The sequence below is a fragment of the Lolium rigidum genome, chromosome 6 (genome assembly GCF_022539505.1).
Source record: "Lolium rigidum isolate FL_2022 chromosome 6, APGP_CSIRO_Lrig_0.1, whole genome shotgun sequence".
Taxonomy (NCBI): Eukaryota; Viridiplantae; Streptophyta; class Magnoliopsida; order Poales; family Poaceae; genus Lolium; species Lolium rigidum.
The window spans coordinates 290,547,800-290,619,888 of record NC_061513.1 but is presented as its reverse complement, the minus strand read 5'-3'; the positions used below and the strand labels follow the sequence as shown (position 1 = coordinate 290,619,888).

Sequence of the window (72,089 nt, the reverse complement as noted above, 5' to 3'; positions counted from 1 at the left end):
GTTATTATAAATCTTAATGGTGAAACACACATAACACTGACGCTAAAATGCCATAAGGCAAATGATTTGAATTCCACTCATTAGTGGAACCGCCATTTAGGTCATGTTAGAAAGGAACGCATGAAGGAACTCCATTTGAATGGAATTTTGGAGTCATATGATTTTTGAATCATTTGGCGCTTGCAAATCTCTTCTAAAAGGAAATGACTTAAATACTGTTCATAGGCCAAGAGTTGAACGGGCAACTAACTTAGTGAAAACATACATAGTGATGTATATGGTTCACTGGGCATAGTTGTATGCGGGAGATTCTTCTACTTCATGAAAACTTCTAACAATGAATTGAGTATATATATGTGGATATATTTCGATAAGGAAGAAGTTTGAGACATTTGAATAGATTCAAATAAATTTCAGCATGAAGTAGAAATCATCGTAATAGAAAAGTCAAATATCTATGATTGGATCATGGTGGAAATATTTGAATTACGAGTTTTAGCGAACATCTAAGAGAGTTACGAAATCGTTCTACAACCTCACGTTTCTTGGAGTATCATAGTGATGATGGAGTATCCGAGAGATGTATCCAAATCTTGTTGGATTAATGATGAGATAATATAAAATAATGCCATTATATTTTTGTGGATTATGCTCTAGAGATTACCGCTTTTACACTGAATAGAGCATCATCATGATCCGTTGAAATGACACCATACGAGTTATGGCATGGGTATGAACCCTAAATAGTCCTTTCTTAAATTTTGGTATGCATAGCATAAGTAAATGAGTTTACAACCAAAACCGGATGAATGTCTTTGTTGGTTATCCCAAGAGAATGGATTGGGAATTATTCCCACTATGAAGTAAAAGACAAAAGTGTTTGTTAATGTTACTTGCTTATTTCCAAGAAATTGTTTTCTAGCGAAGTTTTTGAGTGGGAGGACAATAGAACTTGATAAGGTTTATGAACCTGAGCATAATGATCAGAGTAGCGCAGCATCGGAAATGGTTCCGGAAAGCGGCCACGACGATCATGGCTCCCATGACTACAAAGTGTTTTAGCCATGGAGATCAAAGTACATATTGAACCTTGTAGGTATGGTTTACTTTGTGATCAAATAAATGATTTGTGGACAAAGGATTGATTTTGAACAATGATAAACCAACTGCAAACAAATAAGTTATGATGGGCCCTGACTCCGTTAAAATGGCTATGCACCATGAAATCCAAGATAGATGAATACTTTTTGAAAGTAAATGAATCTATAAAATAGATGGACTTGGATGGAATATCCTTAAAGAAGCTCGACTTATCGAAAAGTTGTTTACGACAAAGTTCAAAGAGTTGGCTACGATAAGATTAGATCTTCCGTGGCAATGCTTAAAGTCTATGTGGATTATTCTAGTAATCGCTACATATTTATTTTATGAGATATGATAGTAGGATGGCAGAAATACATTCCTTACCAGAAGTGTGTATGAAGGATGTATACAAGATACAACCAAGAGTTTTTTGCTAGTCCGTGGAATACTAGATAGATATACAAACTTCAATTGGATGAAGTGAGTATCGCGGAGTTGGAATCTTCACCGGATGAAATAGTCAAAGAGTTTTTGATTTCATCAGAAACGATGAAGATGCTTGCATTTGCAAGAAATTAAGTGGGAGCTGCCGAGACATATTTGTAATACTTTATGTGGATGACATATCGTTGATTACAAATAATGTAATTATATAATTGATTAAAAAGGTTTCATTGAGAATTAACTTCAATGAAAGGATATGGATTGAAACATATTTAGTGTCAAGATCTATGAAGATAGATTGAAACACATAATAAGTTTAAGTCAAAGTACATAGAATGGATATTGAAGTAGTTCAATATAGAAATATTAAGAAGGTGTTCTTTTCATGTGAAGGTTTAACAAGACTTGAGTGTATTTGACACTCGATGAGTAGAAACACATGAGTGATCTTAGATCACGAATAATATGTACAAAATCAGATGTTCCGTGCTCTAAAATGTTAGGAGCATATACCGGAATGATTCATGTGATGATCATTGGAAAACGGTAAGAATATCCTCGAGTACTTAAAGAAGAACCAAGGATATATATTGTTTTATATGGGGTGATGACAAACAAATCGCTGTAAAGTGTTGCACCGATATTAGTTTGGGCACATGTAAAAATGAATTTCAAATCCCAATTAGGCTAAGTGTTGTTTAAAAGGTAGCACAATGAGCTAGAAGAAGTCTATGCTAGATTTAGATCAGTTCTAAATATTGTGACGGATTTTACAAACGAAGGCAGAGTATGTCATTGTTTTGACAATGATCGAAGATGTTAAGTCGAGGAGTTCTTTGAGAACTTGGTGTAGTTCCGATAGTGTCGAACTTTGAAGCTATATTGTGTATGACAATATTAGTGACTTATTTTCAGACCGCGGAATTAAGGTTCCACCAGAGGACTAAGCATATACATTTAATGCCGACGCAAATGAATTGCAAAATACATACGTTTCTGAGCGTGTCAGATCCGTTGACTAAAACCTCTCCCGTGAGCAAAGCATGATAAGCACCAGAAGGACAAGGTGTTATATCTTTACAAATGTAAACTAGATTATTGACTCTAGTGCAAGTGGGAGACTGTTGGAGAAATGCCCAAGAGGCAATAATAAAATGGTTATTATAATATATCTTTGTGTTTATGATAATGTTTGCATACCATGCTATAATTGTATTAACCGAAACATTGATACATGTGTGTTATGTAAACAACAAGGAGTCCCTAGTAAGCCTCTTGTATAACTAGCTTGTTGATTAATGGATGATCATGGTTTCGTGATCATGAACATTGGATGTTATTAATAACAAGGTTATGTCATTAGGTGAATGATATAATGGACACACACCCAAATGAGCGTAGCATAAGATCAAGTCATCAAGTTCAATTTGCTATAAGCTTTCGATACATAGTTACCTAGTCCTTCGACCATGAGATCATGTAAATCACTTACATCGGAAGGGTACTTTGATTACATCAAACGCCATTGCGTAAATGGGTGGTTATAAAGATGGGATTAAGTATTCGGAAAGTGTGAGTTGAGGCATATGGATCAACGAGTGGGATTTGTCCATCCCGATGACGGATAGATATACTCCGGGCCCTCTCGGTGGAATGTCGTCTGATTAGCTTGCAAGCATGTGATTGGATCACAAGAGATGACATACCACGGTAACGAGTAAAGAGTACTTGTCGGTAACGAGGTTGAACAAGGTATGGAGATACCGATGATCGAACCTCGGACAAGTAAAGTATCGCGGGACAAAGAGAATCGGTATCGTATGTAAATGGTTCAATCGATCACTAAGTTATCGTTGAATATGTGGGAGCCATTATGGATCTCTAGATCCCGCTATTGGTTATTGGTCGGAGATGAGTCTCGACCATGTCTGCATAGTTCACGAACCGTAGGGTGACGCGCTTAAGGTTCGATGTCGCATAAGTAGATTCGGAATATGAGATGGAGACCGAAGTTTGTTCGGAGTCTCGGATGGGATCCGGGACATCACGAGGAGGTCCGGAATGGTCCGGAGAATAAGATTCATATATGGGAAGTCATTTTCGTGGTTACCGAAAAGTTCGGGATTTTTCGGTATTGTACGGAGGTTCTAGAAGGTTCCGGAGGGTACCATAGTGGGGCCCACCTATCCCGGACGACCAACATGGACCGGAGGGTCGCATAGGCCCACATGGGCCATGCACACCAGCCCCCCAAGGCCCATGTGGCTGTACCAAGTGGATAAGATCAAATCCCTTGAAAATAGGGACTTAACTTGGGGGAAGTTGCCCCCTTGTTTTGGCCGACCCAAAGGCTTGGAGGAGGGGCCAAGGCAGCCCCCCCACGCCTATATAAGAGGGAGGGAGGGCTGGGGCGCAGCACATCATCCCCCAAGCCCTAGCCGCCCCTCTCTCCCTCCTCCTTCTTCCTGCGCAGGCTTGGCGAAGCCTCGCAGAATTTCTCCTCCACCTCCACCACCACGCCGTCGTGCTGCCGGGATTCCGAGGGGATCTACCACACCTCCGCTGCCCGCCGGAACGGGGAGAGGATGGGCTTCATCGACACCGTACGCACGACCGAGTACGGAAGTGCTGCCGGATTGCAGCACAGGACGATCGACTACATCAACAACGAGATCTAATCTCGTAGGCTTTGGAATCTTCGAGGGTTGGTCTCACATGATCTTATCGTTGCTTCGATCTTGGTAGATTAGATCTTGGGTGTTCCATAGATTAGATCTTGGATTTATTCGTCTTGCGGTAGGAAATTTTTTGTTTTCTATGCTACGAACCCCATCAGTGGTATCAGAGCCATGTCTATGCATAGATCTGTTGCACGAGTAGAACACAATGGTTTTGTGGGCGTTGATGCTTTTGTTGCTTTAGTTTGTGTACTTTGCATCTTGCGGGATGGTGGGATGAAGCGGCCCAGGCTAACTTTACATGACCGCGTCTCATGAGACTTGCTCCACGCTTGACATGCAACTTGTATTGCATAAGTGGCTTTGCGGGTTTCTGTCTCTCCCACCATAGTGAAGATTCCAATTTGCACTTTCTATTGTCAACACTAGTATCACCGTTGTGGTTCATGTTCGTAGGTAGATTGGATCTTACTCGAAAACCCTAAACCACGTAAAATATGCAAACCAAATTAGAGGCGTCTAACTTGTTTTTGCAGGGTTTGGTGATGTGATATGGCCATGATGTGATGATCATTATATTTGATGTATGAGATGTTCATTATTGTATTATGGCAACCGGCAGGAGCCTAATGGTTGTCTTTAAATTTGTTAAGACCCGCGTGTCTATTCATCATGTAATAGCTTTATTTCAAGTAGTTGTTATAGTACCTATAAGTGATGGACAACCATGAAGCGGCGCCATGGACCTTGGTGCAATGCCGGTGATGATGGAGATCATGCTCGTGTGCTTTGGAGATGGAGATCAAAAGCACAAGAAGAAAGGCCATATCATATCACATATTATGAATTGCATGTGATGTTAATCCTTTATGCATCTTATCTTGCTTACATCGCGACGGTAGCATTATAAGATGATCCCTCACATTAATATCAAGATAATAAAGTGTTCTCCCTCGTATGCACCGTTGCTACGAGTTCGTCGTTTTGAAGCATCTCGTGATGATCGGATGTGATAGATTCTACGTTCACATACAACGGTGTAAGCCATGTTTGCACACGCGGAATACTTGGGTTTGCTTGGCGAGCCTAGCATGTACGGACATGGCCTCGGGACACAGAAACCGAAAGGTTGAACACGAGTCATATGGATGATATGATCAACATGTTGATGTTCACCATTGAAGCTACATCATCTCACGTGATGATCGGTTTTGGTGTAGTGGATTTGGATCGTGTACCACTTAACAACCATGAGGGATGTTGTATTAAGTGGGAGTTCATTAGTAATTAGATTAAAACATGAACAAATTATCATGAACATAGTCTGAATAGTATTTTGAATTAAAGTTTGTAGAATTGGCATCCGTTTTCTACCATGCGCTAGTCTTGTAATTGAGATAGAAATATTGTTAAGTCTGACAAGTAACTTTACTGATCGGTACCGTATTGTTAAGGAATTAAGATATGATTAAGTCCTAATGCAAACTTTTAGTAAACCTCACATTGATGATTCAAAGAGCAATGGTTTCAATTAGTACAAAATCATCTTGTCTCCGTGAAACTTGAAGTTCAAATCCGTTTGAAAAGTAAGGAGCTGAAAATTTTGTTTTCAGAAATAAGCGAAGTATGAGATATATGTGATATCTAAGACATTATTGCAAGATGATAGAATATAATCTAGTGAGACTACATAAACTCATAAGTTTTATGGGAATGTACGAAGGTTGAAGACGCCAGGCGTCCCAATCCTCCAACTAAGTTGGGCACTAACGATATTCGCATATCCATGAAGTGATCGTCCTTAGTATGCACCATTGCTAAGACTTGTCGTTTCGAAGCATCACGTGATGATCGGGTGTGATAGATTCTACATGTGCATACAACGGGTGCAAGCCAGATTTGCACATGCGAATACTGAGGTTAAACTTTACGAGCCTAGCATGTACAGACATGGTCTCGGAAAGTCGTCATGATATGATGGATAAAATTATGAGTGAAATTGTTCATCATATTACAAAGTTACTAATAGTGAAGTCTGGAACACTTGTCATATGATGATCAACTTCAAAGTAAGAACCTCAAGGTTATTGGTATTTGACCAATGGACCTAGAAGTTATTGAAGGTGAAGTGTTTTTTGAGAATGAGGAAAGCTAAAAGAGAAACCACAAAGATATTTTGGCAGAAAGAAAGAAAAGGACTAGAAAGTCTAGCTCGAGTGTATATAGATGATATACATGTTATGGATGTATTCCTTGTTTGGTCACATAATAAAATTCTTGGGTATTTGTACCAGATTGATTGGTATGAGATGTCATACAATACAACGCAATACAAGAATACGATGGCCTAAGTGATCGATAAGGAATATGGTAATAATGCACGTCCTGGAACATAATAAAGTGTTATTATGTTTGTCGTTGGCATTCTACCTAGCCCTTAGAGTTTATAATAAAGAACTTAATAAATTGTTATTTTGCTCCGGTCAAATGAAAACAATGAGTTGTTCAAATTATGACATTGCTCCATGTACGATGGATAAGTTATTATAAATCTTAATGGTGAAACACACATAACACTGACGCTAAAATGCCATAAGGCAAATGATTTGAATTCCACTCATTAGTGGAACCGCCATTTAGGTCATGTTAGAAAGGAACGCATGAAGGAACTCCATTTGAATGGAATTTTGGAGTCATATGATTTTTGAATCATTTGGCGCTTGCAAATCTCTTCTAAAAGGAAATGACTTAAATACCGTTCATAGGCCAAGAGTTGAACGGGCAACTAACTTAGTGAAAACATACATAGTGATGTATATGGTTCACTGGGCATAGTTGTATGCGGGAGATTCTTCTACTTCATGAAAACTTCTAACAATGAATTGAGTATATATATGTGGATATATTTCGATAAGGAAGAAGTTTGAGACATTTGAATAGATTCAAATAAATTTCAGCATGAAGTAGAAATCATCGTAATAGAAAAGTCAAATATCTATGATTGGATCATGGTGGAAATATTTGAATTACGAGTTTTAGCGAACATCTAAGAGAGTTACGAAATCGTTCTACAACCTCACGTTTCTTGGAGTATCATAGTGATGATTGAGTATCCGAGAGATGTATCCAAATCTTGTTGGATTAATGATGAGATAATATAAAATAATGCCATTATATTTTTGTGGATTATGCTCTAGAGATTACCGCTTTTACACTGAATAGAGCATCATCATGATCCGTTGAAATGACACCATACGAGTTATGGCATGGGTATGAACCCTAAATAGTCCTTTCTTAAATTTTGGTATGCATAGCATAAGTAAATGAGTTTACAACCAAAACCGGATGAATGTCTTTGTTGGTTATCCCAAGAGAATGGATTGGGAATTATTCCCACTATGAAGTAAAAGACAAAAGTGTTTGTTAATGTTACTTGCTTATTTCCAAGAAATTGTTTTCTAGCGAAGTTTTTGAGTGGGAGGACAATAGAACTTGATAAGGTTTATGAACCCGAGCATAATGATCGAGTAGCGCAAGCATCGGAAATGGTTCCGAAAGCGGCCACGACGATCATGGCTCCCATGACTACAAAGTGTTTTAGCCATGGAGATCAAAGTACATATTGAACCTTGTAGGTATGGTTTACTTTGTGATCAAATAAATGATTTGTGGACAAAGGATTGATTTTGAACAATGATAAACCAACTGCAAACAAATAAGTTATGATGGGCCCCGACTCAGTTAAAATGGCTATGCACCATGAAATCCAAGATAGATGAATACTTTTTGAAAGTAAATGAATCTATAAAATAGATGGACTTGGATGGAATATCCTTAAAGAAGCTCGACTTATCGAAAAGTTGTTTACGACAAAGTTCAAAGAGTTGGCTACGATAAGATTAGATCTTCCGTGGCAATGCTTAAAGTCTATGTGGATTATTCTAGTAATCGCTACATATTTATTTTATGAGATATGATAGTAGGATGGCGTAAATACATTCCTTACCGTAAGTGTGTATGAAGGATGTATACAAGATACAACCAAGAGTTTTTTGCTAGTCCGTGGAATACTAGATAGATATACAAACTTCAATTGGGTGAAGTGAGTATCGCGGAGTTGGAATCTTCACCGGATGAAATAGTCAAAGAGTTTTTGATTTCATCAGAAACGATGAAGATGCTTGCATTTGCAAGAAATTAAGTGGGAGCGCCGAGACATATTTGTAATACTTTATGTGGATGACATATCGTTGATTACAAATAGTGTAATTATATAATTGATTAAAAAGGTTTCATTGAGAATTAACTTCAATGAAAGGATAAGGACTGAAACATATTTAGTGTCAAGATCTATGAAGATAGATTGAAACACATAATAAGTTTAAGTCAAAGTACATAGAATGGATATTGAAGTAGTTCAATATAGAAATATTAAGAAGGTGTTCTTTTCATGTGAAGGTTTAACAAGACTTGAGTGTATTTGACACTCGATGAGTAGGAACACATGAGTGATCTTAGATCACGAATAATATGTACAAAATCAGATGTTCTGTGCTCTAAAATGTTAGGAGCATATACCAGAATGATTCATGTGATGATCATTGGAAAACAGTAAGAATATCCCTGAGTACTTAAAGAAGAACCAAGGATATATATTGTTTTATATGGGGTGATGACAAACAAATCGCTGTAAAGTGTTGCACCGATATTAGTTTGGGCACATGTAAAAATGAATTTCAAATCCCAATTAGGCTAAGTGTTGTTTAAAAGGTAGCACAATGAGCTAGAAGAAGTCTATGCTAGATTTAGATCAGTTCTAAATATTGTGACGGATTTTACAAACGAGGCAGTAGTATGTCATTGTTTTGACAATGATCGAAGATGTTAAGTCGAGGAGTTCTTTGAGAACTTGGTGTAGTTCCGATAGTGTCGTAACTTTGAAGCTATATTGTGTATGACAATATTAGTGACTTATTTTCGGCATCGCGAATTAAGGTTCCACCGAGAGGACTAAGCATATACATTTAATGCCGACGCAAATGAATTGCAAAATACATACGTTTCGAGCGTGTCGATCCGTTGACTAAAACCTCTCCCGTGAGCAAAGCATGATAAGCACCGGAAGGACAAGGTGTTATATCTTTACAAATGTAAACTAGATTATTGACTCTAGTGCAAGTGGGAGACTCGTTGGAGAAATGCCCAAGAGGCAATAATAAAATGGTTATTATAATATATCTTTGTGTTTATGATAATGTTTGCATACCATGCTATAATTGTATTAACCGAAACATTGATACATGTGTGTTATGTAAACAACAAGGAGTCCCTAGTAAGCCTCTTGTATAACTAGCTTGTTGATTAATGGATGATCATGGTTTCGTGATCATGAACATTGGATGTTATTAATAACAAGGTTATGTCATTAGGTGAATGATATAATGGACACACACCCAAATGAGCGTAGCATAAGATCAAGTCATCAAGTTCAATTTGCTATAAGCTTTCGATACATAGTTACCTAGTCCTTCGACCATGAGATCATGTAAATCACTTACATCGGAAGGGTACTTTGATTACATCAAACGCCATTGCGTAAATGGGTGGTTATAAAGATGGGATTAAGTATTCGGAAAGTGTGAGTTGAGGCATATGGATCAACAGGTGGGATTTGTCCATCCCGATGACTGATAGATATACTCCGGGCCCTCTCGGTGGAATGTCGTCCGATTAGCTTGCAAGCATGTGATTGGATCACAAGAGATGACATACCACGGTAACGAGTAAAGAGTACTTGTCTGTAACGAGGTTGAACAAGGTATGGAGATACCGATGATCGAACCTCGGACAAGTAAAGTATCGCGGGACAAAGAGAATCGGTATCGTATGTAAATGGTTCAATCGATCACTAAGTTATCGTTGAATATGTGGGAGCCATTATGGATCTCCAGATCCCGCTATTGGTTATTGGTCGGAGATGAGTCTCGACCATGTCTGCATAGTTCACGAACCGTAGGGTGACGCGCTTAAGGTTCGATGTCGCATAAGTAGATTCGAATATGAGATGGAGACCGAAGTTTGTTCGGAGTCTCGGATGGGATCCGGGACATCACGAGGAGGTCCTAATGGTCCGGAGAATAAGATTCATATATGGGAAGTCATTTTCGAGGTTACCGGAAAAGTTCGGGATTTTTCGGTATTGTACCGGAGGTTCTAGAAGGTTCCGGAGGGTACCATAGTGGGGCCCACCTATCCCGGACGACCAACATGGACCGGAGGGTCGCATAGGCCCACATGGGCCATGCACACCAGCCCCCCAAGGCCCATGTGGTCGTACCAAGTGGATAAGATCAAATCCCTTGAAAATAGGGACTTAACTTGGGGAAGTTCCCCCTTGTTTTGGCCGACCCAAAGGCTTGGAGGAGGGGCCAAGGCAGCCCCCCACGCCTATATAAGAGGGAGGGAGGGCCGGGGCGCAGACATCATCCCCCCAAGCCCTAGCCGCCCCTCTCTCCTCCTCCTTCTTCCGCGCAGGCTTGGCGAAGCCCCGCAGGAATTTCTCCTCCACCTCCACCACCACGCCGTCGTGCTGCCGGGATTCCGAGGGGATCTACCACACCTCCGCTGCCCGCCGGAACGGGGAGAGGATGGGCTTCATCGACACCGTACGCACGACCGAGTACGGAAGTGCCGCCGGATTGCGAAGACGAGGACGATCGACTACATCAACAACGAGATCTAATCTCGTAGGCTTTGGAATCTTCGAGGGTTGGTCTCACATGATCTTCTCGTTGCTTCGATCTTGGTAGATTAGATTTTGGGTGTTCCATAGATTAGATCTTGGATTTATTCGTCTTGCGGTAGGAATTTTTTTGTTTTCTATGCTACGAACCCCATCACAACAATCATATGTCAAAGACCTTTTCAATAAAAAAGAATCGGTTAGGATCTCAAGGAATAAGAATGAAGTGGTCAACCCCTTTTATAGCCCATCAAAATATGACCGTTTGAGGCAAAAATCGAGCCAACCTGCGCTGATCTTGGCAGGCCAGGCTGGCTACCGACCTACCCGGCAGCAGCACCCGACCTGCCGATTCAGACGCCAAAAATGCGACAACTTTTGTATCCAAACTCCGATTTCGATGATCTTGGGCTCGTTGGAATCACAACAACGAGCTCTAAACCATTATGCATATAAAAATCATGGTACAAACGTTGAGTAAGAACAACAATATTAAATGTTTGGCCTATCTATACAAAATCCAACCGGTAAAACCTCCAAACATGAAAACGCAATATAAGATGCATATGAATTCTGTTTTAGATGAACTTGGACTTGTTGTAAATCTAGCAACAAGATCAAGAACCTCAAATAAAGAAACAACAATAAGAAACAAAAATATAGAGATGCAAAGAATGCAAATGGTTGAGCTCCCTAAGACGATGTGATCAAGTTACCCAACCGAAAGCCCCTCTTGATAGTGCGCCTATCTATCCTATAACCCGGTCTCCAAACAACCACCTTGAGACTGGTAAAAGGAAAACCTAGCAAGGCCATAACTTTGCCTTGCGCATTCCGCTTGATCTTGATGATGATGCTTCATGCTTCATTTAAGGCGGAATGCCCAATTGATCACTGTTGCTTCGTGAAGACTCATGACTGCTCCCCAATACACCACTATGGGAAAACTTCATTGAGGCACATATTCACATGTCTATTACCACCAAATTTATGAAAAACTTCAAGCATGATATCTTTGATATGCTCATCTTGAACTTGCCCTTCTCAACCTTGATGACATCCATACTTGATGCCATCCTCACATAGATCATATTCTTGATGCAAGCCCATGGCAACATACCTAATCCACATAGACAAAACAAATACACATATATAGTGGGTTAGCTCATGGAGCATAATGGACTTGGCTTACCATACCACAAGATCACATGATCCAAAGTGGTACACTCTTTATATACCAACTTGAATTCAACCCTCACTCTTAATCTTGGTCAACCTTGTATCTCTTCATGCTTTGTCATAATATCTTGATCATTCATTGCTTAACACATAAGCTAGAGCATGGGTAACTTGAGTTCCACACAAGAACTCCATCTTCATTTCTTCTTCTTGATTATATCACATTCTTCTCTTCAAATAGATGATCTTGATGCCAATATCAAAGGTATACATATCAATCATCATGGCATCCACACTTGAATCCAAACACATGGGCTACAAGCAATACCTATGGAATATTCCTTCATATAAACACAATGAAAACATTAGTACATATAGGATTGTCATTAATTACCAAAACACACTTAGGGGCAATGTACCCTTACACTCTCCAGGTCATTCATCAAAGGTTTACTATGATTAAGGATACTCTTCTTGCCTTGTTGTTCGGTGGTTCTCATTGGGGGATTTAAAGAGAGATGTGGAGGGAGTGGAAGTGGTGGAGAATTCATCTACTCCCGCTAGCTCACTTGGAGATTCATCTTCCTCTTCATATGCAGAAGGATACTCTTATTGAGTCACCAAGACATATCTTTATGGATTATTATTAGTGGGGTTGTTGTTGTTGAAGTGCTTCTCGAGACGGGTCTTCAACTTCTCCTTGTAGATAAGTTTACCACCATTTTCTTCTCTATTCTCGAACAAGCACTGAGCAACTAAATGGCTCTTGTCAACACAATTGTGGCATGTTCTCACTCTTGGGCTACCAAGTATTGGGCCACTTAAATTGCTTCTTGTGTTGTCCCTTGATTTGAAGTTCTTGCCCTTGTCGTTCCAAAGGACTGTTGCGACAAGACGGAGGCATTGAGTTGACTATCAATTACTTCTCATATTGACAAGTTGTTTGGATTGTGTGGCTTAAACCCTTGCTAAATGATCATCCATAGTTCGATGGACGAGCTACAAAGATGAGTTCTCATTTGAAATTTCCAATAGCCAAAACACGATGAATCTAACTTGCCAGCTTGGCCTTGGTGACCAATGTGAGGGTGAGTGATGGGTGGATTCGGTAAATATCACGGTGGTGGAGTAACCACATGGTTACCATCTGATGCACAATCCTTTTGGGATTTGGTATCCCCCGACCCACCATCCTTTTTGGATTTGTCTTCACCTTCAACCTCCTCACTTTAAAGCATTTGTCCGTTGGCTCAGTAAACCCGTTGAGAAGTTTAGTCACTACGTGAGCTACTTGTGAGGGTGGATTCAATGGTGGTATTAGGGGTTTGAGTGCTTAGGAGTTACTTCGTAATGTCACACAATTCTTGCATTTGACCGGTAATAGATGAATCAAGGCAAATCATGTGGCCAGACATGGATGACTCCAACTTCTTGATGTCATCCAGAGCCTCCTCCTTAGCGGTTCCATCACTCGCATCCCCATCTTTTCCCGTACCCTCTTAGGAGGTCGAGTCCAAATTAAGAGCCGATGCTCCGATATCAATTGAAAGGATCATATGGGCACCTAGGGGGAGTGAATACGTGCTAATGAAATTTAATTATTTTCAACAATGTTAGGCTTGATAAGAATATACTAGGTGGAAGATCCTATTCTCTTGATCACTTGAGAGGTACAAGTCTAGCTTTATGCATGCATCGATTCATCTGTAAGAAGATGCAAAACCTATGTTTAATCATCAGCACCGCCTCGGATGGAACTGTCCCTGTCCAGTCCACTTCCCCACTACACTCCACAACTCCCCACACACGCGCCCCACTCCGCTACCATGACCCCGAAGAGAGCCGTTGCTCCCGGCGCCAACGACAACGAGGCCAACAGCAGCCGGCGGGTCGCGCCAGCACTGAGGGTAGCCCGCCACCGCGGCGGGCTGCAAAACGAGGATGCATGCCGCATCGCCGCGGCATTGGCGCAACCCGCGCCACCGATGCCGAAGCCAGACGAGGACGATGACCCCGACATGCTCGCCGCTCTGGCGGTGTCCCTCACGGAGGAGGAGGCCAAGTGGCCGCAGCTCGCAGAGGTGATCCGCACCTCCGCGATGGAGGAGGAGGCCAGGCAGGCCGTCGAGGACGCCAAGGCCTGGGTGTTGCTGGGCCAAGCGCGCCGGGAGGAGGCGGCCAGGCGCCGGTAGGACGAGGCTAGGCTCCTTCACGAGGAGGCCAGGCGCCTGGCGGAGTAGGAGCACCACCTCCACCTCAGGGAGGAGGTGGAGCTGCTGGTTGCTGCGGGCGGCCAGCCCATTCGAACCCCCACTCGGCCTGGGAGGAGGCCCAGTGGTTGTCGTGGCCGGAGTCCCCGGCGCGCTCGAGCCACAATAGCGCGTCGCCGCCCGGGGACGTCATCGACACCCACGGCGACGAGGTCCACAGGGACTAGGCGGCCACCTCGTCCACCGCAAACCCTAGGCTGGGTTTTATCTTTTTTTTAGTTTAAATCCCATATAGAGGGCTTTCTTCTGTACAAATTTGCCCAAAATAGGGCACATGTTTAAATAAACTTTGTTTTAGGTTTATTTTGTTGTTGTTGTATTTGACTTTTGCGGTGCGTCCGCGCGTGTTGGACGCATTGCGCGACCCAACCAAATCATCGGCCAGGTTCAGGTATTCGTGCGGCCACCCAAACGCCCAAACAGGGGTTTTAGCGTTTTTTTTTTGAGATGAAACAGGGGTTTTAGCGTTGGAGATGCCCCCGCCCCGAAATGCCAAATTTTCACCGCCAAAACCAACCAGAATCTCGAAATAATGCTGGTTCCTGATTGGTGGACTGGGTGATCCCACGGATTGGCCCCCTCCGCGAATGCATCTGAGCCATCGCGCTTCGTAGATCGGACGGTAGAACAAACGGTGACGCGGATCGCGGCCCGACTCCATCTTATAAATACACCCCCCACCTTGCTCGAAATTCCACACCACACCGAGCGAGTCCTCTGCTCGTTCAAAATTCGAATCCAAGAAGCGCGTGTGAGCGAGCGAGAGATGGGAGGTGGAGCCGGAGCTGCGGCGGTGGCGGCGGCCGCCGAGCCGGAGGTGCCCCAGGCCGCCCTCGCCGACCTGGCGCGCGTCGTCCCGTGGGCGTGCCAGGTCCGGGGCTGCTCCGACAAGTCGAAGAATGGCGCCACCAACAAGTACATCGCTCGCCACCGCAAGTACCACACGTACGTTTCTGCTGACCCGCGTTCCTATCTTCCTCCCCGATTCGAGCCTGTTTTTCCCAATTTCGCTTCGATCCGGCGCGATCTGATCCTAACTAAGCCCTGGTTCCTCATGTCTCTGGCAGGGAGGAGGAGAACAAGCAGCGTAAGTTGGAGGCCAAGCGGGCTGCAGACATTGCCCAGAAGGAGCGCGCGGCGGGACCGTCTGGCAAGCGCAAGCAGAACCGCAAGAAGGACATGAGGGATAAGCAGCGCGCGGCGGTGAAGGCGGCCAACAAGGGATCGGGCAACGGCAACAACAAGGGATCGGGCAACGGCAACAACAAGGGATCGGGCAACGGCAACGGCAACTCGTCAGCGGGCGGGGGGAAGGGAAGGTCCAAGCGTCAGTAAGGTAATAGCCACATCCCCTCTGCTGTTTCCTCCGTTCTCTGCTGTGTTCGATCCGGATCCCTTCGTTTTCTGAACCAGGTCTCCCCGTTTTGCTATTTTCAGGCCAAGAAGTCGGCAGGGTGCATCACCACTGTTGATAGGGTGGGTGATGTGAATTTTGGGGGTAGGGTTCAAGAGGCGTGCAGATATGATAGTTGCCAGTGCGAGTTTTTGCAGTTGTGACAGGATGCTCAAGATATGTAGTTACTAGTGTGGACAGGATGTCGGTGTGCTCATAGCTTGGTTTTGTTCTTGCCTTTGCGGGCGTTCACAAGTCGTTGGTGTGGTGCTAGTCTCTGGATGGTGCTGAAGAGTATAGTTGTGTAGCTGTCTTTAGGTCTATGCAAATCAGTTCCTGTGGAGTCTTTGTAATCAGTTTGATGTATCCCCTTCGAGAATGATGAATGAACAAGTCCCTGAGTCGTGAAATTGTCCTCTCTGCATCTGTTCCTCGTTTATTTACTTGCTGTATCCTTGTTTGTTTGTTAGTGTCTGCCTGTCTGCTGCAATCCCCATTGTCTGAAACTTATCCTCTATGTCTTGTCAGCAAGTCTCGTTGCTGTTGCTTCTTGCACTCGTACTGAAAATCGGATGTTAAGCAGGTAGCACCTGGGTGGGCAAATTATGTTCCCGTCCGTTTAGATTATGCCATGATTTGCTTGTTTTACAGTCAGTTTTGCTTGGTTTTACGGACAGTCAGTTTTGCTTGGTTTTGGGGGAAAAAGCTGCGAGCAATCGAGCATCTAATCCGTATGTTCTGTTTCTTTTTCTCGTTTCTGCTCTAGTTCCCCTTCCGTCTGAATCTTCTACTAGTTCCTCTCTGTGTGTAATTCTTGGGCGGGCAAGCATCCATCCCCTGATTTTGCATCTGGAAGAAGCAATGCGGCGCTAATTCGAGGCTGCCCTGCCCTTTGATATTGCTTTGATTTGGTGCTGCTTTTGTGTACAGTTCGATTGGAGGTCAATTTGCGACCAATCAATCCTATCTGTTGTCTTTGGTTTTGGGAGAGAACAGTACTAGGCGGTTTATTGCTTGTTCCAGTCAACTCTGAATGCTGAATCTTCTTTTCCTCATCTTTTTTCACCCCACCAGGCGTGTGCTGCGTCGTCGCTGTTTGCACTGGGCGATTTTGCTCACTTCTCTCCGGCGTCGCCGGGACAGGTGCCTGAAACCATCTGATAGGCGTTTCTCGGATCGGCTGTGCTGGCACTTTCTCTACTCTGTTTTCTGGTTTTCGCATGGCCGTCCCCAATTCCACATCCCCTATCCTCCTCCCATCACCACATGGTTTCCCGCATCGCCGGCGCCATCGTGTGCCTCGATTGATCCTCTTTGCCGAGCACCGCAAGTCCAAATCCTTGTGTCCCTCCTCTTATTCTGGCCGTGGAGGCACTCCAAGGCGGTGTGGTGGTGGAGGCGCTCCAAGGCTCAGTGGCTCTAGGGAGCAAGCAATGCTTCTATCGAGTGTGGGCGTCACCGGTTTGCCAATTCCCCCCGCTTGATTTGCCGTCTTCGTGTAGACAAAGCTTTGTCCACAACCTGTTTGAGGAAATGCCCTCTTCGTCTTGTGTATTTTCTTGGGCAGGAAATACTGCTAATGTCATCGTTACGACCCAACTCAAGTAGCTATCCCCTTAAGTTTCAGGTGTTCTTAAGAAGATTTTTCATTATCCTGTATAGTTGCTCTCTGCCTAACCAGTCCTTGTAGTTGTATCTAAAGAACAACCCTGACTCTGCACATGGCTACAAAACCCGTGGAATGGCTAATGTTTTGTTCCGCATGTGGGAGGAAGCTGCTCGTGATCTGCATGCCGCGTCAAGCATTGAGTGTGATGGTGAGATCAATGTTGTGCCTAAGGTGGATTATCGCTTTACTAGGCATGTCAGTTCTTTATGTGGTTGTGGTTTTGGTGATCTTGCAGGTGGAATCTCATGCACACAAGATGGTGGAGGACCGCTGAGTGTCATCGGCTTCATCGCCGTGCCGAGGCACACAGGTGATTTTCGTATTATAGTTGCTGCTCCTGGTAGGAGCTTTCCAAGCGTAATTATGTTCATGGTTAGCCCTGAATACATTCTTTGTTCCTTTGAAGCATGATGTGTGAAACTAGTGTTGATGTGGTCGGTCTGTCTCTGTTTCCTGACCTGAATGTTTTGGCTTTATCAAATCAATGCAGGTGCTGGACAGAGGACGTGCCGGCGGCCGAGTCTTGTGCATTGCACGGTGGTGGTACGTAGCTGCTGGGACGCTGAGCCAGGGTGCCTTGTTGGTAATTTTAGGCCGTACAGAATCTTGTGTTGGAAAATTCTCATATGCTGTTTCCAAGTGATGCTATCTGTTAGATAATTGATGACAACTCTGAAGTCTTATTTCCAAGTGGTGCGTGTGTCACATTATTTATTCTTATACACAATCGCAGTTGTGCAGTCGCAGTTGTGCAGACAAAGTTATCACCCATGAATTTTTTCTGCTAGGTAATGCTATCCATTAGATAATTGATGATAGCTCTTCGGAAGTCAGTTTTTCTTCTTCAGATTTCTGGGTCTAGTGGCTGCTTTGAAAGTATCATCACTATGATTCACAACATACTTGATGTTATAGGGTTTGCTTTCTGTTGTACAGACATGTACATTACTAGATACATCAACTATTGTCAATGTGATGATGATGTCCTGATGAGTAACAAATCACTGTAAATTTCCAACATAATATAACAATGAAAGACACATTTTCCACTAATGTAGGAATATTAGTCTTGGATTTGCAGCTGCTTTGGTTACCTAAAACTTGTATTCGATTGTATCATATGAGCAACAAACAGAATCTTGCTGTCTGCTAAAGGATAGTATCTACTGAATTATTGAAAGCAGCAGATGAGTTGGCACTGCTGATTGATGGTGTCAGCCCTGCAGTCCATTTATGTTCCTTTGCATGTTAATGTTCAATCTGTTCTCTGGTTCCTTCTCCAAGCCCCACTATATTGGATCCTCTTCTTTTTATCTGGTCATTTACATATTGATGTTTTCAGACCAGAGCAGATATGGTTGATGTTTGGAAGATAACCCTATGGTTATTATTTCACTTCATAACCTGCTATTCAGGCACAGCAGTTCATTTGATTTCTTATCATTATTCTCTTGGTACACCTAGACATAGTACACACCAATGAGTTAACTGAAAACATAAATCTATACTGGCCTCTTGAAGGGTTGTGTTAATCCATTGATTTCAATGGCTGGGCATATTCATTAGAATTCGGCTCAAAGCGATTTTGTAAAAATTCTCATTATTTACACCTTCAGCAAAGATGTATGCTTCAATACTCTGAATAGTCTTATTTCCAACTGACGTGTTACATTGTTTATTCTTATCCATTGATTTCAGTGGCTGGGCATATTCCTTAGGAATTCAGCCCAAAACGATCTTGTAAAAAAATTCAATATTTAAATCTTTAGCAAATATGTATTCTTCAGTAATTTACTCTGAATAGTCTTATTTCCAACTGATGTCTTACATTATTTATTCTTATACACCGACGTAAGTGTGTAGAATTGAAGTTCCCACCCTAGGTAATGATATCCATCATAATTGATGATAGCTCTTCAGAAGTCAGTTTTTCTTCAGATTTCTGGGTTTAGTGGCTGCTTTGAAGGTATCTTCACTATAATTCACAACATACTCGATGTGATCACCCATTGTACTTCATATTCTGAACATACTAAGTTTAAAATGCTTACATGGTCTTCTTGTGTATGAGCAGTAAAGCACTTGCCACTGCTCTGTCCAGTGAAATACCACCCGCTGACAAAATTTTGTAGCCGCATTTATGATAAGATTATTAAAAGTAAAAGGCTATGGTAGTTCTAGGTAGAAGCCTCAGCTGAAATAGATGACATGTGGTTAATAATTTGTTTCTTTATTACCAAAAGCAATATATGAGCTCTCTTACCAAAGAGGCCTGACTTTGATCAAATAAGCCCTATCCATGTTATATGTAGGAGTTAGTTTTAAGAGATGAGTGTTGAAATGAGGCCTGACTTTGATCAAATAAGCCCTATCCATGTTATTTTTGAGTCGCATATTGCTCGTTGGTATGTTTAGACATCATAGAGTTGTTTTGTGTGATAATAGGTGTACTTGAACCTTGTAATGTTGCCTGAACACTATTATTCTGTTTATTTTCCAACTTGTGCTGCACATCATCTCTCCACCACCGGCTTCCGTGAAGGCGGTTCTGATCTTGCTTCAAACATGATGCCTAGGCTTCGTAGAAGAATGCATTTCTGGATTTTTACCTGTACTATTAGACTTTATGAATGGGGTTAAGTGAACTGCATGAAGCTGGTTGAAGTATTTAAGTCCATATGCATCTGACCTGGATCCTAAGTGTCCAGTAACAGATGTTTTTTAGTTTCGTTTCTCAAATGAGTATGGGTGGGTAGGTCTGGTCATTTGATAATAGAAAAGTCATGGGTTGGTCAAGCAGAGAATGGTAGGAAACGGTTGATGCGCGAAATAACCAACTTTTTCTTTTAAGAGACTGAATTATTTTAGATTTCTAGCGTGGATCGTGTAAGCATAGGTCGCTACTCGCTAACGATGACATGTGATGGTGTAGAGAGACTGATGTTATGTTTATAACAGCGTAAATTGTCTAAAAATTGTCGGTCTTCATATTATCGTAGTTTTTACTGGAATTTCTGATGGAATCATGTGTGGAGTCCGCTCCTGGTTCCACCCCTGGATTCTGTACCATATCCTGGTAGGATTGCCGCGTTTGAGAAGTCAATCCGTACTTCCAGAGAAGCCGATCTGCTGTTTCGCTGAACGCATCACAGAAAATGTGGTGGCACTAGAAATTGGCACTAGATTTGACTCATTTGGAGAGGCTAACAGTTTCAGTTCATAAAGCATTACATGATATTACAGGTCGGCTGTGACACAGACAAGTGTTATGAAGAGAGGATGAAACTTGCTACTGCATTTTGTGTTCTGGTTAGACTAGGCTTTTATGTAACGATGCAGCAAGATGATGGAAACTGAATATCTTTGTGTGCTGCAGGATGGTGTTGTGATGAAAGCAAACATGGGGACCTTTCAATTCTGTCCCTTGGTCTTTTTTATTTGAGGTTTTGGAGAGCTTTGGCTACACAGGATTTTCTTCATCCTTTCTTCTCCCAGTACCAAAGTGACAATCAATGGAGTTCCTGGACGTCAAATCTGTCATTGCCTGCAGCCTGAGGCATGGCGAACCCGACTCACCAGTGCTCTTTGACATAACCATGGAATTGGTGTTGAGAGCTGTGGAAGAGGGCCTTTTCTCTGCCCTACCTGTAATCTCTACTTTACAGCGTCTACCTATCTATGCAGTGATGTGGTCCTTTTTGTCAGACCATGGGAGCAAGATCTTTCTGCGGTGAGACAAATTCTCACCTTGTTTGGAGAAGCTTCAGGACTGCAGGTCAAGTACCAGAAAACATCTGCCACTTTGATCAGAGGCGATGACAAAGATGAAGCAGCAGTTATGGAGCATTTGCACTGTCCATTGGCAAAGTTTCCAGTTCACTACTTGGGCTTGCAGCTTGCACTCAGGCCACTGACCAAAGCTGAGTGGTGGCTTATGTTAGATAATGTCCTTTCATTCCAGCATGGTAGAGGGGGCTAATTGAGAGAGATGGCAGGTTAACCTTGGTGATGTCAGTGATTCCGGCTAAACCAGTTCACAATCTGGTAGTAAACGATACTCCCATGTGGTTACTTGAAGAACCAGAGAAGTGGATGGGAGCTTTTTCTGGCCAGAAAAGACAAGGTGCAAGGAGGCAAATGCTTAGTGGAGTGGAACAGATTTGCAAGCCACAATGCTTTGGAGGTCTGGGAGTCAAGAATCTTTGAAAACAAGGCTTCGCACTTCGAGTGAGATGGAAGTGGTTTAGAAGAACTGACAGGAACAGACCCTGGCAAGGCTTGCCGACCATCAAAGATGCAGCTCCTGTGTTGGTTTTTGATAGCCTAGTCAAGATCAAAGTGGGGAATGTAGATAAAATATAATACTAGAAAGATAGATGGATCAAGTGGAAGATGGTCAGTGAAATTGCGCCTCTGCTAGTTGACATGGTAGCTACCAGGAAATCCAACTCCCGCATGGTGTCGACAGCTCTAGCAGACAATGCCTGGATGTCTGATCTTCCGGGAGACATTGATCTTCAGAGAGCATCCCAAATGCATCAACCTCTGGATCTCCATCCAGGCTATGTGCTGAGACATTGCTAGCAAGAACACCTTCTCCTGGCCATGGGCTCTAGAGGGATGGTCTGCTACAAGATCAGCATATGCAATGCTCAATCAAGGGCTTATCAGATTCCCTGCAGCTGACTGTATCTGGACTTGGGACAAACGAGCAGACTGCAGGACCAACCAGATGCACGTTTCACATGCTTACAGGAAGAAGACAAGATCTATCGTGTGACGAAGCACATACATGCTGAAAAGTGAGAGAAGTGGGCTACAGTGGTATACGAGGTAAAGATGGCTGACATTGGTGAGGAATTAGTCTGGGACCGAGGAAAATCTCTGAAGCATGTCGTGAAGAGGAGGTGGACGAACGAGAGGGATGCAAGGGGCACATTGGCTGTTCAGCCACGTACAGACGCTCAATGCTGTACACCCATGCGCCCTGAGGTTTGTGACATATTGATTGTGTATAGGACTTGCAATATGTTGCAGTGTATGTTCGTGGAAACAAGTCGTAACTGTAATTTGGGAGTGTCCGCTGTTTTATGATTTGAGATAGGTCGACTGGACAAGCAGGGGACGCTGTGGTATCTGTACTATTTGTTATACTCTAAACATTTGCCACTGTCAACCTTTTCGAGTTGATACTAGAGATCGGTAGCCAGGAGTGGTGTCCAACTATAACATGTTTCAGTTGAAACTGCACATTTGTATCCACGAGTAAATGCGTAGGGGGGCCTGTAGGCAGAATCTGTGGCCACGTTTAACGTACAGATGGAGGCAGCATTCCGCCGGTCTGCCCAAAGTCGAGACGTGTATTTATGTGTTCCAGGGGGCAGATGACCCCTGGTGTACTGCGCAGTGTCAATGTGTCAATCTTCAGAGTTTTTTTTTTTGAAATCAAGGGGCGCACTTTATTCATTTCTTATCAAAGTAACATCATCCATTACATCTCTTAACACAGAAGAAGGGGGATCTCATCCTCCCATCAAGAAATACTACGTACTATCTAAATCAAAACTTGATCTGGCAAGATTATGCACCGCCTTGTTTGCCTCTCTAGGGAAAAACTTGAAAGATATATTCACTCAATCTTGAGAGTTCAAAAGAGATTTCCGAGATGTCTACGAACATGAACCACCCCCCGACCTTACTCCACATGCCTGTTCCCTTGGAAAAAAAAACTCGCAGATGCATAATCTTTCCCCTATTTCGGCCCCATTTGCAAAAGAATATTCGTAGACATTTCGGCCCTGGACCGAAATCGTGTGACTTCTAAGAAACTAGACAAAAAAGGAGAGTAAATCAGTGGGTTTTGGGCCTACGAAGCAGCATACAAGCCAGGCCAGTTATGATGACGGCCAGTCGAATCGGGCACGCTCGTCTAGGTCTTATTGGCGCACGTGAGGCGGGGTTGGTCGCGAATATGCCTTTCCATCTATGGAATCTCATGGGTTGGCAACAAAACTTTTTACAGGAAAAAAACCAACACGAGCATCACAGTGTGTACTATCTTAAATTGGACAAACATATGGGTTTTCAATCTTTTGTGTGTGTGTGTGTGTGTGTGTGTTGGGGGGGGGGGGGGGGGGTGATTTTTCCTTTCATGGGAAATGCACAAAAAAATAACTGAGTTCCCTTTTGCTTTAAAAGAAGGAAATAATCGAGGAAGACAAAACATGTTCTACTTCTCATTTGCTGGTGAAGAAACGCCAAAACAGAAAACAAAGAAAAAAAATGCTCTTGAACACAATGACACTAAGGATTCGTATGCACTCGTTTGACTGGGAAAAAAAAGAAAGGATGCTACTTTATGTAAAATATATTAACTCACCAGGCTTTGAGCAACCAATAAAGGCATAGAGGCCGGCACGGTCCGGCCATCAGATCCTCGAGCGTGTGAGATTTGAAAAATAGACCGGCTGGTCCTGACTTCTAAGTCCTGACCAACATATACGCTCGTGAGAACAACACATCTAGTGGAACTGCTTAACATAAAAAGCAAAAGTAAAATGTACCAGTAATCATCCGTTGACACGCTTCTCCCTGCTACTAGTTGCGCATAGCGACCCGCTCTGCTGGCACACATGTTCATCATTGTGATTAAGATATACTAAATGCATGGATGAAGCTGACCGCACAAGTCAAAAGTCAACCCATGCGAAGTGCATACTCCATGGAGAAAACAAAGTCAGCCGCAAGAGTCATAGGAAGATCAATCATCGATGGCCAGGGAAAGACACGCTGATCCATCGTCCACATGGCCATATTTTCAAGTCGAAGGGATCTGAAAAACAAAACCTACAATATTAGTATAAAACTAGAATTTAGGTTGCTTGTAATGATGAAAAGGCATATAGAAGAAAAAACAGAGTAATAAGACAAAATTGCTGATGCAAGACCCATGGCAGGAAAAAAGAGAGTAAAATACAATCTCTTGGATGGATGTACGAAAAAAAATTTAGCCACCATTTTTGTTGTTCCTAAGGGACGAAGAGGGCATGATCCTACTTTTGTTCCGAAACCCTTTTATATGTAAAAGAGGCCGTAGCATATGATTCTTGGTGCCATGCTCATGTGCATATATCACTCAATAAGGATAATGCTTAGTACTACCATGAATTCGATAGATTAAATGGTGCATAGGGAATGAATTCATTATTTGTTGCCTACTAAAGTTAATACTACTCCGTCCGATTCAAAATAAGTGTCGGATATTTAGTATAAAGTTTGTACTAAATTATAACAGGATCACCGACACTTATTATGGATTGAAGGGAGTAATAGACTTCTAAGTTTGAAATAGTGGAAAGAGTTAAATGTGTTCAATATTATCCTTAAAACGACCTATTCAGACCATTCCAATAAGACTACATGCATATGCATGCTCCCCATTCGGCTTGCATAAAACTCAATTTTCACATTTCATTTTGAACAGTATGTGTTATTTGTTAGGAAACCGACCCCTGAGGCATTTGGACAAGCAAAATCCATGTGGAATGCTATCCGTGTACAACACCCAAAAAAAAAAAAATGCCGGCAGGGCCACACGTCTACGAAATCGAGCAAAGTCATATGCCACATCACCAACTTCGTTTGATAAATCACCTATTCACCTGCATGCCATGGCAGCCGGTTCGGCAGCTTGGTAACCCTTTTGCTCTTTTACACTTCCCATGCATGCTAACGGAGCCAAGCGTTACGCTTCCTTAGCGGCGAGCTGCCTCAACCTCGCGCTCAATTTTTTCTCGCGGCACGGTAACTCCTCACCACTCGCATGATGAACCTCTCTTAAGTCAGTAGCTAACAATACAAATTAGATGTTATTATTTGATCTGTTTTGTCAGATGTTGGACCCCGTCGAGTAGCACTGCAATTCTCTCCCGCACAAACAGAAAGTAGCACGTTATAAAAAGGAAAGCACCCGCTCCATTTTAAATCAATTGACGCAGATTTAGACAAAATGATGTCTAAAATCTGTATAAATTCCATAAATCTGCGTTAATTAATTTGGATCGAAGGAAGTAGCACATAAGTTCTGAAATTGTCACATGCCCAAACAGCTAGTATCTAATACTTCATCTGATCTAAAATAAGTGTTGGTGGTTTAGTGGTATAGTTGGATTGGAGGAGTATAAAACATTTGGCAACCACCTCTCTAGACTCACCAATTAGCGTTCACTTTAGTATGAAAACAAAATTTCACAATTGACACAGACACATGTTTAAGAACCGTTCCTGAAAAAAAAAAGGGTTGAAGAACAAATGGAGCGAGCATGTACATAGTTAAAGGGTGACACGAAACTAAGATCACCTTCAGCCGTCTCCCCGACAAGGCTTCAGGAGTCGTTTTTTTTTTTTTAATCCAGACGGCGAAAAATGACCCAGTCGCCCCCCATCCCCGTTTTCGTCCGGATTTGGGCTTTCATCCATCCGGCGAGCCCATGTCAACCCGGCCCCCCGAGGCACGCTCGGGTAATCCGGAGGAAACAAAAGCGCGGAAATGACCCGATCTGTCGGCGAGAAAGAGAGATCGTCGTCCTCATCACATCGTCTTCTGCGCGTTGTAAAAGCCTGCCGCCGTTCAGTCGTCGCCGCGACACGTAGCTTGCACGCGGCGTATTAATGTTGTCTCCTCGCATTCAGGCGCTGCTCTCCTCTATTTATCGCGGAGCTACCGCGCCTGCTCGCATTCACCAACGCCGTCCCCCTCTCTCCACTCTTCTCTCGCCGAAAAAACCTCGGCTCTAATGGCAGATCGTTTTCCCGGCGACGGCGCGGCGAACAACGGCTTCGGGAGGCGGTCCCTCCACTAGTGGGAGGGGCGGCTCTTGCACATGGCCGGCTACCCGGCGCCGCTGGACTTCCGCGCGCCTGGCGGTTGGCGGCTAAGCGCGGGAGGCGTGCCGATCCCGCTGTCACTACAAGGCGACGCCTTGGACGTGGAGAGCGCGCCGACCCGCGCTTCTTCCCCGACAACTACGAGGCGTGGAGGGAGTTCTTCCGGAAGAGGTACAAGCGTGAACTTGCCGCGTACGACGGCCCTCCTCCCCCCCCGCGCGTAACAACGCCACAGGCCGTCGCCGCTGGTGGAGCGCGCCGGGCCGCACGCTGGAGGCCGTCCTCGCGCACATCGAGGGCGGCAACTCCCCCATGATGTGGATGCCACCGCCGAGGCTGATGTCTTCTGTGTCACGCCGACACGGAAGCTCCTAGATGCCGCGGTAAATGGCGTCATCTTCGTCGCCGGGCTCGGCGTCAAGGTCGAAGACGGAGCCCGTGTTGACTGCACGGTGTTCTACCGCCATTTCGGCATGTTGAACGCCGTGTTTTTATGTTTAGTTAATATTCCCTCTAGCCAAATTCAAATATTACGAATTCGGTCTATATATGTACGAACTCGCCTATATATGTTAAATATCTTTAATTTTAGACTAAGTTTAAACAATTTTCATCATGTTTCGTTTGAATTCCTCGTTTCACATGCATTTCCCTAGAATCGCGGCTGGGAAACTGAGCCGTTACAGACCGAAATTTACATATGGGAGATGCGAGCTCTCGGAGACAGAAAAATACTGTTCTTGCCACGGTACAAAATGCGCACTGTTACGCTGACGCAGCTAAACAGAGCGAACAGCTAAACCATTTGGTACGCGGTACGCGCCAGGGAGGGAATCCAGACCAATAGGCTTCCAGGAGTAAACGAGGGGAGCTCGTGCACTCCTTTGCATCCTGGGGTATTTGTATACCTTTTCCCCCCTTGCTACAGGCAACAATATTTGCACGTTATCTAATTTAACATAGTGCTGTGTTATGTTCTGTTCTTCTGTTAATTGTTTGTTTTATATGTAAATGGACTTTTCTAGCCTATAGCTAGCAATCACATGTCTATCGATGAAAGCAAAGTTGACTAGATTGAGGGTTATTTCTTCTTACTCGTCTCTGTGATGGATGTGGTCTTATTTTTGAACCTTTCGGCGACTTCTCATTCGTATCCAACAATTTCAGGCTGGCTTAGGGAGGAACGGCAATAACGACGCGCCATCGACATGCTCTGGAGGTTGAAGACGAAGGGAGGAGCGGCAGCGGCGACGCGACGCCTGCATGGTCTCCTTACGCTTACTATACATCGTTTTTCTACAAGCGACAACCCCATCACTATCGATGATAACAAAACATGTACTATGTATGTATTGTTGAAAAATCTCATTATTTATGGCTCTCACAAATATACGAGCTTCAATAGTTTACGCCAGTCGCGGAGCTACGGAGGAGCAGCAGGGCTAACAAATATAGTTTTAGCATGGATTTATGTGCTCTAATACTTCAAGGTCCCTTCTTATGGCGTAATTACCTTCACTGCCCCCTTGAGTTTTCCTATCCTACCCCCACCCTTCGGTTACTCTGCATAATCTTATGGGGAAATCTGCAGTAGCGTAGGCATGCCTATCTCCACCATCCATTCCTCTCAAATCTAGATGTTTGACTTTTCCTGTGTACCACTCTCTTCTATACGGAGATGATCCAAAATTTTGAGGAATCTTTCTCAGAAAGACAAAACTGTCTCTCCTCAAAAGAGATATTTTTTCTCTCTCACGGACTGCATGATCTTTTATAATGTATGGTTGCCAGTTTACTGTAGAGAGGGTGCGCACTACATGATCTTCTACAATGTATGGTTGCCAGTTTACTGTAGAGAGGGTGCGCACTGCGCACCTGCTCCAAAAAAAAATCACTCTCTAATCTTATGTAGTTGTGCAGAAGTCCAAGTTGTTACTCATGATCTATGTTCTGCTATGAGCCTATGATATCCGTCATATAATTGAGATATATCTTCTGAAGTGAGTTTCTTTCTCCAAATTTTTGGGTTTTAGTGGCTGATTTGAAGTTATCTCTTCACTATGATTTACAACATAGTACTAGTAGATATGACAACCCATGCTACTAAAATTTCAGAACATACATAGTTTATAAAGTTTGCATGGGCTTCTTGTGGAAGGACGCTAATTCCTTTGCCACCCGATCATCATACCTTTTGCTGCAGTTGACAAGGCATCTTTTAACAGATCTTTCAGTCAAAACACAAAACACAAGTGAATTGACAAGATCTGAAGCAAAAAAACAAATAATTGCGAGACCGGATCGAGAGGCAACCCAGCAAAAGCTTAATCGTAACATAACATATGAGGGCCGTGCAAATCTTGAGTAGTAGAGCATAGAGCAGATGAATTACCATGACTCACCGGTCGAAGAGATGGTAGGTAGAGCCGTCGACTGGAAGAAAGCACCCCCGAACGGCCGCCCGCGCTCGGTAATATATCCATGGAGAAGGGCAAGAAGAGGAAAGGAAGCCTGCTGCTGCTAGGTTCGTCTGGCGAGATCCAGATCGAGCCTGGAGCTGAGGAAGAAAGTGAGCGCGTGGGCTGGAAGATAAGGCAAATGAGGCAAGCGAGTGCGTGAGCAGGAACATAATAAAGGCAGAGAAATGAATGATGGACAGCTCTATTCTTACAGGCCGCGTACCGGCTCTGACCCGCTGCGATTGGGCCCGACACTTGCTGGGACCCAGCATAGGAGTGAGCCCGGCTAGGTCTGTTGGTCCCGACCAAGCCAGAGGGGACATCTGACTGGGACCCTGAAATTTATATGGGGATTCTGGGTATTGGCCTAGATCGGGGTGTCTGACGGCACATCTCGTGATGGAGACATGGTCGGCAGGCAGGCCTTTTCGTTCCGGATTGAGATGGCGCGGAATGACATGATTCGAAATTTGGGCGGCGGGACAAGTCGCAAGCAATCTGTATTGATGATGGACTAGACGGATCTCTCACGGCCAGGACAAGACACGCTCCGACCCCTTGACCTCGGCACACTGCAAAACCAGGAGAAAACGACTACACCATCTCCATAATTCTCGTCCACCAAAATTATGGAGCAGAGAAATAATTACTGTCGCAAATGTGGATGTATCTAGGTGAATAGATACATTCGAATCCGCAACAAGAATTATGGAACGACATGAGAAGTACTCACTCGGTCCTGAAAGTGATACGCATATATTTAGACGTGTTTGAGTGTGTAAAATAAATACATTCTAATTTAGATAAAATCGAGACATGTTTTTCAGCACAGAGGGAGTAGGGTTATGTAAATACAAGCACTTAAATTAGAAACCATAAATCCATTACTTTTAAAAGTTAAAATGCATATATGATACACTATACACATGTAAATATTAATAGACACAAAACGAAATGTCGGATACCGCAATACATAACTCATTTTCTAGTGAAACAAAATATATTACTCCATTTGATATAAATTAGTTGACACATATTCATTGAACCTAATCTAGATAGATTTTACGTACAAGTTGCATAAACACGCGTCAATTAACTTGAATTGGATGGAGTAGAAAACTTAAACAAATTGAATCGTGCAGACGAGTCAATATTTTCCTTGTTCTATCAAACTTGATTTTTTTCCAACTGGGACTTTTCTTCCCATTTCCATTACATCACATAACGGAAATACAACAACATCCAGTTTGTCTCGACCACATAGCACACAAAGGAAGCAAAAGAACTTTAATACCAGGGTTCCAGAAGCCTCAGCCTCGACATCGAAAACCAAGCTACGGGGCAAAAACCTACCCTACACTACTAAGTTTCAGGCAACCGAGACCACAAACAAGCTTCAGGATACATAATATCGCAACAACAGGTCTGACAAGAAGCTAACAAAGCTACAGCAACCAACATTCCTTTTTAGGCGCCCCCATTCGTGATCATCAGGATCCCAGTCCTAGGCCTTAGGGTCCCTAGTGCTACCGCCGCATCATGTTGAAGCGCGGACGCTCGTTGCAGAATCTGATCCGCCCCCTTCTTGATCTTCTTTTCTTCCTCCGCGCCATAAAGCCCTGCCCAAAAATGCAAAAAAGAGCAAATCATGGCGATCGTTACCAAAGGAGAACGAACAACAGCTCCATCAAAAGTTATCTTGTTCCTGACATTCCAAATACCCCAACAAATTGTGGCAAGGAGAAGCATGTGAAACTTTTTCCCATATGGATAAAAACGACGCAGCCAGGTTATACTTTGCCATAAGGACCTGGGACAAACATCAGTTCCCAGAATCTTCCCCAAAACCCCTCAAACCACTTTGGCATTACCACAATCAAAAAACAAATGTCTTGCAGTTCCATTTTGATTACAAAAAGAACGAAGAGGGGAACCAGTCCATTTGCGCCTTCTGCAGTTATCTCTAGTCAGAATACCATCTCTGAAAAGTTGCCAAAGCAAAATTTTAATTTTGAGGGGAATTCTTGCTTTCCAAATCCATTTGGTGTGATAACCAGCCAGGTTTCTCTCAAGGTGTTGATACATAGATTTGGTGGAGAATTTATTATTATTATTTAAGTTCCAAGTAACCACATCGCTAACATACCAGGTAACACCCTTCTTCTAAAAGGGACAGTGAAATCACAACTGAGCATTTTCTCGAAGGTCCATTCCCGTTCTTGACAAATATCGAAAAGATTCGGATACACTTCATACAAAGGTCTATTGTCAAGCCAGGGATCGATCCAAAATCTTACTAATTACACTTTTTTTAGAACAATTTTTCGCCCCTCAAAATAGTACTCCTTTACTTTCAATAGAGTTTTCCAACCTAGAGAATCATGTATGCAAGGTTTCACCATGGCAACAGATTTATTTCTTAGGTATTTTGCTTTCACAATTTGTTGCCATAACCCATTTTGCGTCTCTAACTTCCACCACCACTTGCAAAGGAGACTAATGTTTTGCTTTCTGAGATCCTTGACCCCAAGACCTCCTTTGGATTTGGATCGACAAATTCTCGACCACTTGACCATGTGATACTTCCTTTTCTTTTTCTTACCAGTCCAAAAGAAACTTCTTCTATGTTTATCCAATTTGTCTATAAAGGTTTTGTTCAAAAGAAACATAGACATATAGAAGTATGGAATCCCCGAGAGACTGGAATCCAGAAGGACTAGGCGACCTCCCGAGGTTGCGGAGTCACCAATCCAGGAATCATGTTTTTTTTAGCATCTTAGCATCAAGGAAACCCCAATCAATTTTCTTCAACTTTGCAAAGGTTACCGGCATACCCAAATACTTCATTGGTAGATGACCAACTTGACAATTAAAGAGATCAGAATAAAATCTCGTGGTCTCATTATCGACATTGATGGTAAAAATCTCACTTTTCAGAAAGTTTATTTTGAGACCAGACATCAAACTTGATGGGTGGACTGTTAGTAAAACAGAATCCATCCTGCAGAAAAACAAGAAAAAGGCATTAGAATTCATATCGTGCTACCAGAATAAATGCCTGGATATGGGTACTGCTGAACCTGATAACCGGCTGGCCCCAAAAGCTGTATTTTTAGATCTCCAAATATTCTAAATATATTCTTTTGCATGTAGAGAATGCATGTCGTGCCATATTTCATATGCGTATTCGAAAGCATACAGCTCAGGCAAATAAGAAGTTTGAAGGGAATGAGAACTAACCTGAGGTTGGGTGGTTAGGAGGGTGGTTGTACCCGAGCCCACCAGAGTTCAAACCCCAGGTTTGACATCTGTGTGTCTCATAAAGGCGGAATATTCATTCAGTGGGAGGCGACGTTCCCGTCGACAGCGAGGCGCCTGTGGTGACTTCGTCAATTTCAAGATCCAATCCGTCGGCTCAGTCTTCTGGAGATGCTCATAGGGGTAGGGTGTGCGTGTGTGCGTTCATAGGGGTGAGTGTATGCTCGTATGTGAACGTCTGCATTTGTACTGTGTTTCTCAAAAAAAAAAAGTTTGAAGGGAATTTCTTCTTTCCGAGTACTTTTTTGTAACATAGTGATCGGTACGCTATGTAAGTTCAGACTAGAGTATCCCGGTTCTCAAAATTGCTACGAAGGTTTGGAGAACGCAGGGGCGAGCAAAATCTATCTCGTGTCCATGTGTAAACCACAATCTGAATTGACACCCAACCCGAATTAATGTAAAATATAATGCGTGACACCCCAACCTGAATTAATGTAAAATATAATGTGTGACACCGAGACTGCATATATGGAACATGGGGGCATGTGAACCCATTTTTTGAAAAGTTCCGTTTGTGATGTCAAAACATGTTTTAAAAATCGAAACACAAAATGATTTTCCAGATGATCTCAAATATGTGTCCTGGACATGAGTTTCGTGACGAAAAAACCTTTTATTTTGTCTCGGCAAAAAAGTGAAATTTTGCAGGGCTATATAACAGTATATATGTGACGTATTTTGTCTTTTTTAGATTCTGAAATAAAAAAGTGGGTTTTCCACGAAAACTTTCTACGCACACATGGAACATGCGTACGTACCCGGTTATTTTTATTTCAGAATTTTTTCACATTTCAAAAATGCATTCCAAACCTGGGTTCACATGCACCCATGTTCAAATCGGACTTTTCCGTGTGACACCCCCATTTTAGAGCAAAATCTTGCCTAAAAAATTGGGTGACCCAGATTATATTGTACTGTACTAATTAAGTATGTATACCAAGAAAAATATCTTGTAACTTATACGTGGGTAGGCCTCCTTGTTGAGAAAAATCGTTGGAGGTGAGGTACGCACCGCTGTAGTGCATGGTATACCTGGCCATGGGCAGCCCGGCCCGAGGCCCGGCCCGAAGCCCGGCCCGAAAAACTCGGGCCTGGGCCGAGATATGTTGGCCCGACTGCCGGGCCGGGCCGGGCCTGGGTAGCCCGAAAACGCCATTTAACACTATGGCCCGGCCCGCGGCCCGACGGGCTTGGTGGGTATTTGGCCGGGCCGGGCCGGGCTTGGGCCGCATTTTCTCGCGTCGGGCTTACCTCGGGCCGGCCCGAGGCCCGGCCCGGCCCGACACATGCCCAGCTATAGTGCATGGGCAGGTGCCAAAGGGCCAAGTACAGTAAATTCGCCAATGGAGAATTCCTCCATGTAACCTGCTCCTCAAATTTCCGTTTAAGTCCTTGTCTGATTATTTCGTCTCGGAATCTACTTCCTCCACCTATAAAGGTTGTCTTGTCTCAACTTTGTTAAAATGTAGTTGTATTTATATCCAAATTGAGTCTAAATATATATCAATGTAGGGCCCGCTCGCATCAAAATTTTCCCATATCTGCTTTGGCCCGGTGGATGCCGTATAAGGTGGAACGAAGGCTGAGCCTGTTTGTGCACTATGTTCGGATGCCAACAGTATTTCGTCGTGCAATTTCAGCTTAATGATTAGTTGGCAACAATGTGAGTTATGTTAGCTGACGGGGATGCTGTTAGCCCCTCTTCATAAGGGTACTTTTACCCCTACCTAACCATTACGAAGCCTGAAGATAACACACATGTTTAGCTAAATGCACAACCTCTAACCATCATAGTCAGGGCTTAGAAATACGCCTTGCGCAAAAGCAAGGAAGTTCCAGGAAGTTATAATCCCGTGGAACCCTTGATTAAAAGCAAGTAAGTTCCAAGTCAACATAAGCCCTAGAATCTCTTGATAAAACACTAGTCAATGTCTTGTATCCATAAGTTCTGAAGCACCACTGCAAGTAGAGATATACAGAATAAACATACATATATAAAAGGGCCACCGCCGTCTAGCCGCGATCGGGGCAGGTGTAGAGCCTGTTGGTGGAGTAGTCCGCCTTGTAGAGGATCATCTTCAAGGCGAAGGCCTGCAGCTTGAACTCCACGACATCACGGTAGTGGAGATTGTACTTGTAGACCACCCGCGCCCAGTTCTGGCCGAAGACGATCTGCCCAGCATGGCAGGTGACCTGCACCCACTCGTCGTAGAACCGATAGGCAGGCAATGCCACACTGCGAGGCAATGGGATCTTGATCCACTCGCGGAGCTCGTCCTGGAACCATGGCGGGATGACGAGCATGTGGAGGTCGTCCGTGTTGAGTTAGGCATAGAACCTCCGCGGCATGAGGGCCCTAGCGACGTGCCCCATCTTAGGTTGGTGGCCGACAGTGGGAGGTGGCATGAGCACAACCTCCACCTTCCTTGGAACCTCCCGCTTCAGAGCGCTCGTCCACAGGTTGAGGAAGATGTTGTCCTGGTAGCCTGGTTGAGGGAACCACCCTTTGGCGATCCTGTCACATTCCAGCTTCACGACCTAGGCAGATAAGATACCTCGTGCAAGTGTCATGATCAAAATGTATGCCACTGCGAATCTGTTGATCACAATCCTGACCATGAACAAGAGCATGATCAACACTATGCAACCATGCCATTGTGTTGATCACCATCTAGAGCATGAGAAAGAGCATGATCAACATAATGGCACTTACATTGTGTTCATCACCATCCCGACCATGCCCAAGAGATGATCAACACAATGGCACTGCTATTGTGTTGATCACCATCCAGAGCATGAGCAAGAGCATGATGACCACTATGGCACTGCCATTGTGTTCATCAGCATCCCAACCATGTCCAAGAGCATGAACTACACTATGGCACTACCATTGTGTTGTTCACCATCTAGATCATGCTCTTGGGCATGATCAACACTACGGCAATGCCATGCTCAATATTTCCACAACATAAGAAAAATGCACAAGAGCACAAGACAAATGCACATGATCAACATCTATGCAACTATTCAAGTTCTGACCCAATTTCCCAATTTAGGGCGTGCAATCGTTTCACAACGGCACAAAAACACTTCCCGGATTGGGAAATATAAATTGTGCATGCAACACCTTGACATGAAACCCTAGTTCTGCATACCAGATTCATCGGATGGTACCAAAGTCGACCAAACTCTAACCGCCGCCTAAATCTGCGAGATTCTGCGCGTACCTTGGAGATATCGTGCGTCCCCGATGGTGGAGGAACACTCCTAGACCGGGACCGACCCACCGGAGCCCAGGAAGAAGAGGACGGCTGGTCAAGGCGGCCGCCGGAGGGGTCGGACAAACCCTGCCAAATTGGCGAGGCTAGGACCTGCGTAGGTAGGAGCCTTGCCAGCCGCAATGCTCTGCGGACCGGGCATCGCCGTCGATGATGATCCGTCGGTCAGATACTTGATCTCTGAGGCGACCACCATGGTCACCGCCCTCGTCGCGGGTGGTCTCGAATAGACCAGGGATGGCCACTTCAGAGCGGCCTCGAGGTTGACTCCACCGGCCGCGAATAGGTCCAGTTGGCGCGCCGCCCACACCTCCTGTGCGGACATCTTCCGCTTCGAGCGGATGCCGCCGGGCGAAGGGGGAGGAGGATGAGAGGCGGCCATGGAGATTCTGAGGGAGGCGAGTGTGCCGGTTAAGCGGTGTGGGGAGTGGGGGTGCAGAGTAATGGGTTTCACCTCGTCTCCCGCGCTTCCCAACGCGTGCGAAACAGTAGTACCGCGGTGCTCTCCCGGGCCCGTCCTAGGAAATACCGGCCGAATCGACCGTTCCTTTTAGGCCAACTTTTAGCCTGATTTAAACATCATGCTATGCAAGATTTCGGTGCGAGCTAGACTACCAAACGGATGTTTTTGGCCCACTAGATACGGGAAACGCTTTGTACGCAACCAATCAAGCCAGTAGATAAAATTAAAGCATCTTTCTATGAAAGGAAGCAGTACAGTACTATACTTTGTTTTTTTACATAAGTGCGCGCTTCGAAAGGACCTGAATAAACTTGCTGATTTTAGATGACTTAACGAATGTGCCTAATTAGAATGGCTTTGTTAAGACAAGAATGGCATTTACATCGCTGCTCCTATTCAGTTACTCAATCGTGTTAGTTTTTTCTGTGTGAGCTTCAACTAGTGTGTGTAGCACCGTACGAGCATCTCCACAGGCGTTCCAATAGGGCTTTCAATAGCTTTATTGACATTCTAGTGAAAGAAAACGCCCGTACTGACGCTTCCAAAAAAGCGCCGGCATATTTTGGAGACCATAAAAGCGCCAGCGCGTCCGAAAGGATCCCTATACCAAGGGCTTCGATTTGGGACACCGGCTCCAAATTTCTGCTTAAAAGATGCTCATCGGCTACATGTACTTTAAATGCATGCCTGCGTTATTGGAGCTATGTTATGGAGGTCACCGGTGTGAAACATATTTTCCCATAGCATATACATCGCTACCGGCACGCTCCATATGTTGCTGCCGATGTTGCCGCCGGTCATTTTATGGGCCTCATCGGTGGAGATGCTCTAAGAGCATCTCCAGTCGCGTCCCCCAAACCGTCCCCCAAACCGCGCCGGATCGAGCGTTTGGGGGACGTGTTTCGTTCGTGCCGCGTTTGGGGGACGTCGCTCCCCAGCCGCGTCCCCCAAACGCCGCCCCCAAACATTTAAAATAATTTTTCTGGCATTTTTATTTCAATTTCCACAAACTAATACATAATTGGGAACGTGGTTTATTACACGAAGACATAGTTTGGAACATGGTTTTCCACAAACTAATACATAGTTTGAACCATGGTGGACACAAATATAAAATATTGCAAAGAAACTAAATCTAACTAGGCCGTGCATCGAAGGTTTCGTGTGTTCGTCTGCTAAGAAAGAACACTCGAGGGCACACCAGATCACCTAAACTGGAAAATCCAGCGGGAGGATGGTGCCCTTGTTGGTTCTACCGATGAGGCGAACATGCGGAAACCTCCGTGCACGTATTCGCTGCGAAGAAACAACACTCATTCGGTCGTCCTCCTCGTCGGTCGCTGTCGTCGTGGGAGTCCCTGTCGACGTGGTAGTCCCGGAGGCGGCGCCTCTCGTCGAAGACCTTGACGCTCATGTCCCTGTTGCCGAAGTAGGAGAACACGAGGATGAAGCCGGCTTCGAGGGCTGTGGTGGCGCGCGAACTTCTCCCGGCCGATGTTGAGGTACATCTTGCCGCGCGCGTCGTAGATCGCCTTGACGATCCACCGGCGGTAGCCGCACGAATGCTCCCGCGGATGCATCGTGCGCGGGCGTACGCCGCCGACGTACTCGACGAAGGAGTCCGGCGGCCTCCGGATGCCGCGCGGGTCGCCCTTGAGGACGTGGACGAACTCGAACGGGACGTCCGGCTCCACGTCCATCTCCGACGATGAAGACGACGGCGTGGGAGGCGACGGCGAGCGTTCGGCTATGCCGCGGCCACGACCACGACCACGACCACGGCCGCGGCCGCGAGGTCGGCCTCCGCCTCTACCCGGACATAGCGTCGAGTCTTGTTGAGAGATGGTGGCGGCTAGGGTTTGGGAGAGATGCGCTAGGGTTTGTGTGTGAGAGGGACGATGAGAGGCGCCCTTTTTATAGGCCGGAGGGAGGCGGAGGAGCGGTGGCGCTCATTAACGCCGGCACGCGGAGCTAGACGCGACGGGACGCGTCGCTGCGCCCTCTACGGGAAGCTGCACCGTCGGCTGCGCGCCGATAACTTCCGTCGCGAGGTAGGCGACGGTTAGGTTTAAATTAATTGTGCCGCCGACGGGTCGGCCCCGCCACTCCCGCCTCGCTTTCGTTGTGTCCGGCGTCCCCGGAGCGTCCCACGTGGGACGGGGACGGGCTCGGGGCACCGGACACCGTATAGGGGCGCGCCGGACAAAAAAGGGCTTTGGGAGACGCGGCTGGAACGCTTTTTTTGTCCGGCGCGCCCCAAATCCCTTTGGGGGACGGTTTGGGGGACGCGACTGGAGATGCTCTAAGACTGTAAAATCTTACCTGCAAAAAGTAATACTCTATTAAATATAGCCTGACCTACAATACGACAAGATATCACGACAGTGCAAAGAGCAACTGTAGCGGATCGCGTAAATCCTACTCCGTATAATATAAAATCGATATTACATGCCACAAATATGGATACATACTCAAATCGATGAAGAATAGAGCAAACCGTAAAACTGTACCCTTTTTCTCTCCCAGCAACTGCTCCTGTCCACCCAACAACCTTCTCGCGCCGGCCGGCCCGCCGCCTCCCCGCGCGCGCTGGCTGCCCCAGTTTGCCACGAGCCCGCTGCCCCGGCTGCCCCAGTCGCCCCGGGCCAGCCACCGGCCATCCCGCCTCCTTCTCGCCACCTTCTCCAGTCCTGCCCCACCCATGGCTGGCGCCGCCTCCTACCCATTTGTAATCGTGTATGGACGTTTGAACGTTGTCAGCTCATATTTGTAATCATGTAGGGAGTTATAACCATTTATGAATGTTGACTATTTGCTTGGGGCAACATTATTGATATTGGTTTGAAAATAGTCCCCAACCTATTTTATGTTGTGCATAATTTTTCGTGTAAATTAAAATGTGCAAACTTTGACTAAGAATATAGATAGTAAAATAAAGATCTACCATGTTAAATGCATATAATATAAAAATATATTTCATAATAATTCTAAAAATATTATTATTTTGTTGTATATGTTTATATTTTTATCAATATAGGTGATTAAATTTTACGAAGTTTGACTTTGACCAAAACTTATAATAATGTTAACTTTTTTTTTTGGCTTTTACATCGTAAATATTGTATAGCCCCCTTTAGTGCCATTACATGATATTGTAAGGTTTAGAGTCGTGGAATTAGATAAAGATTTTGGAAGCAATTAATGTCATTAATTATTTTATACTCCTATATGCTTTTAAAAAGTACTTACGTGTGATATTTCCTAATTTACGCTTAACTTTTTACTCAATTAATTTTTACACTAATGTGAAATAGCAAAAATGAACTTTATAATCTTTACTATTAAGGCCGAATCCGCCGTACGTTGTACGTCCTTGGCTCTTAAAATTTCGGTTTTTCGTTTTAGCGCTCAATATATGGAAAATAAATCCGCAGTCGAAGACGCACCGTTACCACTTCGTTCGCATGCGAGGATCCGAGCGAGGAGGCATGCGTCTGAGCGACGGCTCTCCACCCCGCCGCCGCACCTTCGACAAATCGGAGAGGGGCATGATAGTAGCGACCGGGACATCAGAGGAAGGAAGTGGCCGGGTGACCTCGCCACGGCTGGGGAAAGCGAAGAGCCGGCCGCCCGCCTGGTGGAAAGCAGGGAGCCAGGGGCGGAGCTAGCTATATGGCGAGGTTTGGCGGCCGCCATACCTAAATTTTGACACTAATACTATGTACATATATGCAGACATGCTTCAGGTTCGTCTTCTGCTGAGTACTGACTTCCATCGATGGGAATCAGCGCATCGGGCCATCGGCTGTTTGGCGAGCCGGAAAAGATCGAACCGGTAAGTAGTTTCCCCCGTGTTGGGCCTGGGGATCAGTTGGGCCTGATCGGTAGATCACTTGGGCTGTGCCTGTACGCTCATTGGCATCAAGAGTCAGAAACCGATCGACGCACGATGGCACAACACCGAAAACCGAAACACGATCCTGCTGCCGACTCACAAACCGATAGCGATTGTGCGGAGCGGAAGCAATCAAAACCGCGGCCGCCGGCCAACGAGACGAGGCTGTGACCGGCGACTGGGCGAAGAAGGATATGGCGCGGAAGAAAAACAGCAAATACGTAATGCAAGGTACTGTATTTGATTTCGGATCTAAATTTGGACTTCGAATTCTGAAACCAATCTGACTGAAATAAGCTCCAGTACAAAATCTGCTATAGTGCTCTCAATGATTAGTTGATTGATTTTACCCTGGCTGTCTCCCGTGATTTTCTTATACATATATAAAAAGCCTTTTTGGCAAAGTATGTGACGCTAGCAGCTCAAACCTAGCTCCTCATCCTAAGGCAGAGAGTGAAGAGGAAAAACACTGATCTGATAGTTGGTCAAGGGAAAGAGGATCTCAATGAAGAGTGAAACTCAGATAACATTTAGTGAGGTATTTTCAGTACAACAATTTATTTTAACATTGCGAAATTATATTCTACATGGTGAACAAAGTAATATTTATCTAGTGGAGTCTTGCATTTTCTCATTTATCGACTCCGCCACACCTAAAATATTTTCCTGCCTCCGCCACTGCAGGGAGCCGCACCTGGCTGGTGGCTTCCCGACGGCCGACTGGCCTCATGGACGTGCGGGCGCATGGCCGTCCGTTGCTACAGGGAAGCAGCAATGCACGACATGTCGACTATATGAGGCCGAATAGCTGAACGATCGAACATGGACCGAGAGCGTTGGACGAAACCGGGAAGCTCAGGTGGTGGTTGTGATAGACTTCTTCATCAAGGAAGTCAAGGATGGAGGGAGACTGCGATTCAGACCACGATTGTCTGGACCGGACGTGTGAACAAAGCGGACTGAATTTCTTGGCGGATGCGTGAGTCGAATAAGTCACAGCTGCTCAACTGCAGCTCCTCGTCTATTATTTTCCGTTTTTTTTTTCCTTTTGCAGATTGCCCAAAGCGATGATGAATGTTGATTAGCGCGTCAATTGCCAATGTAGACCAAAAATATATTTAGTTTGATGCTGGCATGATTTACCAAGATTTTTTTTAAAGCTTGGTTAGGTTTCTGTTTGCGTTGCTTGTTATCTAGAGTCTTCCGGGCCACGGCCAAGCGACTTTCAAGCTGGAGCACTAAATTCATTGGAAGCGTCAAGACACAGATTATGTTGGCATCGAAACTAATTCTTCGCTTTCATATTGCGATGGAATCCCGCCAGTTATCACCTGATGAAAGAGCTCTCCGTCGCCTGCTCAAGAAGAAACTTCTCGGGCTAGCCTCCTTGGAAAGAACGATTGCGAGGCAGTGCTCTCGCATCCTTTGGCTTCGAGAAGGGGATGCTTGCACTCGTTTCTTCCATCTACATGCGAGCCATAGGAGACGGAAGAACTTCATTGGACACCTTCGTGGACGACGTGCGAGTTGTAGAGCATGTGGATAAGGCCGGGCCGTAGACTCCTTCTTTGACAACCTGCTTGGATCGACGGCGGACAGGAGTTTCTCCCTTGACCTGGAGTACCTTGGACTCCCATCCTTTAACCTCCAGCACATTGACGGTGTTTTCACCGAGGAAGAGGTGTGGACAGCTCTCAGGAGCATGCCAAAGGACAAATTCCTTGGTCCAGAAGGCTTCTCTACTCGCTTCTTCACGGCCTGCTGGGGGATCATTAAAGTGGACATTATGACAGCCTTCAACTCCATGTCCCGCCTGGACTGCCGTGGCTTTGGTGCAGTTAATGATGCCCTCGTCACTCTGATCCCTAAGAAAGATGGGGCGGACAGGTCCAGGACTTCAGACCCATCAGCCTTATCCATGGATTTGCCAAGCTTGTGGCTAAAGTGCTGGCCAACCGGGTAGCCCCGGTCCTTCCCCAGATGGTTGGAGTGCATCAAAGTGCCTTTGTGCGTGGAAGGTGCCTACATGATAACTTCATGATGGTCCAAGGAACTGCTCGCAAGCTTCACAGCTGCTCAACTCCTATTGTGCTGATCAAGCTGGATATAACAAAAGCTTTTGACACGGTGGAATGAACCTTTCTTATGGAGGTCATGAGGAGGCTCGGATTTTGAGCAAGGATTCTAGCCTGCATTTGTGCCCTTTTGTCCACGGCCTCAACTCGCGTCCTCCTGAATGGTTGCTGATGGGATTCGTAGCATAGAAAACAAAAAATTTCCTACCGCAAAAACGAATAACAAGCCAAGATCTAATCTAGTAGATGGTAGCAATGAGATGAAGATCATGAGACTAACCCTCGAAGATTTTAAAGCCTGCGAGATTAGATCTCGTTGTTGATGTAGTCAATCACTTGCCGGTTTCAAAAGTGCGTAGAAGATCTTGACGGTGCCACAATCGGGCAGCACCTTCATACTCGGTCACACGTTCGGTGTTGATGATGACGTCCTTTTCCCCGTTCCAGCGGGCAGCTTTAGGGATGAACAGCGAGCTTTGTTTGGGAGACAAGGAGAAAAAACGACGAACATAGAGTCCGCAAGGCAGAGAAGAAGAGAAAGAGATAAATGAATGCTGAGGCCTGAGGCGAAGGCAACAAAAGAACATGGTAAGAAGACATGAAAATGGCCACTCTGGACTCACAAACACTACACCACAAGTAGGAGCTAATGAATAGGCCCGCGATTCCGTAGAAAGACATCACGACTCCCTGTGGAAAAAGAAGAATTTGTTGAGATGGAAGTTTTTCAGTCCCAATAGTGATGTATCTTAATTTCAGCTGTAGTGTAGGGATATATTTTAATTTCAGATGTATTGTATCATAAGTTAATGTCGTAATAAAGATTGTTGATTTCCCGCCAACTCTATCTAGCCAAAATTTTCCCACTAAATTATTCCCATCGAATTATTCACGCCAAATCGTTCCCGCCTAATCTTTCCCGCCAACGAGTTCCCACAACCTATTTCCCACCATTTTCTCTTCATCTCATCCTATAAACACCCCATCGTTTTATTTCCTATCATCACATTCTTCTCCATGTATAGCCTATTTACTCAATCAAAGAAGTTTTTTCAATCGCACTTCCCCCCTCTGATGGCCTACCATTTTGTGTATGGTGCAATGTCATTTAGGAGAGAAACAAGAGAGTTTCATTCGATCTTCCAAAGCCACCACCTCCGGAGAAAAAACCCTAGTCGCCTCCACTTCAGCCTCCTCCATAGATCGGTTCCCCCTCCTTCGGCCGGCTTCGCCGGCGTCGGGAGGAGTGGGAACCCGATCTATGCGTGGAGTTTTTAATAAAAGTAGTCTTTTCAGTAGTCTATGTTAGGGTTTTGTCACCGTTTTCTTATTGCTTTCCCCGCAATGGAGATGGCATCGTATGCAATAAACGATCTCCGGTCTTTCGTTCGACGACGAGATCTCCTTCCCGACGTCAATGGCGGCGTTGAAAGATTACAATTATCTAGGTATGAGGATTCAGATCTTGCTTCGCCAGATCGATCTTGGATCTTTTCTCATGGTTGCCGCGAGGAGGCTTATCCTTGAAGGTTTTGTGCCGGTTTCTACGTCCTCGACAATGGTGATTCGTACTCTCGGCTCTCCGTCAACGTTGACAAGGCTGATCGGTTTTTATTCCCGGACATACTGGTGTTGGTACTCTTGCCAATGTTGATTGACTACTTTAATGTTGCGTGCGTGCACACATCCTTGACATTGCTGCTCAAATTAAATTATGGGAGAACCTTCGTTGGTATTTACAGGTCTATGATTTATTATCTATCTTTGGCTGCCTTCAGAAAAGTACAAGATTATGTCTTGGAAGAAGAAAGAGCTTGAAGACCTCGAAGATTTGCTAGTATGTTTTAGACTTTATTTTGTAATTGTTGGAGACAACTCGTGTATCTCTACCATGTACTATTTGTTATTATGAATATATGTGGTATTGATTGTAAAAAGAGAGAGTTTCATTCGAATAAATGCTCACTACTTATATCATCCTCATTGAGTAGGGTAACACATTTACTAGATATGGGCACCCGGAGAGGACCCTCGATGAAATACGACGAGAACTTCTTATGTTGGATTCAAGGTAGAGGTGTGTGTTTGAACTCAACCAGACGCATGAATTATCTTTGCCCGGTGTGTTTGACCCATAAGCAAACCCATATGCATACATGTCATAAGTGGATTGACTACCTTGGCTACAATGGTTACCTCCACGTACTGTGTGACACATAACCAGACCCAGATACATGCAAGTCGCTTGAGTTGCTTGGCGAGACTCGCTGACTCCATAGTGTGATAGATAACCTGACCTAGTAATTATTACCATGCATCTGAGGTGGGATCTCCTTCGCCACAGGAAACATTAAGGCAACGGGGTGAGTTCTCTAGCCTTTGCACCCCTCTAACCAGTTCACCCACTAAGACGTCCGATCTATCGACCTCAACACCCAGATAATATTTGACGGTGATTTGGTCTACTCTACACCGACATGGTACTCACAATGTTGGTATCAGTACTAAGCAAAAAATTGGCTATCAGCTAATACTTAGTGCTCACTTTTATTGGGGACAACAAATGCAACTCCAGATGTGCAAGCTCACTCAAATCGATCCCCATCTCTTTTGCACGGACGGTACCAAGACCGTAATAAACAAAAAAAACTGACTATCTCAAACATCTAACCTGACCTAAAAAAATAATAATATCATCAAAGAGTGTGGATTTTTTGCCCCCCGTTGGCTATACCACCCCACCAACTGCCGTTAGATGCGGTCATTGAGATTCGGTCTGTGCATGTCAGTACCATCGCAGTTGCTCCTTAAACCGCCGAAATGCACGTTATCACCTAACTTACTATCCTAAATCTTCGCTGAGGCCGTACGATTTACGTCAGTCTGGCTGGCATCGTCAATGTCCGGTATTAGATGACTGACTCGTTCGCCCCTCGTTAATGTTTACACTGTTATGCAATGATGAATTTTCTGCTGATGACCACAATGTAAAAGCATGCGGAAGGGGCGCTGCATTCTGGCCAACCAACACGAGTCAGTGGTCCACGTTTGTCTGCTCTCTCTCTTCATAGCTCTTGCTCCATTCGAAAAAAGAGGCGCATCACTGAGTTAGCTGAGCGGACGACTGCACCACGGCCAGCTTGAAGTCTCCCGCTACCGGAGCGCCTTGACGTCGGCGAGAAACATCTTGGCAGACCCCACGACGGCGAACGTGTTGCTGGTGGCGTCGAGCACCGCCTGGCCGCGCAGCGCGTGCAGCCCGACGCTCTCCCGCACCGTCAGGGGGTCCTCGATGGCGGCAGGCGGCTGCCACCCCTTGCACCATGCCCACAAGCTGCTCCGAAGAAGTTCCATGAAGAAGCTCAGAAGCAGTCGAGCTTAGTTAGTGACGCAGGGACAGCGATCTTAACTTTGCACACTAGAAACGATAAATTCATGGAAGGGACATCAAGCACGCTGAGATGGTGCTCAGTTGCGTAAACTCTAGCGCTGCGATGGCCAGCTTCCTCTCAAACTCAAATATGAGCCCGAGCGCGTGGACGGCGGTCACGGCGTCGTGCTAAACCTTCGACGATGAAGAGAAGGATGGGTTGTCCACTGCACGGCTTGCGTCTCCTCTCTTCCCGGCCCAACCGTCAAGCATCCACGGGATGTTGGCCATGGTCAGGACGTACACGTACATCCCTTCCTAGAGGGCGAGCACTGCGATGCGACGCGCCCAAAGAGCTTGACGTCGATCGTCGGACTATCGCTGTCGGCGCCTATGCCAACTACAGTGACGTTGCATCCTTGGTCTGGTGTGTCTTGAAGTAGTCGAGTAAGGCCAACTCCTCAAGAAGCGCACAGCACTTCATGTTGATTTCCATGCGTCCTCTCCCACCAGCCCTTGGAGGAGCCAACCTTTGTGCAAGGAGCGATAATGGAGAGAGGAGGTCGGGGTGGGGAATGAGGTTGATGGAGATGACCGTGGACTCTTGTTATGGTGCACTAGTGGTTGGGGCGCCCCTTGGGGCGCCTCCTCGCTGTACGGTGGTAGCCCAATAACAGTCTAATCTTATTTTCATCTCTATCCACTCTTTACAAACCAAACTCGAGTGCCCTTATATTATTGCTAAGAGAAAATCAAAGTCAATGCCCTTACATCACTTGGTAAGTCCACCATAAAGTTAATCTAGAATACGGTCATCTAGAACACGCATAGAGAAAGCACCTCCTTATTTCCTCCAATACACGTATGCCAGTGCAGAAAAAAAAGCAAAACTGGCAAAATATGGATGTCTTTGCTAACTTCGATATAGCTGATCTTGTCCACTGAGCTGTCTGTAAGAGAAACAGAGTTTCCAGCCAATTGCTTTTCCAGATGGGTAACAATGTAGCATGCCTACAATGAAATTTGATTCTTTGAACCAATCTACACATGAAGCACAAAGTGATTTTACCTAGATGGCCATCACCTTTAAGGTAAATAACTGAGCTCTACTTCTTGCAGTTGCTGGTTCACGCATCTGACATGCAAATCTTTTTGCCTCTGTAAAGTAAGAAAGAAGAAATTAGCAACCACTAAATGTAACATCATTCGACATGATTCACTCTCTATTGCGAGTCATACTGAAGCAAGAAACAAAAGAAGTACACAGCTTGCACTTACTTCCTTTCACTTAGATTGGTTTCATATATGTATTGACTATTCCGCATAAGTCAACCTCCAAGCAAGCTTTCACCTCTTGTGCTTACATGGATTGATTTGCCACAGGATCCCACAGAGTTAAAAAAAAAATCAGTTTATTCTAAAATGATATAGGAATTTCATGATACAGCGGCTGGTGCACAGAAAACCATATTAGATTGGTAATGGCTATTTCTAAATAAGAAAATGCGCTCAAATAAACATGAGTACCCAGCATCTCCAAGAGCACAGTTTGTCATTTATGTATGAACAATTACTAAAATGCTAAATCCAAAAGATTCATAGACGAGTTTATGTGTGTGTTTCACAGCGATCAATTGGAATGCACGAAAGCATCATTAAGTTGTATTATTAAATTGGAACCATTGCGGACAGAAAAAGGAGTGCTCACAAACAAACAAACAAACAAACTTATCATGATGATGAATTTCAAGCTAAATATTAACTCACATTTCAAGTTTCCTCTATCCCACGAAATGTAGGAAACATTATTAGTGTTTGCTAGCTAACTGCAGAGAGAAAGATCTTTGTTTTATCTCACAAAATTAATACTGCAACCAGCCAAAAAATAAAAATCGGAGACTGGATAAAAAGAATATAGCAGAAGAAAGAAGCAGAACAGAACATAGCCCACAAACATGGAGAACCTGAATGAAAAAGACGGCAAGGTCAGACGTCAAGCGAAGGAGTTCGGGGCAACGATGAAGGAGATGCACGGGGCGGTGGATGACGAACTGGTCAGTGCAGCGGAGGCAGTGCTCATATAACAATTGATCAGTAACATAGCCAAAGGACATTGTCAATGTTTTCTCAAAACCTTAACGGTTCAACCCACCTCTTTTTGAAAAATGACAAATACTGAAGGAAAATCCCCCTGTCTTGGGTTGGCCTTGATTTGCCTGGGGCAGGTGTCGATGGGTCTGACTCTCTTTGTTTCGGACACCCAAAATTCTCACATTCGTTCTCTTTATATGAATGGAAGCCAACTGAACTGAATGCTTAAAACATGTAGTAAGCACCATTCCTGAAAAAAAGCAGAAATAAACACAATCATTATTAACCTCCATCTAGCAAGCCCAAGAAGGAAAGTTCCTTAAACTTCACAGAACTAAGACCTAAGATTTTTCCCTTCCACCGCAATTGTGAAAAAATCCATTATACATAACTAAACTGTATTACTGACTATTTAGGACAGCATATTTTAGGCTGCAAAATTTTAGCCGAATCCTAACCAAGAAATCTTACAATAAATGGCCATTCTACAAATATAAGACAACTGGAACTTCCGGTTCAATTAGAGAATTCAACGATCATTTTTTACTTTCAGTTTTAACAGGAAAAATTGTCTTGACTATTGACACGATGTAGTTAGCAACTTTAAATGGGTAACACGTACCATAAATAGTAAAAAAAGGGGCCCAGGAAGTTACTTATAGTTCTATGAATGTTCTGCATTTGCAAACAAGCTGGTTCGCCAAGATTCATCTGCCATTTAATCTGAAATTTACCAAGTATATTGCTTCCCTCTTTCATTGTTTATGCAGCCTCATAGGACAATGGTCTAAGCTTATATAGGTAAGTGTATGTTCCTCCTCCAGTTCTAATCAGAAACAGTTCTAGTCTGAATTGGTTGTCAGGTCCATATATAGAAATAATGAACTCAGATCCATTCATTTATTAACATGACAAAACTAAAATGCTGACATAGACGATATTGTTTTCAAAGCTCTGATTACCGTACACTTCAAATCGAGGGATCAATTGTCCTATGACAAAATTGTTAACCTGACAAAATTGAAATGCAGTCCTAAGTCCTAGCCCCTCTTTTAAAGATCAATTAAGCCAATATATTAACGTGAATACACAAAGGTATTACCTCCACAGATCCAAGAAATAAAGCCATTCACTCGGGAAAACTGTGCAAACTGATTCCCACAGCTCACAATAAGTATGAAGTCAACTGATTGTAGCTTCAAGGAAGCAAAACTTCACAGAATTCTATTAATAAACCTATGTCACCTAAAAGAAAGTTTGACAAGTGCAGGCCTGAGAAAACAAGTGATCTTAATGATTTAGACACATTCTTAGTTTCTTACCAACATCTGTAATCACAACACTGAATAAGACTTGCCGGCGATGTTTTTGCATCATATCTTTACCTGAACCATCATAATCAGTCCGCTTTCCACACAAAAAACTTAATTGTACTCAGTCGTCCTTTTTTATAAGAAAACAGATTAATATGGTGTTGTACTTATCCCTGTAGATTGTTCATTCCAACTATTTTCTTGCTTGCATCAATGGCTGGCACGAAGGTTGGCTCCAGAATAAACTTGAAAACCAAACCAACGATAAAAACTCCTACAAAAAATACAATAAAATATTGCAATTTGTTACCTGAGATGTACTGAAATTCCAGGACATGGATTCTAGAATTTCAAGAACAAATTGACACACCCGAAGATTTTCCTTTAAGGTGCCAATAGAATTCCTCAAAACGAAATGGTCTACATAAGTCTCTCTGGACCAGCAGGCTGAGAACACAACGGAGGACACGGGAACTCTGTACCAAAAGACCAATAGAACAATAAAAAGGACGCAACATCTCATACCTGGGACACGAAGTGTGATGAAGTGGGCAGCGTTTGTACGCAGCGATAGAGTTTCCGTTAAATTGATATCTCACGGACTAATGATCTCCTGAAGCAACACCAAGTAACTTTCCTGGAGAAAATACCACAGGCATCGAAGCAGTATACTTGGTATAAATTTAGGCGGTAGACTCATTAGTATACTAATTCGGCAAGAGCCATTTAGTACTGAAAGAACGGCAATCCAGTAAACCCAGTGTTCTTTACAATATATATGGATTCTTCTCGGTACTTAATATATTCCAGTGGACCTTTATTCGCGTACCTGCAACCTATTGAGTATAAATTATCAGCACTATCTGGAAGCACTATCTGAACTTTGCAAAGAAAGAGACAAACTAACCCACAAAAAATGAAAACCATGTGTACCTTCCGTCAACCAAGCAAACAATCTGGACAACACTTAAACATCAACAGATCATGACACTCATTTTTCTGATCTCGGCGAACCGACCAGATCAAATCATCAATTGAACCTCCACAAGCAGACACTTCTCCAGGCCCCCAAGACAAGAAGGAAATCTCCTCAAACTTTCAATCATAAGAGAGAGAAATAGAACGCCACTTACATGTCTGGGTGGCAGTCGAAGCAGTGTCACCTGTGGGAGGCAAAGCTGTGAGTCGTGATTGCACGCCCACGTACGACGGCCCACTCGTCTTCTCCACCGCAGATGCTCTCCTCCCACCTCCCCGTCATTGTCGCCGCACTGCTCCACAGCCTCCCCGATCCAGCGCCACCCTCCTCGCATCTCCTCCGATCTCCACCGCCAAAAGCCCCCATATCCACCCACCTCCGACCTCCACCACTGCCTTCCCCAATCTCCCATCCAATCCCATCTCTTCCGACCTCCGCCGGTGCCTGCCCCCACCTTCGTTCGTGGGCGCCTGCCAGATCCCTTCTCCTCTGACATTCAACTCCACTACCTTCCTTCTCCTCGGAACTCCACCGCCGGCCGCCATCTGCGCCCGCCTGTTCATAACGAGGGTTTGGGGAAACTGCAGGTAGGAGGCGTGTGTGCGTGACCTATTGAATAGGAGGTTGCCTTTTTTATCTCTCTTGCGCGTTCTTTTTCTTGCCCATCCCGCTCGCGCCACGGGTATCGTGGAGGGCTCTGAGGTAGGGCAATCACATACGCACTTACTTGTTCTCAATGTGAACGTTGCAACCACCTAATGCTGCAAGGATTCAATGGATGTGGGTCCTCCTGTGAGTCAGACATGGCATGCACGATACATAGTCTGCCACCATGCCTGCCATTGTCTGCGAGATTGCAGCTGCTCCGGCTAATTACAGTGTTAAAGGAATTAGACTACAGTATATAGACCGAATCTAAATGCTGGATCGAGTGGCTACCTAGGGGGTGGTATAGCCACCCGGTGGCAGCAGAACATTACCGTATCATCAAAATATGAAACAAACTAATAACACCCTTCATGAAACATAATAGACACTAAGATAATATACTAAACACCTATTCTTACGTAATCGTATCTCGTAACTATAATATAAAAACCATCTGCCCAATGATACCAACAACGCTAACACGCATACATCTAATAACACTAACCCTAAATTAGTCAGGGATTGAGGTTTACCCTTGATGCTTGTGCATCCCCGTTGCCTTGGTTCCACGGTACCGCTACCACCGATGCAACCCACTCAGGAAGCTCCAAACATCACCACCATTGCTCCACACGAGCACCTCGACAAACCCTCCACGAGCTACCCACCAACAAATTAAGGCTACCCCCTACTTCCTCCTTGCCCTAAAACAAATTTGTAGGATTTGGTTTGATTGGTTGATTTTTCCCAAAAAATCCGGGAGCCGACGGTGCTGTCACGAGGAAGAAAGATAAGAAAGAGAGAGAGAGAGAGAAGGCCTGGACATGCGAGTCGATCCTATTCCGCCACCTAACGCGCTAGGCTCAAGCGGTAAGTCTTACCGATACAGGATGGAGATATAAGGATGAACCGCGCCAGCATGGAGCGATAAGTGTTGTCGATCGACCAACCGGCAAATGATAGTGGGCCCGGCCTTGCTACTGCGTCGACCTGGAGAGATAGGCACCTTACCGGTCCATTGTCGAGCGGTATGAACTAACCGTGCGGGCCTCAAGCGGCCATGCAATATTTATGTAAATTCCCAAAACTGAATATTATTTGTGAAATTTGAAAATAAAAATTAAAAAAATTCTTGTCGCCGATCGTGTCCACCTCGAGCAGGGCGGCCGAGCTTCTTGTATTACACTTCAGTATGCTGAGCAAATAATCTGTTTGAAACATAGTCTGCATCTTAATTTGCCGATGAGCTTGTGCATTTGCTTGGTCTTGTTTGCTCAACGCTCTAAGCAAACTTGTTTAGTTTAGTTGATCCCACAAATCAGGTAGCTAAAACAAGAATGTGAAGCGAGAAGCGACATACAATCACAACAGCAGACTCATCTTTAATTTTGGCGAAGAATATAGAGGAATAAATTCAGAACCTCATACAACTTGGGTCGTCGGTCTGAGATAAAAAATTGAACACATATTACTGTATGATCATAATTAATATATATACTAAGACACTAGCTCTGGGGGAAAGACCCAGGTAAGCTCCTTTGTGTGGCAGTTCCTCAGTGTCCGCCAGTAGTCTTGGATCTCCCTCGGGGGGCTTATAGTCTTAGATCTCATATCAAATACATCATCAGTGTCAATGAAATAAACAGCATCCTCTTGTATCTCCTTGCTGCAAGCAGCAGAGACGGACTTGCAGAACGGTATGCTGATGAAAAGTGCCTGGCCGCCTAGACCACCCTTCACTGGCTCCCACTTGGCCGAGTTCATGTTGGCCTCGAAAATCTCTACCTTGTGAGTAAACTCAAGCTCCTCGTCAGGGTCAGCCATCTCTATCACTTGTCGCCTCACCATGAGCAGCTTTCCACGTGACTCGATCAAGTACCACATGATATTGATGTCATCATCCATACTTTTGACCGCTCCATGAGTACTATCGTTTTTGGTCATCTTCGTCAAGTCATATTTGTATTGGTCATCCTCACTCTCGTCGTCGTCGTCATCATCATCATTGTCGTCATGGTTCTTGTACTCACCCTCACAATCACTGGTATCATCATCTTCGTCGTGATCATTATCATCATTTGGAGCAGCAAGAACATCATCATCATCATCATCAGCGTTGTTGTCGTCATCCTCCTCCTCGTCCTCATCATCATCATCATCATCATCATCATCATCATCATCATCATCAACAATGTCATCATCATAGTCTTCCTCGTCGCTCCACACACCAAAATCCCCGATGACACACTTGCCACCGGTGATAATGGGCACATCGTTATCATCAGAGGCAATGTCAAGGTAGACAAGATCCTCGTCAAGGGTGATTCCGTAGAGCCTGTCTCCAAGGAATGCGACATCGATGATATTGACAAGGGGATCTGCATGCTGCTTGGGAAACCAGACACCCTTCCCACGACGGGTTAAGATGATGTGGCAGCTATAATGGTTGGTCATAAGAGCGATGATGTCATCCGGGGTCGATCGCATGAGCACCTTGCGGATCTCGAAAAGCTCGGAAACATGGCCGATGGCAGCGTCCAGCTCGGGGAGCGACAATGTCGTGCCAGAAAACTCGTTGTGCAAGAGGTACGTGCGCTTGTGCTTGTTGTTCACGTCCTGGCAGTCGACGGCGATCCAGCCGTCGGTAGATCCAATGCACCTCATGTTCTCGGGGAAGGAGGAAAAGCATCGATGAATAAGGGCACTGTCATCGGTAGAGCAGCTTGCGGTCTCGGGGAAGGAGACGAGGTGGCGCAGAATACGGTCGGAGGGGTTTAAGAACCCACCAGCCGGATGCATGATCCATGGCAGCTGCCGCGGAGGGGGACGGGCGGCCGAGCGCCAGGAACGGGACACGGCTTGGAAGCGAGTGCGGTCGGCGGGGTAGAAGACACGGGCGAAGATCAGGGCTAGGACGTCTACTGGAAGTTCAGGACACGGCCGCTCCATTGATTCATCCATGGTACGCCACTTCACGCACGCAGGCTGCCGACGCGATTCGCTGCTGGCCTGCTTTTGGCCGAGAGAAACAAGCACGTATAGAAAGATCGATTGTTTGTTGCTGTGTTTCTGGCACTTTGTACTGCATTATATAACGCCGGCATAATAATACACAACTAGACTTCGGCTCCGTCTCCTTACTGGAAACTAATTTCAGCTGGGTTCGAATCGGGGAGCAGTCCAGGCTTGCTAATCGACTCGAACACGGAAACATGGATCCTGTACGGATTACAGATCCATATGGGCCCCGATCATGTGAACTGGTCCTGACTTGCTATATCAGAGATAGGTTACACGTATATGGCTTTGGAAAGTGAGCTATTCGTAGCACTTTCTTTTGGACGGGGCTTGCCTGCTCCCCATTTTTGTTCTCATCCACCACCGGCGCACCAGATAGGCCTACTGCCGGCGCCTTCGTATTCGCTGGCGACCACCTCGCTGATGGTAAGCACTTATCGCCGGCGTTTTCTGAATCGCCGGTGGTAACTGGCCCTTACCGCCGGCGCCTTGCGAAATTCGCCAGCAGTACATGTTACTGCCGGCGCATAGCCAATTCACCGGGGGTAAGGAGAGCTATTTCGCTGGCGCTTACTCGCTCGCCAGGGCTAAATGTAAAAATTCGCCAGGGGTAGTATTAACAGGAGCCAAAATGAAAATCTCGAATTACATAATATATACACCAGAATTCACAGCATATACAAAGAATATACATGCAAATACCAGAATGACAGCAATATACACATCATTAGCAAGATACACATCATTAGCAATGATACACATCATTAGAAAGTACCCAAATGTTCATAACATGCATGCATGCATGCATCAATAACACAAGTGTAGATAGTAGCTAGTCGACTATACGGTTCAAACTTCCGGGACTCGAAGTAGCACATATTACACAAATATATATAAGTTCGGTCGACCTAGCTAAACAACAATGACATAGTAGACTAGAGAGGCGGTGGCGGCAAGAATCGTCACGACGAAGGGGGTCCTCCACATCTCCCTCCTCTGTCGCGCTCGAAAGTTAGCGTATCGAGTTTCTGCCTCCTCCAAAGTCGTGTACCCCTTGTAACTGTTGCCGCTGAAACGGCGGACCTGCCTACTACAGTCTTCCCAGTCCTCGTAAATTCCGGGAACCCTGCCGTGGTACACGACATAGTATGTCATCTATGCAAACACACACACACAACAAAGAAATGTATGTTGTTAGTACATTCATAGAGAGATATATAACATATAGGTGTGCAAAGAAAAAACATGAAAAATACTTAAGTAATTTTATGACTAACATTTGCAGGAGATAAAAGTTTTTGACTCAAGTCTTCCTCGGCGGGAAGGGACGGACGCCCTCGAGCGTGTTGAATGTTCTCTCGTCACATGCATCTTCTAAGCGGCCTTCGATCTCGCTATTACTCAGTATGGCACCATAGTGGAACAAGCCACCACTATTGAGGACATCCCTCCAGAGTATTGTGCTAATGGTCCGCTGGATGGCACGGAAGTTAGCTCTCACATTTGCATCGGTGGTGTCAGACATGTTCATGCACCTCTTCTTAAGACCAGCCGGCCATCCCTTACAATCTCCCTCATCTGTATGATGGCAAACCAGGCCTCTATCCCATTGTCATCCGTCGATTGCTTGAGGCAGGGGAAATTGGTTATGTGGTTGGACACATAGCAAACTTTAACTTCCTTCTCATGCTTGAGTTTGTCGATGCCAACCTCGGCTATGAAGCCGTTGAGGGCTTTATCAAGTGTAGACCTAACGTCGGTGTAGTCTTTCTGCTTATCAGTCCCGGAGTCGAGATAAACGACCTGAGAATGATACGGGTGAAAGAGGATGAGGGTGCAGTACTTGAGTCTGCGCAAAACAGTTGGAAATAAACCATCATCCTCAGCTATTAAGGAAACTCGTGAAATAATGTAACAAAGGGTACGATTAGTAACCAAATACTTACTCGCGGAAATATGGTATGACAAAGCATTGCTTATTCCTTATTTAACACCATGAAATCCTTGATATAGTTCGCGAGAAACGCATGTTCATTATGGGTGGTAGCTGGGGTCATGTAGAAGGGGTCCATGATAGTGATGTGCAGTGTGTTCTCCATGGCGTTATTGTGCGCCATGCTATACGATACCAGGAAGACCATGTTTCGGTATAGCCAGTGCATGTGGAAGAGCCCGAAGATGTCTTCATACCGGATGAACATCAAGTCCGCGGGGTATGTGGTGACAAAGCCACAACTAGTGGGCACCGTGGCCGTCAAAACCAGGTATGAGGGATTTGAATCTCCAAGAAGTAGCCGCTCCTTGGTTAGAACAACATCATGCATGCTCCTCAGTTCCGGCGTCAGCTGGTTGACAATGTGTGCCGGTAGCATCGGCCGGAAATGCATGATTCCACGCTTGCTGACAGACTGCGGGAAGTGTCCGTGCAACAAGACTTGGTAGATCACATCTACGGGTTTTACAAGGGGCTCATGGGGGTGGTTGGAGAAGAGAGGGCCTTCTCCCTCGCTCCCAACCTGTGGCCGACAGAGGCAAGGATCTCCGAGGGGGACAATGCGGAGCTTGAACTTACCTGCACGGCTGAGGAGCTGGATGTGGTGCTGGCAAGCATGAAGCTGGACTCTGCTCCGGGTCCGGACGGCTTGCCGGTGGCCTTCTTCAAGAATTTTTGGGAAATTCTTAAGGGACCCATACTTGCTATCCTAAACGACTTCGCTCTAGGGAGTGTGGACATTGCGCGGCTAAACTATGGCATTATTTCGCTCATTTCGAAGGTCAGAGGGGCAGATTCCATCAAACAATACCGACCTATTACCCTTATTAACGTCATTTTCAAGTTTACCGCCAAGGTTTTTGCGGCTAGATTGACCCCGGTAGCTCATAGGACGATAGATAGGAGCCAGACTGCTTTCATCAAACGACGGTGCTTACATGAGGGGGTGTTGGCCCTCCACGAGATTGCTCACGAGCTAAGATGTAAGAAGCTAAAGGGATTGCTTCTTAAGCTAGACTTCGAGAAAGCATATGAAAGAGTCAACTGGGATTTCTTACGAGAGGTCTTGCTGAGAAAGGGGTTCTCAGCAGGTGTTGTGCACAAATTAATGCAACTTGTCTCGGGAGGACAAACCGCGATTAACATCAACAGTGAGGTTGGTCCCTATTTCAGGAACACCATGGGGTGCGACAAGGACACCCACCTCACCGATCCTCTTTGACTTTATGGTCGATGCCCTAGTGGCTATCCTGACCAGGGCCAAGGAGAGTGGACACATACAAGGGGTGGTGCCACACTTGATCCTAGGGGGTCACCCATTTGCAATACGCGGACGATACGATGATCATGATTGAACCATCACCCCTAGGGATTGCAAACCTGAAGCTTCTTCTTCTATGCTTTGAAAATATGTCGGGGCTGAAGATAAACTTTAATAAGAGCGAAGCGGTTGTCACAGGGGTTGACGACACAGAGAAGCTAAGGGTAGCTGACTCGCTCAACTGCAACCTTGGGACTCTCCCGATGAAGTACCTAGGTCTGCCGGTGTCGGACAAGACCTTGTCGGTGGCTGATCGGCACTTCCCGATGGAGAAGGTGGGGCATAGGGTTGACCCATGGCAGGGGCTTTTCTGGCTTCAGCTAGGAGACTTGAACTCACTAATTCATGTCTGTCGAGCCTGCCGATGTTCGCAATGGGGATCTACCTCCTCCATGAGACGACACACGGGGAAATGAATAAGTCCAGAGCTTGATTCCTTTGGGAAGGGTTGGGCAACAAGAGGAAGTACCATATGGTAGACTGTTCCACAGTATGCAAACCTCAGGAATTTGGGGGACTGGGAGTCATCAACACAAGGCTCATGAATATTTCCTTGATGCTTAAGTGGATCTGGAAACTCTACTAGGGGGCAGAGGGTCTATGTAAAGACCTAATCAGAGCTAAGTACATGGGAGGGAATGATCTTTTCTCCCCGGTAGTGCTGACCAAGGGCTCTCAGTTTTGGAATGCCATCCAAAAGATAAAATGGTACTTCAAGCTGAGAGCAAGGCACAGCGTCGCAGACGGGAGACACACATACTTCTGGCTGGATTGGTGGACATGGAGGGGCCCTTTTAGGGACCTTTTCCCTCGCCTTTTCCAGTGCTTTGATAACCCTTTTGCGACGGTTGCTGGGTGCGTGACGACAATGGGTGGCGAATTCGCTTCATGAGGACTTTTGGCATTGCTGAAACGGTGGAATGGGATAACATATGTAGGATCTTCGACCTCCACCCCTATACCACAGGGGAGGACGAGGTGAAGTGGTCCCTGGAGGCCTCGAGAGAATTCTCCACCAGGTCCATCTATGGACGACTAACGCATGGGGCGGTAGTAACTCACTTCAACGAGATCTGGAAGACGAGGGTACCACCGAGAATCATGGTATTCCTATGGGAACTCATTAGGAGAAGATAGCCATCTGGGGTTCAGGTGGCCAAACGACATGGTCCTACAAACGGTGCTTGTGCACTATGCGGGGAGCAGGAGGGCTGCAACCACATCTTTTTCTCATGCCACCTTATGAAACTGATGTGGGCGGGAGCTAGGGAGCTCTTGCATTGTGATTGGAATCCAACAGGGGCTGGACAGTTCATTGGTCTCGTCCAGAATCTGTCGGGGTCCCTACGTAGGCTAGCTTGGTTCACCTTTGCGGCTCAATGTTGGGTGCTTTGAAACATTAGGAACAAACTAACTATGGAAGGGAAAATTATCAACAACCCCGCTAACGCGTTCTTTTTTTAAAGAGAAGGCTCAAAGAGCTCGACTTTGAATTAACAAAGCCATCAACCGGCCAGGATTACAACACACCTTGAGCACACACACACACGCTGCTGGGGTTACCAACTTACAATACAAGCACATGGCAGAGCAAAACAACACATGAACAAGAGGAGAACGACCTACATTAAACAAAGAAAAACTTGATGCCTTGAGGTCATCGTCTCGAACAATTGAAGAACAGAGGTAGCCGCCGGCAAACACCACCGGAATCCCCACGAACTGACTACCCAAGTGCAGACGCCAGGCACATGTGACCACAGAATGGGACGCAAGAGAACGCCGAAGTCTCAGAAGCAACGCCTCCAGGAAGGGGAGTGACACCAAGGTGACACTATTGCTCGATCAATCAAGGGTCAAGGTTTTCACCTAGAGACCTTCGACCGTGATGGGGCCAGAGCCGAGTCTCAACGAAGACGCCTCCAAGGAGGATAATGGTGCCCACGGGCGTCACCGTCATCGGCTCCGGATAAACCGGCCATGGCTTTCGCCCGAACCGTCGACTTCAAACCCACACCAGCCACTCCACGAGTGGAGACATCAACGCCCACCCACCATGATACCACATCACCGGAGAAGCACCGGGAGCCCGAAAGCTGGGACCTTTTCCTCGCAGGACCAAAGAGAGTCGTCTGCGGGCCGAGTGAAGGTTAGGACAACGCAGTCGCTCGGTGGTGCCGGTGAGAGCAACCATGGGAGAGAAGAGGAGGACCGAGGGAGCCCCTACTCGTGTCCCGGCGACAACGAGTCACCCTAGACTACGCTAGCACACCCCTTCTTCCCAAACTCTCCCAAACCAGCACACAAGGAAGACAGGCACGCCGCCGGACCTCACACGAACCCACCACAACAACACCGCTGGTCCGAGCCGGCCGAACCTACCTCCCATCGGCCCCAGATCTGACCATCTGCGCACGCCAAGTTGGCCTCTCCAGCAACAGACCGAGCCACACTGACCGGATCCAGGACGGAGCCGCCAGATCCACCATCGACCTCGCGCATCTGCCGGCGCCCACGGCCAGGCCGGCCAGCAACCACCCCCCTGGGCAGAACACACACACACACACACCACACGGAGGGGACATACGTCGCCGCTTCCACCCAGGAGGGCTTGCAGCAGCCACAGGCATCACCCGCCGCCGCCTCGACATGCGCAAGGTCGCCCCTGGCGCAGCTCGCCGGCTGCCGCCACGCCATGCCCCGCTGACCTCCGCCGAATCGCACCGCCGCCAAGGTGGATGCCGCCCCGCGCAGCTCCCCTCGTCTCGGGTAGAGGAAGGCCCGCCGCCGGCGGTGGCCAGGGGGGGGGGGGAGGAGAGTGGAGGTGGGAAGGGGCAAGAGCTAGGGTTCCGCCCCCGGGTCGCGCGGGGCGACCCAAACTGACGCGTTCTTCCATATGATCACTTATATGCAGAGGTGGAGGGTCCTCATCAAGTCAAGAGACCGAGGGATGCTGGACGTGCTGATGGGCGAGGTTAGGAGCCTGCGGACACGAGACTACGAGCGGGAGCCTGAGATCCGGGAGGAGCGGGAGCGGATGCTGTGTATCTTTTATGTTTATCATTTGTGCTAGCCTGGCTGGACTATCTGTAGGCGCCTATGGTGTGTGTTGTTGACGCTTTGTCTTTGTTCGTGGTGTGGGGTTTGAGGAAGCCGTTTGTCGTGTCTTGTATTCGCACTATTATTGTGGTTGCCATATTGTTTTATTTATAATAAAGCCGGGCTGTCTAGCCTTATCTTTAAAAAGTAACGAGACGAAGCCGAAGTATAGTTCTGTATTATCCCGGCGTTATATATATATAATGCAGTACAAAAGGCCAGAAACACAGCAACAAACAATCGATCTTTCTTTTTTTTCGATAAGGTCAATCGATCTTTCTATACGTGCTTGTTTCTCTCCGCCAAAAGCAGGCAAGGAGTGAATCGCGTGCGTGAAGTGGCGTACCATGGATGAAGATGAATCAATGGAGCGGCCATGTCCTGAACTTCCAGTGGATCTCCTAGCCCTGATCTTCGCCCGTGTCTTCTACCCCGCCGACCACACTCGCTTCCAAGCCGTGTCCCGTTCCTGGCGCTCGGCCACACGTCCGCCTCCGCGGCAGCTGCCATGGATCATGCGTCCGTCTGGCGGGTTCTTAAACCCCTCCGACCGTATTCTGCGCCACCTCGTCTCCTTTCCCAAGACCGCAAGCTGGTCTACCGACGAAAGAGCCCTTATTCATCGATGCTTTTCCTCCTTCCCCGAGAACATGAGGTGCATCGGATCTACCGATGGCTGGATCGCCATCGACTGCCAGGACACGAAGAACAAGCACATGCACACGTACCTCTTGCACAATGAGTTTTCACGGCATGACAATGTCACTCCCGAGCTGGACGCTGCCATCGGCCATGTTTCCGAGCTTTTCGAGATCCGCAAGGTGCTCTTGCGGTCGACCCCGAGATGACATCATCGCTCTTATGACGAACCACCGTAGTTGCCACATCATCTTAACCCGGCGTGGGAAGGGTGTGTGGTTTCCCAAGCAGCTTGCAGATCCCCTCATCGATATCATCGATATCGCGTTCCTTGGAGACAGACTTTACGGGATCACCCTTGACGAGAGTCTCGTCTACCTTGACATTGCCTCTGATGATAACGACGTGCCCATGGTTACCGGCGGCAAGTGTGTCATCGGGGAAGATTTTGGTGTGTGGAGCGATGAGGAAGACTATGATGATGATGATGATGGTGAGGAGGATGACACCAACAATGATGATGATGATGATGATGATGGTGGTGGTGGTGGTGGTGGTGGGGGCGGCGGCGACGATGACGATGATGATGATGATGACGATGACTTCGATGACGAGGATGATGAGAGAGATGATGACCAATACAAATATGACTTGACGAAGATGACCAAAGACGATATTACTCATGGAGCGGTCAAACCTATGGATGATGACATCAATATCATGTGGTACTTGATCGAGTCACGTGGAAAGCTGCTCATGGTGAGGCGACAAGTGATAGAGTCGGCTAACCCTGACATCCATATTGAGTTCACTCACAAGGTAGAGATTTTTGAGGCCGACATCAGCTCGGCCAAGTGGGAGCCAGTGAAGGGTGGCCTAGGCGGCCATGCGCTTTTCATCAGCAGACCGTTCTGCAAGTCCGTCTCTGCTGCTTGCAGCAAGGAGATACAAGATGATGTTGTTTATTTCATTGACACTGATGATGTATTTAATATGAGATCCAAGACTATAAGCGCCCCGAGGAAGATCCAAGACTACTGGTGGACACTGACGAACGGCGACACAGAGGAGCTAACCTGGGTCTTTCCACCAGAGCTAGTGGCTTAGTAATAAGAGTAGCAACCTTTGTTATATATATTAATTATCATCACAGTAATATGTGTTCAGTTTTAGATATTAATTATGATCATACAGTAATATGTGTTCAATTTTTTTATATCTCAGACCGACAACACGAATTGTACCAGGTTCTGAATTTATTCCTCTATATTCTTCGCCACAATTAAAGATGAGTCTGCTGTTGTGATTGTATGTCGCTTCTCGCTTCCCATTCTTGTTTTAACTATCTGATTTGTCGGATTATCTAAATTAAACAAGTTTGCTTAGAGCGTTGAGCCAACAAGACCAAGCAAATGCACAAGCTCATCGGCAAAGATGCAGACTCTGTTTCAAACAGATTGTTTGCTCAGCATACTGAAGTGTACTACAAGAAGCTCGCCCGCCCTGCTCGTGGTTGTGTAAGATTAGGGAAACCACACCTGGCGGTGCCTTGTATTGATCATATATTGATCAATACAAGACACAACATCGTGTGCTTTATACGGTTATATATTTCTGTGTGTAGTCCTTGTATAGCTGTACGTGTATTATATGGTCCGAGCACCGCCTTGTAACCTCTATATATTGATCAATACAAGGTAGCCCAACATGTGGTTTCCCTAATCTTACGAGGTATCAGACGCAAAACCCTAACCTACACCGCCCCACCTCTTCCGCCGCCGCCAAAACCAACCCTCGCCCCTAGCGCCGTGCCCCCACCCCTGTCTCCATGTCCCTCTCCGACGCCGAGGCTACCAAGGCTCTCAATGAACGGATGGATTCCGAGGCCGCCAAGGCCAATATGACTCTCCCCACCGCCAAGTGGTCGAGCGTGGGGTCGTTCTCTTTGATCTCGCTGAATGTCCATGTTGTCGGCCTGCACTCCATCAAGGGCATGTCCCCGCCGAGCTCGCGCTTGACACCGGTGTACACCGACGGTGGCGCACCTTCTTCCGCGCTGCCATCCACAAGTATGCCCTCCTGGATCACCTCGACAACGATGCTCCAGATCAGCTGACGCCATGACCCTGGGCGACGACCACCTCGCCGTCGGTATCTGGAAAGGCATGAACGACCACATTAATCGCCAGCTGCACCTCACGACAGAGCTAGGCGACGTCAACATGGGTGAGCTAAGCATGACTGACTATCTGAAGAATGTCAAGTATCTCGCCGACGGGCTGTCAGACCTTGGTTCACCTGTAAAAGATGCCGAGATGGTGATCCACTGCCTCAACTGTCTCTCTGAGCAGCACGCCTCCGCCTCTGACCTGATCTCCCTCATGCCCGGGATCACGTTAGCGTAGTTTCATTCGTTGCTGGAGCTTTAGGATATGAAGCGCAAAAATCAACGTGCCCACAACACCGACATGGACCTCTTCACCAGTAGCCCAGCACCGGATCCCCTAGCAAGGCCCCCGGGAAGGGAAAGAAGAAGGCCGCTAAGGAGACTATGCTACCCCAGGCGCCAGCACCACCCCCCTCTGCAGCCCCGACAACCTCTCCTCCTACTTGGCCGTCACCGCAACACCCCTGGAACGACGCCATCCAGATGTGGCCCTATGGCCCCGGGCGAGTGCTCGGCCATCCGCCCTTTTATGCGCCGGCGCCCGCCTAAGTGTCGCACCACGCCCCCTCGCCACACGCCTTCTACGCACAGGTGCCCTACCACGTGTTGCCCACCTCCTACGGCTACGCATATGTGTTGCCCCCTACGAAGACCAAGCGATGGGGTTGCAAGCTCCCACCAGAGAATGGGTCATGGACATCGGCGCCTCCTCCCACATCATATCCGTTCCCGGTATGCTTACCTCCGTATCTTCCTCCTATACCTCCCCTCGTGATGTTATTGTCGGTAACGGCTCCACCCTTCCTATCACCAGTACCGTACATGCACATTTTTTCCTATTTCCACTCCATCTCGTCCTCTTTACCTCCGTAATGTTTTAGTTGCTCCTAACATAGTCAAAGACATGTTATTTGTTCGACAGTTCACTATCGATAGTCATGTTTCCGTCGAATTTGACCCTCTTGGTTTTTCTGTGAAGGACCTTCTTACCAGGACCAAGATTCTCAAATGCAATAGCTTCGGAGCTCTCTACTCCATGCGCCCATCATCCATTAGCCGGCCACATTCTTCCACGTCGTTGATCTATCACTTCGGCACTGTCGGCTAGGACACCCTAGGTGGCCTATCATCATGGAGTATGTAGCTCGCTCTTCGGTTATTCCTACAGAAAAGAATAAAACTACCTTGTGTCATGCTTGTCAGTTAAGTCATTATCTCCGTCTTCCTTTTTCTTCTACACATCGTCTAACCAATTAATTCTCTATTTCAAATAATTCATTATGATTTGTGGACATCTCCTGTTGAGAGTATTTCTGGCTTTAAGTACTACCTTGTTTGTCTTGATGATTTACTCAGTATGCTTGGGTCTATCCTGCACGGTCTAAGTTAGAAGTCTTTTCTCGCATGCCATACCTACATGCTTTATCTCTTACTCATTTTTGCACGCGCTTGCAAGCTATTCAATGCGATAATGGCCGCTAGTTCCATAACCCCCTCCTCCATTCATTTGCCCAACTCCATGGAATTGCACCACGCTTTTCATGCCTATATACTTCGCAACAGAATGGTAAAGCTAAATGTATTATTCGAACTCTCAATGACATTACTCGCACGTTGTTAATCCAACCTAGAAAGCCTCGCTTCTGGATCGAGGCTCTTCACACATCTGTTATGTTCCATAATCGGCTACCCTCTAAGGCAATCTCGGATCGCGTTCCCTTCCGTGCTCTTGTTGGCATGGATCCTGCGTATGCTGGTCTTAGGGTCTTTGGATGTCTGTGTTACCCCAACAACACCGTTGTTGCACTGCATAAGCTTGCGCCATGCTCTGTGCCCTGTGGGTTCCTTGGGTATCCATCCCAACATCATGACCATCGCTGCCTTGATCGCTCGACCCAAAAGATCATCATCTCCCGCCATGTCGTGTTTGATGAGTCCAGCTTCCCTTTTGCCTCCACCGGGTCTCCTGCATCTCCTACTCCTTACATGCACACTTATGATTTCTTGCAGGATGTTGAGCAGTCGATGCCATCGACGCCATTCACCGTGCCTATCATGGGAATCCCCACCTCGGCCAGGTCACCACGATCTCCATCGATGACTGATGTAGGCTGCAGCCTCTACTGCATGCATTGCCTACCGAGAGCTCTGTTGTGGGCGCGTGGCAGCCTGCCGTGGCAGCTTCTACTGCCTAGCCTGCCGTGACACCTGACATCGGCTCGTGCCAGCCTACTGTGGCAGCATCTTCCATGGACCCCGTGGCCCTCCACATCCACCATCTCACACCATGGTCACTCGTGCCAACAGGGGCATCGTGGAGCCAAAGACGATCTTTGATCTTCATATTGAGGGTTTATCCCCAATTCCGAAGACTTATCGTGGCGTGCTCAAGGACCATAACTAGCACTTAGCTATGGTCGAGGAATATGGTGCTCTTCCCTCCAACAACACTTGGGACCTCTTTGATCCACCTTGCAATGCTAACATTGTTACAAGCAAGTGGATTTATCGTCACAAGATGAAGTGTGGTGGTTCTTTGGAAAGGTACAAAGCATGGTTGGTGCTTCGTGGATTCACACAACGTGAAGGTATTGATTTTGATGAAACCTTCAGCCCTGTCGTCAATCCAGCCACTATCCGCACAATGCTATCTCTTGCGCTCTCTACTGACTGGCCAATTCATCAAATTGATGTCAAGAATGCATTCCTCAATGGCACTCTCACCGAGACCGTGTATGCTGGACAACCTTTAGGTTTTATTGATCCAAATTTCCTGATAAAGTATGTCGCCTCAACAAATCTCTATATGGCTTAAAGCAGGCGTTTCGAGCATGGTTTCAACGATTTGCTTCTTTCATTGCGTCTGTTGGGTTCATTGGCTCCAAGTCCGACAACTCGTTGTTCGTCTATCAGCGTGGTGCTAGCATGGCCTATCTCCCGCTCTACGGGGATGACATAATCCTGACCGTATCTACCTCGACTTTATGCATAGTTTGATTGCCTCTCTTCATACCGAGTTCGGTATGATAGATATGGGTGATCTTCTACTTTTGGGGCATCTCAGTCAAACAGTCTCTTCCTCTCATAGGAGAAGCATGTGTTGGAACTTCTTGACAGGCTCGTTTGTTGCAGTGCAAATCCATCTCTACTCCAGTTGATACCGCATACTCTGACGCTGATTGGGCAGGTTGCCCCGAGATTCGCCAGTCTACTTCTGGTTTTTGTGTCTTCCTCGATGCTATCCTGGTGTCATGGTCTGCTAAGCGGCAACACACGGTCTCTCGCTCTAGTGTAGAGGCTGAGTATAGGGCGGTTGCAAATGTGGTGGATGAAGCATGTTGGCTACGGCAGCTTCTTCAGGAGCTTCATCGACCGTTGAATGGTGCTACTGTGATTTTCTGTGACAATGTGAGCTCTATTTACATGACTCAGAATTTTTTTCATCATCAACGCACCAAGCATGTGGAGATCGATCTACACTTCGTGCGAGACCGTGTCACCACAGGCAAGGTCTGGGTTCTTCACTTCCGAGTTCTTCTCAATTCGTGGACATCTTCACCAAAGGATCGCCATCTCCTCTCTTCTTGGATTTTTGCCAGTCTTAACATTCGTGGACGCCCGGTTTCGACTGAGGGAGGGTGTTAGAATATATAACCGTGTTGTATTTGAATAGATATATGGTTGTATATGTGTAGTCCTTGTATAGTTGTATGTGTATTGTATATGACCCGGACTCTGCCTTGTAACCTCTATATATTGATCAATACAAGGGACCACAACGTGTGGTTTTCCTAATCTTGCAATGATCCCATGGATGACCTAGAAACACAGGAAGGACTGCGTCTTTGAAGGCACCCAACCATTTGTTCCTTCCCTGGTGGTAAAAATCAAGAAGGAAATCAGGCTTTGGGCACGAGCCGGCGCCCAAGGGCTACGCGTAGTATGCCACGCACTTGGGATGTGCACCGACTCTTGTGTCAACAACTTGTAAACCGCCTCTAGGAGGATGCAATCTAAACTCTATCTTTTCCAATGAAATTAAACTTAAAGGTTCTTTGTGTTTTCTCAAAAAACAGGTAAGTACAGAATCTCTTTGCCATGATTTTTTAACTCAATGTTTCATTGGGTGGACAAGAAAGAAAGTCTGGATATTGATGAAACCACTTGCATGGGTTGACTTGTGGTTACCGTGGTTGCACTTCTGTGGTAATAAATCAAATCAAATCTTTATCCTCACTTGAAAAAAAAAAAAGTAGATAGACATACCAAAATGTTAGTTACCCAATAATACTAGCCAACGGAACTACTCCCACGGTCCCATGAAAGTTGTCTGATTTATCAAAATCCGAATGTATCTATTCTTCAACTTTCATGGGACTGAGGGAGTAGTTAATTTGCACTTTAAATATAGAGCAAGTCGGACACCTACGACATGTTTGGTAAAAAAAGTATTAACATGCATGCATGGCCCTTGCCGTTGATAGTTCTACCTATTTTAAAGATGAAGAGAAGAGAAAAGTGGAAGAGACGCATCTCAAACTCCCAAGTGATCATACCTCGTAATAGAAACCAGAGCATCCAGCGACAGCAATGGATGTAAGGGCATTATTATCGAATATGAAGACGACAGAAGCCATGAAGCAATGGAGTAATGGCTAGAGGAAGCCTCCAAAAGGATCGCATGATCCGTCAAGCTGATTGACGACCATGCACCATGGATGGAAGGATCAATGCGATCCCTTTGGATGTTTCCCCAAGACATTGTTGTTCTCTCTCTCTCTCTCTCTACACAGTACACACACAGATGTGTCTTTCTGTCTACCTACAAGAAGAGAGAAGAAAGAGGTGTTGTGCAAGGAAGCTCCAGTGAGGTCCTTATATAGTACACGCAACCTTGCTTTTGCCCACAAGTTAAGTTCACGGTTGCTTTTCTGACAAACAAAGGGATCAATATTTTAGTATTATGCATACTGCCGTTTAATCCGCCCATTCTTCCATGGATTTTTCGTGGCCAAAACCTAAACAAAGCATATACATTCGGGCCGCCAATCAAGAAAGCGGATTTCCTGAATATGGGCATCTCCAGACCTCCATCATCCTTTACTTTACTTGCAAATTTTAAATCATGATGACGACCTCATATCAAGCAAGTTTGTAATCATATTTCATAAAATTTAATCGTAAGGATTTGGCAGGCAGTTAGTAGTGGATGCCAAATTAATGCTCGATAGACGACGGTTTGTTTATGGTGTAATCAATTATGGTTGCATCATTAGGTGAAGCATATATAAACTTGGGCTTCTCAACGGATCGATGCCCTTTTCACTTTCCCTGAACTTTTATCCATCTTGTAGCTAGTTTACAGGCCTTGCTTTACAAGTAATTATATGCTTACGAATGATTGATTGTGCAAGCTACAAAAGTTGGGTGACTGTATCAGCACCTGCCAGATCTCTTGGTGAGATTGGGGACACCATTTTTTTAGCCTAGATTAGGAGATGCATGTGGCACTGCGAACAACTAATCGCAGCCATTCAATCATCATAATCCCCATCCATTACTGTGATTCTCCCTACCCTTTGCTGATGTACCCCTAACTGCTTTCTAGCTGCTACTGCTATTCTCTCGGAATCTTGGCCTCTATCTTAATGACAAGTGCTTAATAGCATTTTGCACAGTGGCTAGCTAAGCTTGGTTGAAGTATTTAAAAGGTCCTAGATTGGCAAATGTCACTCAGATCTGAGTAGCAATCATGCCATATACTGTATGTTAGTTGTGCCTAGTACTTCATTAATATAATTTTCATGTTACAGAGGTTGTCAACCACAGTGTTGTAACATGCCTGAATGTCCTATTATAATGCCTCTCCTGTCCTTCTGTTTTTTTGCTTTGACAGTTTTGCTACAGAGCTGTAACATGCATCCAGGTTGCACATAATCTAACAGAAGCAGAAGCGTTAACAGTTTTGCAGTATCACGTAAGTGCCATCTGCCGCCACATGTCGCGTCTCACGGTATCCATGTGATGTGAATTGTTTTTTGCCAAGCCGAAAGTGAGTGATATGAACATACGATCTGCCATGTGCCTTTGTATGATTTGGTTCCTCCTGACAAAGTTCAAACATTCTTTTTGTGTGAGCCGCTATTGATAACCACCAGATGCAATCTTATCATCCTAGCTAGCAACTAAGCGCAGATTGCTCCTTCTAGGAGATTTCTCACATGTCAGCAATCCAACCACATGACTGTTCGCTGATGTGGTTTTAGTCTGACTCTTCCGATCTATGGATCTCACCTTTGGCCATGGTTCTTGCTCTGACGTGATGGGCCGTTTGCGCCTTAGCACAACAACTTCACGTTTGTTTACTATAATAAGCTCTAATACGATAGGTTTTTTCCGGCTCCGGTGATGGAGGGGCGAGGATGATGGCACACCTTCGGCTAGCACTAATGTCTGTAGTCATCGCTAGGTGGTACAAAGACCAATTTGTAATTTTTATTACCTTTTGAATTCTTTATACTACTATGAATGATTATCAATAGATGGGTGAGTTTTTTTGGCAAATAAAGTAGGGGAAAAAAGATAGCTGATAAATCACATGTTGCTGCAATGCTGCCCCAACAGCATGTAACCCATGAACTCACATGTGGAGATCTGCAAAATGGGCATATGTTGTACCACTCACATGGAAGACATAGATGCCCATGTTGCCATCTCTTTCCTTTCATCGTGATGTGTGTGACAGAGATAGATAAATCCACACTTCTATTATTTTCAACAAAGAAGGGCAAGACCCGCCTTCTTTGGTGCAGCAATAATTAAGGAAATCCAGGCGTGATACTAGATTTGAATGCCCATGTCCTGAAAGTCTGAATCCAGAAATGTTCAGTCTGAATAGAAGACTCTCTTCTCCTTTTAGGGCATCTCCAACGCGGTAACCCAAACAGATGTGCTGGACCGTCCGTTTTGACTGTTTGGGTGGTCGCACGGACACGCGGACGGAGCCCCGTGTCCGCGTGTTCGTTTGGGTCGCGCGCTGCGCCCAACGTGGCAGATTTGGGTCGCGGCGCCATATAGTTGCTATTTGCCTTTAAATTCACTATAAAAGCATAATAAATCATAAAAAATATAAATAAGTTCAAATGCTCAAGATTTATTACATAAGTTTATTGTCCACGTATTCAATGACAAAGTATTATTCAAATAAAATGTAAAACGATACAAATGCTCTAGGCTTCGGGATTTCCTTCATCATTGTTGTTTGCAGCATTGTTGTCAACATGCTGCCACATGTGCTCGACCAAATCAGTCTGGAGCTAGTTGTGTACAGCTAGATCCCGAATTTTGTGGTGCACATGGAGGATATCCTGGAATGATACCGGACCACCTTGAGGAGTAACCAACTCTCCCTAGCCATCCCACTCATTATCAAACAGTGAATCATTCCGCTCTACTTCAACAATCATATTATGCATAATTACACAAGCGGTCATCACCTCCCACATAGTTTGCACACTCTAGGCTCTGGAAGGGTGTCTGACAATAGCCCAATGAGCTTGGAGGATGCCAAACACCCGCTCGACATCTTTCCGGGCTGCCTCTTGCTCTTTGGCAAACCTTGCATCATGCTCTGAGTTGGGTTTTCGGATTGTCTTCACGAGTGTAGCCCAAGGTGGATAGATACCATCATCAAGGTAGTACCCCTTGTTGTAGTGGTGGTCATTGATCTCAAAATCCACATCAGGGACTGATCGTACGCTAGCCTATCAAACACCGAAGAGCGCTGCAGCACATTGATGAAATTGTGCGAGCCAGCCATTCCGAAGAATGAGTGCCAAATCCATGTATCATGTGAAGCAACAACTTCAAGAATCACTGTGCACCCTTCAGAATGGCCGCTGTATGCCCCTGCCAACCAAAGGGGCAGTTCTTCCACTCCCAGTGCATGCAGTCTATGCTGCCAAGTATCCCAGGAAACCCCCTGGAAGCGTTGATTGACAATAGACGAGTTGTGTCCTCTGCATTAGGTTGCCGGAGATATTGTTCTCCGAACGAACCGATCACTGCTTTGCAGAACCTGTACATCGCTTCCAAGCAGGTCGACTCACTCATGCGCGTGTACTCATCTACGAAATCACCCGCAACACCATATGCGAGCATCCTAATCGCTGCCGTGCATTTCTGGTATGAAAAGAGGCCTACATTGTCAATTGCATCCACTTTCGCGCAGAAGTAGTCGTCGTAGAGCTTGACGCCATCCATTATCCGGCGGAACAACGGTCTGGACATCCGAAAACGATGGCGAAACATGGCCGGCGTGAACAATGCCTTAGGTTGGAAGTAGTCGATGAAGAGCTGGTCGTGGCTGCGTTCTCTTTTGCGTTCCAAGGCGGCCGCGCGCCCCGGCAAGGACCTCCGGTACACGGGGATATGATCTGCGAGACATTGTGCTCGTGGATGATCAGCGCAGCCTCCGTGAAAAAGTCGTCGTCGGACTCCTCGTCTGACGACGTGTCGATGAAGTTTTTGAAGAAGTAGTGGTCGTCGATGTCCACCATGATCTACAGATGAAATGGGACAAATTTTAGATCGCCTATTTCATCAAACACCTCGCAGGCGGAAGCCATCCAATGCGTCCATAGGAACCTGCAGGCAATGGACGTCCCGGCCGACTTGCGGTCTGGAAACACGGTGCACGAGAGCTCACCTCTGGCGGCAACGACGAAGCTGCTAACGGCGGGAGGTCTCGCGACGGTGAGAGGACAACAGTGTCGGCGACGGCGTCCTCTGATTCTGCTACGACGCCGTGAAAGCAGCGCGGGGCCGTGACCTATGCTTCCGCACCGCTTGCCGGCGTCTCGACGACGGTGGCCGGCATCGACACCGCTCCCAAATTGCCGGTCCTTAGGTGGCGGCGGAGCAGTGGGAGATGTGTGCGAGGGGGCTGTGTTTTGGGACGCAGACAGGCGGGTCAGGGGCGGACAAGGGGAGGACGCGAGCGGCCAGCGATTGGCATCCGCGGCCACGCAAACTCGTCCTAGATTTGGACCGGCTTTGGGTCGTCCCGGACGCCGCGGCCATCCGTTTTTGGGATGGGTTCGCGCGCTGGGCCAGGTTTTTGTCCGGTTCGACCCATCCGGACGCGCGGGCGCGGGATGGGTCACCGCGTTGGAGATGCCCTTATATGCACAAGACGCATTGATAGGCTAAGAAAATTTGATTAGATTGCATATGTGCGTAGACAAGGTGACATAAATATTTAGATATCTAAAGCTGAAGGGTATGAATAGAACCCAGAATGAACACGGACATTGTTCATTACATGAAAAACCCCAAAAATATTTGTTTGTTTTTAAAAGAGAGAAGTCCATATTACCCCCTAAACTTGTCTTAAAGTTCATCTTACAACCCTTAATTTTGAGTTGGTTCAAGTTTCAACCCTAAGCTAAGAAAACCGTTCGAAATACACCCTTCCACCGTTTCAACTTGATTTTACCCAGATTTGATTGCCATGTCAGCCGGTTTTTTCCGTATGCCAACTCAACTATACGTATCTCTTCATACATGCATACGGAAGAACTAGAGGTGTGTTTGTTGCGTTGGTAGTCTGCATTGT

General features: G+C 45.8%; 2 long non-coding RNA genes across 10 annotated transcripts; both read right to left on the bottom strand.

Moving 5' to 3' along the window:
* Positions 1 to 11,704: 11,704 nt before the first annotated feature.
* LOC124658909 lies at positions 11,705 to 28,918 on the bottom strand. Of its 3 annotated transcripts, none has more exons than XR_006989380.1 (4): positions 28,737 to 28,918; positions 24,022 to 24,290; positions 23,838 to 23,945; positions 11,705 to 12,467 (listed from the first exon to the last, which is right to left on the bottom strand). It is a non-coding gene; the product is annotated as an uncharacterized LOC124658909 (long non-coding RNA). The 3 variants fall into 3 exon arrangements; XR_006989381.1 differs by having other exon boundaries at positions 28,747 to 28,918; XR_006989382.1 differs by lacking the exon at positions 28,737 to 28,918 and adding an exon at positions 28,467 to 28,609.
* Positions 28,919 to 45,911: 16,993 nt separating this feature from the next.
* LOC124665543 lies at positions 45,912 to 49,891 on the bottom strand. 7 transcript variants are annotated; one of them, XR_006990613.1, is made up of 3 exons: positions 47,170 to 49,891; positions 46,484 to 46,564; positions 45,912 to 46,363 (listed from the first exon to the last, which is right to left on the bottom strand). It is a non-coding gene; the product is annotated as an uncharacterized LOC124665543 (long non-coding RNA). The 7 variants fall into 7 exon arrangements; XR_006990612.1 differs by having other exon boundaries at positions 46,484 to 47,256; positions 47,358 to 49,891; XR_006990611.1 differs by having other exon boundaries at positions 46,484 to 47,546; positions 48,399 to 49,891.
* Between the last annotated feature and the right edge of the window lie 22,198 nt (positions 49,892 to 72,089).